At 42.2% G+C, this 61,657-nt stretch overlaps 2 protein-coding genes and 2 pseudogenes across 2 annotated transcripts; 1 reads left to right on the forward strand and 3 right to left on the reverse strand.

Annotated features, from left to right (window-relative positions):
• Positions 1–15,485: 15,485 nt before the first annotated feature.
• On the forward strand, positions 15,486–28,918 carry LOC112673402 (putative zinc finger protein 840). Its single transcript, XM_025469046.1, has 5 exons — positions 15,486–15,665; positions 15,968–16,060; positions 17,900–18,026; positions 18,467–18,562; positions 26,876–28,918. The coding sequence occupies exons 2-5, from the start codon at positions 16,028–16,030 to the stop codon at positions 28,120–28,122; spliced, it is 1,503 nt and encodes a 500-aa protein (XP_025324831.1). The 5' UTR covers positions 15,486–15,665; positions 15,968–16,027; the 3' UTR covers positions 28,123–28,918.
• Positions 28,919–31,900: 2,982 nt separating this feature from the next.
• LOC112673403 (60S ribosomal protein L4-like) lies at positions 31,901–33,319 on the reverse strand (annotated as a pseudogene).
• A 15,936-nt stretch (positions 33,320–49,255) lies between these two features.
• On the reverse strand, positions 49,256–50,986 carry LOC112674066 (ADP-ribosylation factor 1-like; annotated as a pseudogene).
• A 1,207-nt stretch (positions 50,987–52,193) lies between these two features.
• Positions 52,194–59,336, reverse strand: LOC112674067 (thyrotropin-releasing hormone receptor-like). Its single transcript, XM_025470300.3, has 2 exons — positions 57,822–59,336; positions 52,194–54,628 (listed from the first exon to the last, which is right to left on the reverse strand). Exons 1-2 carry the CDS (start codon positions 58,605–58,607, stop codon positions 54,314–54,316), a joined length of 1,101 nt encoding a protein of 366 aa, XP_025326085.3. The 5' UTR covers positions 58,608–59,336; the 3' UTR covers positions 52,194–54,313.
• Between the last annotated feature and the right edge of the window lie 2,321 nt (positions 59,337–61,657).

The raw sequence follows: 61,657 nt of genomic DNA on the forward strand, positions 1-61,657 counted from the left end.
CAGCCAGTTTCTACCGTTAGTTACAACTTATATAGTAAGTATAGTACAGTGTAAAAACTAGGAAACCAACATTGGTAGAATGTGTGTAAATCATTCTGTGTCATAGGTGTGGATTAGTATAACCACTATGGCATTCAGTACACAGAACTATTTCATCATTGAAAAAAATCTCATCTACTCCTTTGTAGGCACACCCAGCCCATTTCCACTCCATCCCTAACCTTGGACAACCACTAATCTGATCTCCATGTCTATAATTTTTATTTAAAAAAATCATGAATTCAATTTCCTTATTAATTTTAGGGAGATTATTTTCATATTGAGTTATTATGGTTTATGCTTTTTTTTGGGGGGGTTTATGCTTTTTGAGGAATTGGTACCTTAAAGTTGCCAAAGCATGTGTAGAGTTGTTCATGGTATACCCTTTTTTTTTCTTTTTTCTTTTTTCTTTTTTTTTTTTGACATTGGAGGATCTGCAGCAATGGCTGCTATTTCATTCCTGGTATTGTTAATTTGTGTCTTCTCTTTCTTTTTAGTCAACCTTGCTATCCAAGTTTATGCTTACATTCAACCTCCCATTTTTTATGTTCCAGATGACCAAGACTAATTTTTCTAGGACTATGTGACCATATGGGCAGTTGGAGGTCATAAAGTCTTTGTTATTTCACAAGTCAATATAATTTGGAGTTGTGTTCATTGACTTATCTCCGGAGTAAAGGGAATATATAGATGCTATATAAGAAGATGATGTTGGAAAACTATAAACATCTGATGACGTTGGGCAAGAATATCTTTCCTATTTGTTGATAAGCTGCCTACTTTGAAATTTTTCTTCCTGTTGTACAAGTATATACAGAACTCTCAAAATGCTTACCTAAATTTCAGCTCCCTATCCCTAAAGAATCTGTGGGAGCTTTCTGAAGGAAGAGATGGGCACATTCATGCTACAGACGCCCAAACTTCATGTATCCCAGCCTCAAATCTTCATGCCTTTCTCAAAGATAACAGTGCAAACACAATCCTGGATCCCAAAATGGGCTGGAGAACTATTTTTAAAAGGTGATTTGTGGGCAGAACTGTGAAAGAACACTGCTCTGAGGCTTCCTCTTTCTGCGCTTAGTGTCAATACATAACTTATCCTCCATCCTAGGTGGAGTGTAAAAGTGCAAGTGAATGTTACAAATGATGCTGCAGTAACTAAAGGGAACCAGGTCCCAGAGTCACTGTGCTAATAGTCAAATGTTGGGTCTTAATTCTCTGATACTCAAAGCATTGACAAGGGCATTTTATTTTCCTCTATGCAGGGCTCTTTAAAGCAAAAGTGAGGCCTTCTTTGAAGCAAGACAGTGATCCCCAGATTGCTGATGAGAGAGGGGACAAGCACTCCATGCTCAGGTAATTGACACAGTGAGCACAGAAAGCCATCACAACGCACACCCCACTGGTCAGAGTAACCTGGGTCCCTGATGTGATGAGACATGAGCTCTCTGCATGGGCTTTGTTTAGTACGGGGGAGAACAGCATACGCAAATGGATATTTTTACCCATCATTATTCTGCTAGATTCCCTCTTGCTACATCCCTCTTCTTAAAGAGGTAGACACTCTTGTCTGTCTATAGGCACATCTTTTAAAACACTTTTGAAGGGCACCCGGGGGGCTCAGTTGGTTAGGCATCTGCCTTTGGCTTAGGTTATGATCCTGGAGTCCTGGGATTGAGCCCCTGCTTAGTGGGGAGCCTCCTTCTCCCTCTCCCTCTGCCTGCAGCTCCCCCTCCCCCCTTGTGCTTGCTCTCTCTGTCAAATAAATAAATAAAATCTTTCAAAACCAAACCAAACCAAAACAAAACACCTTGACGTAGGTCAGGACCCCTGCGAAATAGAATCTGATATCTGAAATTTACATGCAGCAAGTTTTGACATTGCTTTGGGAACGACACCCGTGCTGGGTGAGGGGAAACTGGATTGGGCCAAGGGAGAGACTGAACTACAATGATGTTGCAACCAAGGGTTCATCCAGTCCTCCAGGGAGTTTTGGAATTGACATGGTCCTGCAAGGTTGTTCTGAATTGAGGGAAAGGAGTAGAAACTTTGCATCCCTGGATTTATGTGGGTGCTGGCTGCATCCAGGAGGCGTGTAACCTTGGGCAAGGTCGTGGTCTTCAGGCAAGAGCAATGTTCAAAGAGTGACTCTCTGTGAGCCATAAGCAGCTAATACTTAATATAGTTGCAGGGGTAAGTGTCTTAGTCCTAAAGAGGGATCTGGATGATGGTCCACAGTAGCCATTATAGCCTTCCTTCAAAGCTTAGCTTTTCCTTTCAGATTCACATATGGATTTTTAAAAAAAGATTTTATTTATTTACTCATGAGAGACAGAGAGAGGCAGAGACACAGGCAGAGGGAGAAGCAGGTTCCATGCAGGGAGCCCAACGTGGGACTTGATCCCGGGTCTCCAGGATCACACCCTGGGCTGAAGGCAGCGCTAAACCGCTGAGCCACCCGGTCTGCCCTGGTTTCTTTTTTTAAAAGCTGATTATTGTTGTTTTTAAGTTGTCTTTGTTGGGAAGCCTGGGTCGCTCAGCAGCTGAGAGCCTGCCTTTGGCTCAGGGAGTGATCCCAGGATTTGGGATGAGTCCCACATCGGGCTCCATGCACGAAGCCTCTCTCTCTCTCTCTCTCTTTCTCTCTCTCTCTCTTTCTCTGTCTCTCATGAATAAATAAATAGAATCTTTTTTTTTAAAGCACAATTACAGAGATTTTAACAAATGATTATGGAAGAGTCTTTTTAAAAATGTTTGTGGTAAAGCAACAAGAAAACTGGGAAATAAAGCAAACTGCAAATAATCAAGAAGTTTATGTCTGACTGGGCAGGGACGCTGTGATCTTAAATATCAATGTTGAAATCATGAAGATTTCAAATCACATAGAACATAAGTTCAATACAGAGTCCAGATGTAGTAAGATATAATATTCTTAAATTTTATAATAAAATATTGAAGGAAGTCACTGTTCATTAGCTGATACCTAAAAATTAAGGGGAGAATGTGGCAGGAGAATATTATTTCTGATTTGGGTCATAATGAAGTTCAAAGAATAGGGAATAGATCAAATGTAGATAGGCTGTAAGCAGTTTGTAATGTGTACTGGAAGCCCAGAAGTAAGTTTAAAATCTATATTTCTGGGAATCATTCATAGGAATCACTAATAACATCCAGGTATTTAGTTTCCTGAGTTAAAAACTACTCCACCAAAAAAAACAAAAAACAAAAAACAAAAAAACAAAAAACAAAAACAAAAAAAAAACCAAAACCAAAAAAACAAACAAACAAAAAAAAACTACTCTACAAAAGTGACCTTAATAAGCTTCAATTTACAATAGTCAAAGCATAAACCCGATTTCAAGATAGCATAACCTGAGTTGTGATCACTCATAAATATAAGAAAATACTATTTCCTGGAATTACATTTTAGAAAACATAAGGAATGACCCCAATCTCACCACTCTGTGAGAACTGAATTACCCTTTAGTTCTTACCTTAAAATTACCAACTGTTTTTTTTTTTTTAATTTTTTTATTTATTTATGATAGTTACAGAGAGAGAGAGAGAGGCAGAGACACAGGCAGAGGGAGAAGCAGGCTCCATGCACCGGGAGCCCGATGTGGGATTCGATCCCGGGTCTCCAGGATCGCGCCCTGGGCCAAAGGCAGGCGCCAAACCGCTGTGCCACCCAGGGATCCCTTAAAATTACCAACTGAACACTTACTAAGACCTAACCATTATCAGAGCATACCCATGTTAATTTATTATAGACACACACCAATGCCCCTGATTCATTTAGCTGGTTTCCAGTACTTCGGCATTTAAGTTACCTTATAGGTAACACGTAGAATGGCAGAATGAGAAGCTTAGCAAATCCTCTCCCCCAAAGCACTGTTAAACAGAACAAAATTATAAAGCAACCATTTCTCTGGTAGTAGACCAAGTGCACACAACAAATTGAGAAATATTCTCCAAGGAAACTACTGAACTATGGGTATGAACAGTGAGATTCTTGGCATTTTATCCCAGCTGTCAGGCCAGTAGTCTCACGGCAAGCTAGGAAACTAGACACGTTGCTGCTAGAGAGGATTCACTTAATTTGGAAACCTAGAAGCTAAGAAAAATCCCATGTGTTTAGGTACTTTTGGAAACTGTACGGATCTCGGTGCAAATGAGTGAGGAAGATCAATGGTCTGCTTAGCCTGAGGCTGTGCTCCTTCTTGGGGCCAGTAACAAAATGGCAGCCTAGCCAAGCCTTTAATCAGGAATCTAAGAAATGAGATAGATATAGTTAGCCTTGGTAAGTTCCCTATGTTCCTGGTGGGAATTCTGAGCAATGGTATACACATGCTTAGGAGAGAAGAGAGGGGACTTTTACTATCTACCCTTTCCAGGATCAATGGGAGGTCTTGCTCGGGTATAGAGGAAACAAGAACATACCAGGGAAAATCTGGAGGCAACTTGTAAACAGACTGAACTTTTAATTCAATACCCATCCTTCACACAGGTTCATTGGCAGGGAGTAGAAGGCTTACTGGATGGAGATTTTTTTTTTTAAGATTTTATTTATTCATGAGAAACACAGAGAAGCAGAGACATAGGCAGAGGGAGAAGCAGGCTCCCTATAGGGAGCCTGATGTAAAACTTGATCCCAGGACCCCAGGATCACAACCTGAAGGGAAGGCAGATGCTCAGTCACTGAGCCACCCAGGTGCACCTGGCTGGAGATGTTTAAGCACAATCTCTGACCAATCATTGGCTAACTAACTACCAACGTATGCTGAAACAGGAATGAAACCAGACTTATGAACGAAATCAAGAATAATTGTTTAAAATGATGAGTAGGGGCACCTGGGTGCCTCAGTCAACCGTCTAACTCTTGATTTCAGCTCAGGTCATGATCTCAGGTTTGGGAGATCAAGCCCCCTGTCAGGCTCTGCACCCAGTGGGGAGTCTACTTGAGACACCCTCTCCCTTGCTCACACACTCTCTCTCAAAATAGATAAATAAATCTATAAATCTATAAATAAATAAACAAATAAATAAAATGATGTGTAGAGACAACAGTGGTTGTACACCAAAGAATTAGTTCAGACAAATCACCAAACAAAACCTGAAGCAACAATGCCCTCGTGTGGTAGAAACCAGAATTCCAAAGTTACTGCAATATTATCCTGTTTTTAAGGAAAAAAAAAAAAAAGGCAAGCCATGTAAAGAAACCTGAAATTGTGGCCCATACTGAGAAAAAACAGCCAACAGAAATTTAGAAATTTTGCAGGGAGCCCAGGTGCTGGACTTACAAAGACTTCAAAAACAGTTATTGTAGGTATGTGTTCAAAGAACTAAAGGAAACCATGGCAGGTCAGACGATTCAAGTAAAGAATATCACTAAAGGGATAGAATTTATAAAAACTGGAAATTCTGGATTTTAGAAGTATCATAACTGAACCGGATATTTCACCAGCAGGGCTCAACAGCAGATCTGGGCTGGCAGAAGAGAATCGGGCAGAAAGCAAAGGTGATGATGTATCAATGGAAATTACCCAATCTGAAGAAGAGAAAGAACAAGAATGAATACAAAGAAATAGAGCATCAAAGACTCGTGGAATGCCATCAAGCATACCAATATATGCCTAGTAGGAGTCTTAGAAGCAGAGGAGAGAGAGAAAAAGGATTTGAATACTGGCCAGAAAGATCACACATTTGGTGAAAAACAGCAATCTACATATCCTAGAAGGTCCACAAACTCCACCTAGGGAAAGTAGAACATTCTACAACTATATCCATCAGGATCAAACCGTTGAAAGCCAAAGACAGACAGAAAATCTTGAAATCAGCAAGAGAAAAATGACCCATCTGTACAAGAGAACAACAGTATAAAATGCAGCTGACTTTTCAAAAACAGTGGAGGGCAGAGGCAGTGGGATGATACCTTCAAAGTGCTGAAAGAAAGAGATCAAACCTGTCCACCAGCAAATTGAACACCAATAAAAAATAAATTTATTATAAAAAAAAAAAAACCTGTCCACCAAGGGCAGCCCTGGTGGCTCAGCAGTTTAGCACCTGCCTTCAGCCTGGGGTATGATCCTGGAGACCCTGGATCGAGTCCCACATCGGGCTCCCTGCATGGAGCCTGCTTCTCCCTCTGCCTGTGTCTCTGCCTCTCTGTGTGTGTGTGCCTCTCATGAATAAAACAAAACAAAACAAAACAAACACCTGTCCACCAAGACTCTTATTATTTCTGGAAAGTATTCAGATATGCTAGATTTTTTTTCCTTCCCTATATGTAATTTTTTTTCTCTTATTCTGAGGCTTCTAGTTAGTAAATAATAATATTTCTTTATTTTACATTTACCTTAATTTTAAAATTAATTTAAATCTGATCTGGATTTTTCTAAATGCTTCACAGACTTCCCATTTTACTATTTTGTCTTTGTCTGTATTATTCTATTTTATACCATCTACTGTACTCATTCCCAGGAGTTCTTCTTTATTTTTTAAATTACTTCCTGATCCCGCTTCACATTAGCAATACGTTATCCATCATTTTGAGACCAGAATAACATTACCCACAGTTTGGATGCAGGCAAGTAACAGGACGCTAGGCTAATTACACTTCTTGTTGGTGGAGAAAAGTATCATATTTACTGCCTCATATTTTTGTAATTTATTTTATTTTGTGAAGCAAAAACCAAATGTTTTTTAGCTATTGAATAAATCCACATAAAAAGATACAACTTTATATCTGATTGGCAAAAATATAAAATATTGGTAGAACCTGAGGTTGTAGAAATCATGATAGCAATGATCAATATATGTAGTGAGTTTAGAGTGCAAACAGATTAGAACTTGAGTTTTGTGTTTTATTATGCAACAGGTATATAATTGAGCTTCCTCTTTGAAAAATTCTAATTCTGGAAGTTTTAATACAGTATACTGATGATTAATTCCACAATGACCTAATACAAGTTAGTGAATCACTTTTATATTAACAAATGAACAATGTGAATTCCATGTAGTAAATAAATGGGTAATTCTAGTATGGCACTCTAATTGTTAGTGTTGAAATAACATTAAAATCAATGTACTATAATTATATTTAATCACATATTAACTTATAAAATCTGTGGCTAAATGAAAAACGAGAATAAAATCCTAATTAACACTTTATTAGGTGTACAATTTTTTTTGTGTATAGGGGCACCTGGATGGCTCAATTGGTTAGGCATCTGTCTCTCGATTTTGGCTCAGGTCATGATCTCATGGTCCTGGGATGGAGCCCTGCATCAGGCTCTGCACTCGGTGGGGAGCCTGGTTGGGGATCTTCTTTCTTCTCCCTCTGCCCCTCCTGCCTCCCCTGTTTTTTTTCTCCCTCAAATTTTTCTCTCTCTCAAATAATAAATAAGGTTTTTGAGTGTAAAACTTTTAATTGCTAATTCTTAAAGAAAAAACTTTCAGTTTAAAGAATAATGCCTGTGCCTTTTTATTGTTTAAGAAATACTAGTGCTGCGTTTAAATGAGACCGTCAGGGTGCTGGGGTGGCTTAGTTGGTTAAATGTCTGCCTTTGGCTCAGTTCATGATCCCAGGGTCTTGGGAATGGAGACTGCATTGGGCTCCCTACTTAGCAGGGAGTCTGCTTCTCCCTTTCCCTCTGCCCCTCCCCTGCTCCCTGTTTGTGCTCTCTCTGTGTAAAAAACAAAACAAACAAACAAAAAAACTAAAAAAAAATAAATGAGACCTTCAAAATGCATAGATGCACCATTCACTCCTCATCCCCACACACTGCTACTTCCCAACTTGCAATCACCATTTCTTTGTATCCTACACACATAAACACACACACACACACACACACACACACACACACTTCATTGTGATTTATATTGTGATGTGAGAGTCTCATCTTATTTTCTTCTCTTATTGTCTCCCCATCAGCCTGCCAACCAACTCTGGATTTTTCTCCTAAATGTAATGAATCCATGGGTGCCCTCAGACAGAGCTCACACTTGACAGCACAGCAGACTTTCCACTGGAATGCAGAGCTGTGAGTGTGAAGACTGTGGAACAACATTCAGTCATAACTCACCTTTACATGACATAAGAAAATTCATATGGTACAGAAACCACACAAACAGGATGCACATGAAGGCCTTGTAGGTATTGTTCATTGTTTTTTAAAAAAGACTTTTATTTATTTATTCATGAGAGACACAGAGAGAGAGAGAGAGAGAGAGAGAGAGAGAGAGAGGCAGAGACACAGGCAGAGGGAGAAGCAGGCTCCATGCAGGGACCCCGATGTAAGACTAGATCCCGGGACTCCAGCATCATGCCCTGGGCCAAAGGCAGGTGCTAAACCTCTGAGCCACCCAGGGATCCCCTGTTCATCATTTTCTACTCACCAAAACATCCATGCGTTCAAGCAACTCTTTGAAGGTCATGATTGTGGAAATACTTTTTACCAGAGCTTCAAAATTTATATGACAACAGAAAAAGCATACAAGACCAAAACTACACAAATGTGATGCATGTAACAGGGCCTTTACATTTTACTCCCTCCTTATTGAACATGGGAGAGTTCACATGGGAAAAAAACCCTTTCTACCTGATAAACGTGGAAGGGCCTTTAGCCAACAGGCAACCTTGAAATGACATAAAAGAATTCATACCCCAGGGCAACACTTTGAATGCAATAAATATATAGATACCTTGGACAAAGTTTCAAAGCTTATTGAACACTGGGTAAGTTCTACTGAACCAACACTATATAAATGTGATAAATGTGAAAAATGCTTTAAGTTTGACTCACCATCTAATAGACATCAGAGAAATCATACTGGAGAGAAACCCTTTAAGTGTAATCTGTGTAGAAAGATCTTTAGTCAAGAAGAGGTCCTCAAATGACATTAAAAAATTCACGCTGGAGAGAAACTTTTTCATTGTCAAGTGTGTGGACATGATTTTGTGGACTAACTATGATCTTACCTAGCATGAAAGAACTCATCCTGGAGAAAAGCCATATGGATGTAGCCAGTGTGACAAGACCTTCAGAACTGCATCTAATCTCAGTGGTCATAAGAGAACTCATTTAGATGGGAAACCCTTTGTATTCAATGTAAAAAAAAGCTTTTAAAAGAAGGTCATACCTTGTTCAACATCAGAAAGCTCATAGGAAATAGAATTTCTAAAATCGTGATAATATTGCAAAGGTCTCTAGGTGCCATATCTTTACTAAACACCAGAGAATTCATCCAGAGAAACTATCTATAGCTAAATAGTTTCCCATACTGAATACTCAACTCTTGTTCATCAGAGTTCATACTGTATGAAAAATCCTAGAGTATAAAACTCATGGAGGAAATTTAAGAACATACTCAGCATGGAATGTACTCATCACGGGAACATATGATTACAGATGTATTTTACATCTTCCTTTGACCATGGTTCTTTGAAATATCCACCATAAAAATGAGAAGATCCAGCCTAGGATTTGAAATGAGCCAAGGTATTGCCTTTATCATATTCTCTATATTGAGAGTAGGAAGCAAAGAATAATGTAATCAGAAAAATACTTTATTGAGGGTGTTCATTGAAGATAATAAATTAGACCATGAATGTTTTTTAGGAATAGAGGCAATATGGTAGATGATAAAAAGATTCTGTCTGAAAAACTGTACACCCAATCCAAATAGACATAAATGATATGAACTTAGTTTCTGGGATTAAAACTATTGAAGAAAATTCCTAGGGGTGCCTGGGTGGCTCAACGGGTTAAGTATCCAACTCTTGGTTTTGGTTCAGGTCATGGTCTTGGGGTCATGAGATTGAGCCCCATGTTGGGCTCTGTGCTCAGAAGGCAGTTTGCTTGAAATTCTCTCTCTTCCTCTCCCTTGGCCTCTTCTCCTGCTCACACTCTCTCCCTCTCTCTCTTAAATAAATAAATCTTTAAAATGAAAAAAGAAAATTCCTATCTGCAGAGACAGAAAAAAAAAGCTTTAATTGATTTTTCTCCTTAATTTTGAAACCAGAACTTAAAGAGTGATTGCTGATGGTTGATGGATGATGATTGACTTATTGCAACAGAGGGCTATTGGCTTCCATTAAAAAAATGGAGAACCTACTTAAGGTAGTGTTTTGCTTGAAGGTAACTACATTTCTTAATGACTTAATAAACATTAAATCTTTCCAGTTTCTGCTACCTAGTGGATTTCTGACCTACAAAGTCAGGACCTATCATACATTGCTGGGTGAATTCCTTCAACCATTAGTGACAGAGTTGCCCTGCTAAGCCTAAAGCAGAGGCTCTAGTTTAACAAGTCTCATGGGCCTGATCCCAATGCACAGATAATTTTGTGAATAAGACACTCAATTTCTCTTTCTTGTCCGCTACTCTTCTCTCTCTGATATTACTAAGGCTTCTCCAAAGAAAAGTTAGTTTGGGTATTCTCAGATGAGCCCATGAGCATGCACAGTTCACTAATATCCTAAGGAATACATGTGTATTTCTCCAATTAAAGTGGATACAAACATTAAATTCTCATACCTAGACAGGACCCATTCTGCTTTGATTGGATTCAAGTAGAGGAGCTAAAAATACAACCGTACTTGACCAAAGAGTGAACCGAAATATATTTGAGAAATAACTGAGAAAATGGAAATGGGATTATAAATACAGTCATGACAATAGAGACATCACTGGCCTGAGGTAGCTCATATATTCCTTAGTTAATGAGACAAAGGAAAGGCTTTAGATGACCACACATCAAACCCCTTTTCCCATCTTTTGTCCTTAAAATCCAGAGCTAAAGCAAACTGAATGGTCTATATGTAACATTAGCCCAAATAACTCATACCAGTCCATCACTCCAGTACTTAAATCCAAATGATAGGAAAGAAAAAGAAACTTAACAGAAGACTAAAGGAACTTGTTCTAAAAAGCTGGCCTTCCAAACATACCATCACTGGACGGACTCATTAGAGTAATAGGCCCCTCATTTTTAAAATGCCCAAACTAATCTTCTTCTGTCCCTACATGTTGCCACACTTGCTAAGGGCTTTAACTAACTGGAAGCCAGTTTCAGCCTCTGAATTAACTGTTTGAACTTAATTGCTTAAGAAGACCAAAAAAAAAAAAAAAAAAAAAAAAGCATCCATTATGAAATTCCAGTCAAAGATATCTTGATGGAGGAACTCCAGATGAAGTCATTTTAGGTTATATTTTTCCAATTTTTGATAGATCCATTTATAAATAACTTACTATTTAATAGTAAATTTTAAAAATAAATATTTATTTTTATAACTATTTATAAATAACTTACATCTAATAGCACAGTGTTTTCAATATAATCAAAATCATAGTTATGAGTGATTTTTATTTATTTATTTATTTTTTATTTTTATATCTATCTTGGAACACCTGAACATTAGTATAATACACATTTCCAGTTTTAATTTTTCTGTAAATTCTTTATATCAAACACTCATGGTCTAATAAAAAATCCTTTATATTAGACATTGAGGAGCTATTAGTTATTGTCTAGTAAAATTGCTCTAATTTGGGGGAGTGCCTGGGTGGCTCAGGTCATGATCTCAGCATTCTGGGATGCACCAGATTCTGACTCTGGGCTCAGTGGGGACTCTGCTTCTCCCTTTCCCTCTGCCCCTCCCCCCACTCGTGCTCTGTCTCTCTCTAATAAATAAATAAATAAATAAATAAACAAATAAATAAATAAAATCTTCAAAAAAATTGCTGTAGTGGGAAGAGCTCACCTGAGCTTTAGGAAGAATGGATTCAGATTCTAGTTCTGTTACAAAGAACTGGGAACCTACACCATGTCACCTACCTATATATTAAAAAAAAAAAAAGGGGGGAACATCAGGTAATGTTGCTCTTCCTTCCAAGCAACAGGACCAAGACCATAGTCTGAGATTTGGAAGAGCTATAGAGAAGTATCCTTCCACATTTCTGGGTAGAATTCTGAAAATCAACTTCAATTTTTCAATGCTTCCAACTCCAGCATCTTCCAACTCCAGCATTTCCTCTTTATCCCTCTCCTTCCTCACTTCCCATATTTTAAACATGCATTTAAAAATTGAGAGCCTGGGGCACCCGGGTGGCTCAGTGGTTTAGCACCGCCTTCAGCCCAGGGTATGATCCTGGAGACCCGGGATCGAATCCCATGTCAGACTCCCTGCATGGAGCCTGCTTCTCCCTCTGCCTGTGTCTCTGAGCCTCTCTCTCTCTCTCTCTCTCTCTTTCTCTCTATGTGTCACTCATGAATAAATAAATAAAATCTTTAAAAAAATTGAGAGCCTATTTCTATCAGGTATATGTTCCTAGCTGCTAAGGATATATCCATTAGTGGACAAGACAGAAAAATTCTACTCCCTCATGAAGTATACATTCTAGTGAGGAAGACAAACCAATCACAAATCTTCTGGGTAGCCAGACAGTTGGGAAATGTGGTTGAATATTTAGCTTGTGACTATGTCATATAATCAGTTAATGCCTATGTTTGACAGGGTAGAGGGAAGTCACTCAATGTGAGCCTAACAGGACCATGTGCTACCCCTTTATGCCAGAGTGGGGAGAAACAGGATGGATTAATTTCCAAAACTGAATTGAACAATATGGTTATGTGGAATTGGCTGTACATTTTCCGGATCCAAGATTCTGATTACTTCTTCTGAGGGATGATGTTCAAGGTTTCGGTTATCTTGTGAAAGTCAGCAATAAAAATTACCTGAAGTATGTATCCCATATACAAGTAGAGGGACTACTGAAAATGCCAGGTCAATGGCCCACGTTCAGTGCAGTTTTGTGAAGTACATGGAACCACAGATTGCTAATGAGGAATAATAGTTTAAATATGTTACATAAGCCACTACGTGTATCATGTATTGTAACATTGGAGAATTTTATCAATGTTAACATCCTGGTTTTGATACTATACTATCATTTTGCAAGAAGCTGACATTGGGAGAACTGGGTACATGGCATCTTTTCCTTTCTTTCTTTTCTTTCTTTCTTTCTTTCTTTCTTTCTTCTTTCTTTCTTTTTTTTGCATAGTTTTTTTTTAAAGATTTTATTTATTTATTCATGAGAGACACACACACACAGAGGCAGAGACACAGGCAGAGGGAGAAGCAGGCTCCATGCAGGGAGCCTAATGCGGAACTCGATCCCATGACCCTGGGATCATGCCCTGAGCCAAAGGCAGACGCTTAACTGCTGAGCCACCCGGGCATCCTGGCATCTCTGTTTCTTACAATGGCATGTGAATCTACAATGATCTTAATAAAAATGTCAATTATTTAAAAAACAAAAAGTCAGATCCAAAAGAAAGTATTTTTCTTTCTTTTTTTTTTTTAAAGATTTTATTTATTTACTCATGAGATATAGAGAGAGAGACACACACACACACAGGCAGAGGGAGAGAAGCAGGGAACCTGGTGCAGGACTTGATCCCAGGACCTCGGGATTACAACCTGAGCCAAAGGCAGACACTCAACCAGTGAGCCACCCAGGTGCCCTGAAAGTCTTTTTTCTCTGCAGATTCAGGTTATACCTGCAGAATCACACATGTTTCCACCATGCTTATGATAAAGAAAAAAATGTGAAAGAGACCAATGCCTTCATTTTAAGGAAAACAGAGGTACACCAAAGCTAAGTACCTACCAAAGCCCCTAAAATTTGTTAATATTAACAGCTAATCACAATTTCTGCCTTTCTGTATTTATAACGGAGCATTCTGTGGCAACTGTCAAGCCCTCCAGCCCTGGGTTCAGACAACTTTGGGATATATCCCATCAGGACCACAACTGTCTGGCCATTGATCTTAGAAAAATAATGTTTAAATTTTATAATAATTAAAATGAGAACAATTGTATTAACACTAAAGAGATTTCAAGATACTGAAATAAAATCATTCATGCCAGTACAGCAGGTCGGTGGTGGGAGACTCTTAAAAGAAAGAATGCCTCTTCACTGGCAGGTAAAGTGCCAGACTCCAGAGCTGAAGGCTTCATGTAGCAAGACATAAAAGGTACAGTCCCTGCTCTAGGAACAAAGCCTAGAAAGAGAGAATAATATAAAAAAAAATAAACTCAGAAGCATGGAGTGTGAAAAATGATATGGGTTTGGGGATTGGTGGTTGATGAGCCTGCCAAGTAAGATGGGGCCAGATGCAGATCCTATCCTCAGGATTATGCCCTGGAGGGTCGTGCCAGAATGCCTAGTCTTTTAGCATCAGGCAGCTGGGAGGCTGATGCCCAGTGGGGCCCCTCACCACTAGGAGGCCTGGGGCAAATTGCCTCTTTCTCAGAATCCTCCCTTTCTTCATCTCCAAAATAACAGAATAATGTCCGCAGAGGATGACTGTGTCAGTAAATGAGATCATGAGCTTAGAAGTGCTTAGCACCTGCCAGGTTCACAGGATCCCCCAGCAGCCTGCTAAAACAGCCATCATGTGTGTGAAAAATGTCAGCGCCTTTACTTTCTGAATAATGCAACTAGCTCGGCCACAAATGATGGTAAACACCCATATTCATACCTCTCTAATTTCACATCTTCATGTTTAAAACAGGGTCTTCTGAAACCATCAGTCGATTGAGAAATTAAGTTCTCTGATTTCACATATGCTCTTTCCCCTGTTCCTCTGTTTTGCCTCGAGGCAAATGTTCCCCTGTATGAAGGCTAAATGAGAAGCAAAGGAGCAGGGGAGTAGGACTGGTGTCTGGTGCCATCCGCTGGGCCCAGCTGATTGGTGCCTGGGGCATCTCTCCCTGCCTGGGCATCTGTCCTGCTGCAGCATGTGGTCACCCTGGGCTTTGGGCGAGAGCAAGTATCTGCACCTGGCGTGCTCTTTCCTGGCCTCTGGTCCAGACATGCGCACTCTGTGCCTAACTCATCCCAACCCCAGCCCTCTTGCCTCTGGCCCCTGCATCAGTTTTCATTGCTGTTGTAACTAAGTTACACAAACACAGAGCATGATTTAACACAACATAAATCGATTACCTTGCGGTTCTGAAGGATAGAAGTCCGAGATGGGTCTTACAGGGCTAAAATCAAGGTACTGGGAAGACTGTGTTCCTTCTGGAGGCTCTAGGGATGACCTGTTTCCTTACTCTTCCTTAGCTCTTGACCCCTCTTCATCACCTGATGCCCCTGCCTCCTTCTCACAAGGGCCCTTTTGATTATATCAGGTCCACCTGGACATTCTAGGCTATTTTTATACCATTACCCCACTGAAGGCACCTAACTGCTTCTCCTCCTCCCTGCAGCTGCTTCATGTGGGTGAGTGGCATCAGGTGAGATCTCAACTCAAAGATTCAAGTGGGAAGTGCATCACAAGCCCTTCTGTGGTGTCTGTCGTATGACATCATGATTGGGGTACACAGGAGGCATGAATAAAGAGCACTTGGGAGTTTTCAGCCTAAATCTTGACAGACACTCCTGCATTCCCTACTCCTTGTTCCAGCTATTCTTAGGACCAAAATTGCTGAGAGCTCTGCCAGCAGTTACTGGCCTTGATTGGGAAACGAGAAGATTCTGGGCACAATGATCTGGGCTCTATGTAAGTAGGCTCAGATGCTTGCTGCCCATCCTGGGGCTAACCTCTCTGGGAAGGTGAGTTCATGCTCTATTCCACTGGGATGCAGAGGGAGTTTTGTTCAGGGTAGATCTGGGAAGCAGAGCCACACACTTTGGAACATGGGGAGAGGCCACATACACACCAAATCCCAGCTGCTGCAGCATCCATCACGTGTGGGCTCCCTGTAGGGCCCAGGAGAAGAGAGGAACCTGAAGGTCAAGGTTGGGAGGCTGGTGTGTATTCCTGGTTTCCTCTGCGTAGTCGAGGTGGTAGTGATTTGGGGTGAGGATGGAGGTTGGGGTGCCTGGTTTCACATACTTCTGCTCTTACTTTGAAGGTGTGACTTCTCAGGAGTCTGCTTTCTTCTGAGAAGAGGAGGAGGAGGAGACGGAGAAAAATGGCCCTTTCGTTTCTAAAGGTGATATCACAGGTGAATTGTTTACTTCTGATTTCCTTCCTAAAATATGAATTTACAGGGCCTAAAAACATTTTGCTGCCTGGGGCTATAAGGGAGAATCTGTTCCAAGCTTCAATCCTAGCTTCTGGTGGTATTCTGGAAATCTTGGGCATTCTTCAGCTTGTAGACACATCCCTGCAGCCTCTGTCTTTATCTTTACATTGAGATCTCCCTTTGTCTCCTCCCATATCTGTCTCTTGGCCCAAAGTTCCCTCTGTGCATGCATGTCTGCTTCTGAGTCCAAATTTCCTCTCTCGTATTGGATTAAGGCCCACCCTAGTCTCATTTTTAACTTGATTATGTCTGTAAAAACCCTATTTTCAAGTAAGGTCACATTCGGAGGTATTGGGGATTGGGACTTCAATGTAACTTTTTGGGGGTGAACTGTTAGGAAGCTGTAACAGATATAAAAAATTATCATACTGATTTCTTCTGGAAGAGAAGTTTCTATTTGTCTTGTGGCTACTGGCCATTCAACTTTTCAAATCCAATTGATAAATTTGTACCTGCCTTTATTTTTGAGGGATATCTTTGCTGGGTATGGAACTTTAGGTGTGTGACCTCAACTAAATGCTCAGTCTCCCTGTTCTCTCTGGGCACTGGAATAGTCTGGAATCCTACATTTTTACCAAAGAAAGTAGGATTTCTTAGAGACCTCTGAAGCTTCTGTCTCACTCAGTATCCTAAGAGCTATTCTTCTAAATCTGGCCCTGTACAGGCACACTTCCAATGTAAGCCAAGGATCCAAGGGAAATTCCCATACAGGTACTTAGGGCTCCTTCTCTAGCACCCTGCCCTCCCAACCCTAGCTGTGTTGGAAGGAAGCTCCAAACTCTGATATCCTCTCCCTCCACCCAGCAAAACCATTGCTTTGTGTTCTATGTCTCTGCACTGTGGCTCTAGAAATGCCATCAAGGAGAATGCCAGGATAACATGCTTTTCTTCTGTCAAGGGTCACAGCCTTGGATAGGTTGCTTTTCAGTGTGTAAAAACAGTGGCTTGTATATTTATCTAGCCCTTTAGTTCTCTGATGGTGAGAGGACAACTCACAGCAACTACTCTATCATGGCTAGAGCCAAAAGTGTCCTCTCCTTTAAAGTATAACTTAACTTTACCTCATTTTTGCAGGTATTCCTTGATGCCTCAGTTCATATAATCACAATTTTTCTCAACTCACCCTGCATGCATTGAAGAACTGATTGTATTAATTGGGGTCCTCCAAGAGGAGATCTATAGGACTTATTATAAAGACTCCTGTGATTATGAAGGCTGAGAAGTCCCCAGATCTGTGGTTAGCAATCTGGAGACACAGGACCACCAATGGTGTAGTTCTAGCCCAAGTAAGAAAGCTCAAAAACCAAGAAAGACAATGGTGTAAGTTCCAGTCTGAAATCTGGCAGGCTTGAGACTCAAGACTCAGTTTAAGTCTGAAGGCAGGCAAAGACCAATGTTCTAGCCCAACAGCCAGGAGGAGGAGTATCCCCACTGTTCATCTGGGCGGGATTCTGACTTGGAGGTTTCAGTCATATTCCCATGGGTGGAAGCCTCACCATGCTGACTTCTATGCCAAGCATACACACACAAAATGTATTTCTTGAAGTGTTCTTTTTCATGAGGATAAGTAATTTTGCCTCCCCAAACTCTACAAGGATAAAGCAGACTTCTTCCAGTTTCCACTTTCCATTATAGCTTTTGGACACATTCTTACATATCCTCATATACTGTCTGTCTCCCTCAATGCCCAACTTGAAAGATACCTACCAGAGCCACATGGAAGCATGCATACAAATAAAGTATAAATTGTTATTTCAGGAGTCAGTGAAATTAAGAGATGTGGCTGTGATCTTTTCTCCGGACCAGTGGGCTTGTCTGAACCCTGAAGAAAGACAATTGTATAAGGATGTGATGCTGGATAACTGTGATTATCTCGTGTCTTTGGGTAAGGAGATCTTTCTTTGGTAGTTTAAAACTGCCTGTGGTAGAAGTTTTCCTTCTGTATAAATATCTGCAAAACCTCTGAGAATGCTTGATCCCTGAGAATGCTTGACTGAATTTCAACTTGACATTCCTCAGCAAAGGACTGGAGCCATGTGATGCTAGGAAAGGACACTTTCATCGTGTGACAACTCAAGCTTCATATTCTCCATTTTCCAAACCATCACACTTTCTTTAAAAGCCATTCTTCTTAGACTATTGTGTGCCTAAGAGACAGCCGGGGGAATTGCTAAAAATGTAGATGGTCCTTTTAAAAAAAAGAATAAAAATAGTACTTTGGAGGTTGCTAAGAGATTTTTAATGTGGTAATAAGATTATCACCAAAAGTGTGGGTCTAAAATCTGTAATAGACACAGCATAATCAAGGTCATTTATTAATCTTAGGACACTGGACTTATAAGGCAGAAGTGATATCCACTTTGAAGAAAGGGAAGGACATCTGGATGATGGAGAAAGAGGTGATGAGTGCTCCATGCCCAGGTAACTAATCATCACCAAGCAGGTGGAAGCCAGCACAGCTAAAACCCTAATTTGTCAGAGTAATCTGGACCCCTGAGGTGGTGACAGGAGAGGAGTTCTCCCACGGGCTCCCATCTTCCACGTTCATCATTCTCCCTGTGCTCCTTTTGTTATGCCTCCAGTCTTAGGACCCTAAATGGTGTGTTTAAGTTACCACATGAAGAGACAGAAGTATGAATAGCTGAACTGGTCAAGTAACTCATCAGTGATTGGAATGAATGAATGGCTTAGCTCAAGAAAGTGTCATGAAAAGCCTTTTCTTTTTTCCCCAAGAAAGAGTTCAGGAGAAGGATTTTTTTCTCTCTCTCTAGATTAAGATAATAAGTAATCAGATGTATCATAACCAGAAAAACAATCAAATTCACCATCTGATGGAGAGTGAGGACACCCCTTTCAGTACAGAAAGTAGAAACTGCCAGAATGCAAGGTCATTTAGGGATTTCAGAGAAGCATGCTTAGGATTTATTTATTTGTTTATTTATTTATTTATTTATTTATTTATTTATTTATTTATTTATTTAAAGACTTTATTTAAAGATTTTTTATTTATTTAAAGATTTTATTTATTTAAAGATTTTATTTATTTAAAGATTTTATTTATTCATGGCAGAGAGAGAGAGAGAGAGAGAGAGAGAAAGAGAAAGAGAAGTAGGCTCCATGCAGGGAACCCACTGTGGGACTCGATCCGGGGTCTCCAGGATCACACCCCAAGCTGAAGGTGGCGCTAAACCGCTGAGCCACAGGGGGCTGCCCCATGCTTAGGCTTTAAAGCATGAAACATGTTTGGGTTTCAAGGTATGATACAGAAGCTCACTAACAGACTTCTGAAAGACAGATGATGAGGATTTGGCTTGGGACATTATTAGATCTAAAGAGTAGACTAAAATCCCAAAATGTATATAAACTGTTGTTGGCATTTTGGGAAGAGAGCATAGAACCCAGGAACAAATTCAAAGCTTTTATAAGCTTGTTTTCCCAAGAATTCCAAATAACAGTGGGCCTTCTTATTTAAAAAAACGTGATGACCTAGCCCAAACTCCTCTCCCACCCCCAAACTAGTTCATCTATCCAGAGCGGTCCTCTCTGAACCCTCTCCTTGATCACTGATGTATTTGTCTTTCTTCTTTATCTTTTCATTCTTTGTGCACTTCTGCAGATTTTTCTTTTTTAAGATTTTATTTATTCATTCTTTAGACACACACACACACACACACACAGGCAGAGACACAGGCAGAGGGAGAAGTAGGCTCCATGCGGGAGCCCGATGGTAGCACTCGATCCTGGAGCTCCAGGATCACACCCTGGGCCGAAGGCGGCGCTAAACCACTGAGCCACCCGGGCTGCCCAAATTCTGCATATTTTTCTATCAAGTTGTAGTCCCATTTAGACTTACTACAGTATTATTTCCTACTGTCTCCACTGTGTTGTTTTAGAAAACAAATGTTTGCTTTCTTGGTTTGTTTTTATCACTTCTACACACCACACACACACCCCTATTGAGTAAAATGATTTAGACCATTTATGGCTGGCAATGTGGTGGTGGGAGGGCAGTCAGGTGGAGAACTCAGTCAATTACATTGTTCAGTTTATTTTTATTTTTATTTATTTTTTCATTGTTCAGTTTATAGCCAAAGATCACTGTTGCTATATTCGAGATCTCCCATTATTTTGTATTTCCTTCCTCTGTAGCCCATGATCTCGTTCTTCTCCTTACCCACAGCCAGTCTGCTATATTTCCCAGGCTAAGTATGCACCTATCAGTTATAAGATACACAGTTTCGTGTACAAGTGCATTTCAATTTAAATGGCATGCTGTGAAAAAAATCTCATCTTTCCATTTATCTTTGAGGTCTTTATAAGTTATATATATGTGTATATATATACACGCATGTCTGTTTTCTGTAGTGCAATATAGTGTTTTATAGTATGCATTCATCATATTTAACTCGGGAATCTTTTTCCCTAACAATGGCTAAGTCTCTACAACTCTTTCTGACCATATTTTACCAGATTTATCCCTGAGTATTTAACCTTTCTGATGCTATTGTAAATGGCTTTTTTTTTTTACCCTTTTAAGCATGGATTTTATTTAAATTATATGATCAAAGAAACTTTCATGCATAACTCAAAGAATCAATAGTCTTAGGCTGATTCTTCTTCCTTATTATTTTTTTTTAAAAGATTTTATTCATTTGGGAGAGGGAGAGGAAACAGCTGAGAGGGGCACCTGGCTGGCTCAGTTGGTGAAGCAGGAGACTCTTGATCTTGGGGTAATGAGTTTGAGCTCCATGTTGGGTATAGAGATTACTTTTTAAAAATATTTTAAAAAGCTAAGAGTGATCTCCTTTTTAAAAAATAATCTACTGGGGCACCCGGGTGGCTCAGTGGTTGAGCATCTGCCTTTGGCTCAGGTCATGATCCCAGGTCCCTGGGATTGAGTTCCCTGCAGGAAGCCTGCTTCTCCCTCTGCCTATGTCTCTGCCCCTCTCTATCATGAACTTAAAGAAAAAAACAGTAAAAATAGATTTTTATCTAGTTTAGATCTTGATTGACTCCACCCATTATACATATGCCTCTCTCCTATCCCCACAACATGCTATGTAATTGTTTCTTGTGATGTTGGTATTCAGTATTTATAAAACTGTGACTGGCTTATAGGACTAGTATCTTTCACAGTTGAGGCAAGTTGTCTTGAACGACTTATAATGTTTCCTGGGGTTCATAACTCCTCCAGCTTTTTTTCAGTTCTTATGTACAGGTCCTCAATCCACCTCCCAAATCTCTGGAAAAGCTTAAAAAAATCCTCTGTTACATTAAATAAATCAGGTGCTCTAACAATTCTTTGTGAGCCTTCTCTCCTGGACTCTCTACTTTGAGATACTTTCTGTTGAATTTCTGCAATTCTTTCAACTCCTCTCCCTCTTCAACATCATTTTATTTTATTTTTTTTAGCAGCTTTATGTCCACCCCTCAAATAACAAAACAACTTTTCCCTCAAAAGATAGCATTTCTTCTCTTGCCACTTTATAAATAAGGACATCACTTCCTTTCCTTTCTATTTATCTCTCCCCGCCCCGAACATTGCCATTCATCAAGCTTATTTTTTACACTATCATCCCTGATAACATTTGCATTCTATATTAATAACCATATTCTTGAAAGATGAAAGCCATAAACAGCATTTACATCATTATGGTTATATAAAAGTTTTCATTGAATACCCAGGTCTTGTGCTATAATTGGATTTCCTTGTCTTTGGCTCCAAAATTTTTATGCATATACTCAGGGAAACACTGAAATGAAGTCTACTTTCTTACAGTATATTTAAGTAGGGTTCACTTTCTTCTACTTTTACCATCTTTTTAAAAAAGATTTTATTTATCTATTCATGAGAGACGTGCAGAGAGAGGCAGAGACATAGGCAGAGGGAGAAGCAGGCTCCCTTCAGGGATCCTGATGCAGAACTCAATCTCAGGACCTTGGGATCACAACCTGAGCCAAAAGCAGACGCTCAACCACTGAGCCACCAGGTGCCCCTACTACTTTTACCATCTATTCAAAATCCTGCAGCATTTTCATTTCTGTTTGGAGGATGCCTTTCTTGTTGTTTTAGTGATTCATTTTTGCCTAGGGTGAGAAACCTGCATTGCCTTTGCTCTTTTGTCAAAAAATCAGTTGTCTATATATTCCTTTATTCCCTATACTCCCTTACTACCCTTCTAATGGCTGTAGAATCTGCAGTTTAGGTCACTTCTTTCATTCTTTTCCTCATTGGTAATGTGGTTTTTTTCTTTTTTTCTTGATCAGTCTAGTTAGGTTTTTCAATTTTCTTTTAAAAAATATCTAAGTAATCTCTACACTCAATGTGGAGCTCGAACTCATGACCCCAAGATCAAGAGTGGCACACTCCTCTGACTGAGGCAGCCAGGTGTACCTTCTTTTTGTCTTACTGGTTTTTTTGTTTTTGTTTGTTTGTTTGTTTTTGTCTGTATTGGATTCTGATTTTTCTATTTCGTTGATTTCTTTATTTTTTTTTAAAGATTTTATTTATTCATGAGAGATGCAGAGAGGCAGAGACCTAGGCACAGGAAGCCCGATGCGGGACTCAATGCTGGACTCGATGCTGGGATTCTGGGATCACACCCTGAGCCGAAGGCAGATGGTCAACCACTGAGCCACCCAGGCGTCCCTCTTCTTTGATTCTTATTATTTCATTTCTTCTGCTTTGGTTTAATTTGTTCTTTTTAAAATTTTCTTAAGGTAGAAGCTGAAGTCTTGATTTGAGACTTTCTTCTGATACAGGCACTTATTGCTATGAATTTTGCCCAAATACTGTGTTAGTGGCATCTCACAATTTCTTATATATTGTCTTCATTTTCCTTCAGTTCAAATACATGTTCATTTCTCTTTTCATTTGTTTGAATAGTTTGAAATATATTATTTAGTTTGAAAGTACTGGCGGATTTTGCTAAGTTCTAATTTAATCCTATTGTAGAGAAAGAACATACTTTGCATAACTTGAATCCTTTTAAGTTTGTTGAAACTTGTTTTTAATGGCTAGAATGTGGTCCAATTTGGGAAATGTTTCCTTATGTACTTGAGATGAGAATATGTTTTCTGTTGCTGAGTGGAAAGTTCCATAAACAGCAATTAGGTATAGTTGGTTGATAGTGTTGTTCAATCCTTGATTTGCTGGAATTTTGCCTACTTCTTTAATCCGTTATTGAGAGAAGGGTGTGAAATCTCCAACAATAATTGTGAGTTTGTCTACTTCTTGATATTCCTTTTGCATCATGTATTTTGAATCTCTGTAGGTACATACATAAATATTTAAGGTTACTTTACTCTTCACTGACTACTTTATCATGAAATATTTTTATTTCTGGAAATTTTTATTGCTCTGCAATCTGTTTTACTTTTTATTTTTTTAAAACATTTTATTTATTTACTCATAGAGACACACAGAGAGAGGCAGAGACACAAGCAGAGGGAGAAGCAGGCTCCATGCAGGGAGCCTGATGTGGGACTCAATCCCAGGTCTCCAGGATCACGTCCTAGGCTGGAGGCAGCGCTAAACCCACTGAGCCACAAGGGCTGCCCTGCAATCTGTTTTATCTTCTATTAGTATAGCCAGCCACTCAAGCTTTCTTTTGACTAGTAGCATGGTGCACATATTTTCCATTCTTTTCCTTTTAACTTATTTGCATCTTTAAATATTTAAAATGAGTTTCTTTAGAGAATATATAATTTGGTTTTGCTTATCTAATCTTGATAATCTCTACCATTTTAATTAGGATGTTTATACCATAGTTCTCAATGAGGGGGAGGGGAGGATTTTTGTCCCTTCAGGATTTTTGGCAATGTCTGGTACATTTTTGGTGGTCACAACTAGGATGGGTGTATGCTTCTGGCATTTAGGGCATAGAGGCCAGAAATGCTATTAAATATCCTATATGCTCAAGGAAGCCTTACAACAAGAATTATCTGGTATAAATTGTCAGTAATGCCCAGATTGAGAAACCTGGCTTATTGCCATTTACATGTTGTTGTTGTTTTAAAGATTTATTTATTTATTTTAGGGAGAGAGATAGGGAGCATGTGGGGGGAGAAGGAGAAGGAGAAAGAATATCTCAAGGAGACTCCCTGCTGAGCCCAGAGCCCAACACAGGTGCTCCATCTCTTGACCCTGAGATCATGACCTGAGCTGAAATCGAGTCGGGTGCTTAACCCACTGAGCCACCCATGCACCCCGACTGCCATTTACATTTAATGTGATTGATATGGTTACATCTGAACATATCTTATTTGTCACATCTGTTCTTTATTTCTCTTTGTCCTCTTTCTTAAATTGAGAAATTTTTGAGAAAAACCTCCTTGCTTGGCTTAGTATCTATGATTTCAAGTTAGTAGTTGCATTAAGGTTTGAGTTTATAGTATCCATCTTTAATATACGATTCTATGTCCATTTATCTCCACCTAGCCTTTATGCTGTTGTGACACATTTTACTTTTATGTCTGTTATAGCCCCGCAGTACACTGTTGTTTCTGTTTAATCAGCCAATACTCTTTTAGAGAGACTTGAGTAATAATTTTAAAAACCTTACATATTTACCATGTAGTTACAATTTCTGATGTTCTTCATTCCCTTTGTGTAGATCTAAATTTCTACCTGGTAGCCTTTTCCTTTAAAATTTTAAAAATTTAAATCTTTTAAATTAACTTGTAGTTCTGCTGGAAATGAATTTTTGGCTTTTGTATTTCTGAAGTTTTTTTCTTGGTCCTCATTTTTTTGAATGGGCATAAGAATTCTGGTTGATAGGGTTTGTTTTTGGCTTTTGGTTGTTTCCTTTTAGGATATTAAAATTTTTGTTCTATATATGGTATATATATTATTTATTTGCTTGAAGTGTTCTTAGTGGAAAATGTGATGTCATTCTTTGTTCAATGTGCAGAATGCCCTATTTATCCTTTCTCAAAAAATAGTTTTGTCTTTTGCTGATTTTGAGCAGTCTGATTATCATGTACCTTGGTGCAATTCTCTCCATGTTTCTTGTGTTTGGATATGTGGGGCTTCTTGGATCTGTGGGTTTATAGTTTTCATTGTGTTTGGAAAGTTTTTGGTCATTATTCCTTTATAATATTTTTCCACCTGGTATTTCCTTCTCCTTTCTCCCAGAGATTCTAGCCGTCTGTGTACTAAGCCATCTGAAGTTTGGTAAATCCTCTTAAACTTTTTTTTTTCTTTTTTCCTCCTCTTGAGGACTTTTATTAATGGGTAGTGCTACTTCTCTTTTAAACCTCCTGTTTCAATTTTTGAGATCTACATTTCATTTCTTCACCCCTTTTTCCTCTGAGTTCTCCAATCAGGATCCCATGTTACTGCTTTGTCTTTGGTTGTGTAACTTTAGTTTTGACTGTATAATTTTGCTATAAATGTGAACTACTGTTTATTTAAACATATCTTCAAGCCAATTATTTCTACTTTGCTCTTTTTAATTACCATTTGATTCGGTCTTTTAATGACATTTATCTTGGAAAATATTATTCATCTATTTTAAACTATTCCTCTGTTTCCATACATTTTCAATCACTTCAAAAGCATTTCAAGATCTAGAATGAGGAAGATAAAAAAAAAAAAACCATTCTAGTTCTTCATCTTATCAATGGTAAAACATTTTGAATTTATTAACCAATATAATACTTCTTATGTTCTATAGAAATGCTCAAAATTAATTTTTTCCTAGCAGTTAACCAATTTTCATTTAGATTTCTTTATTTAAAAAAAGTTAGAACTTAAAACCTCACAGTTTGACAAAAAAGTTAAGTTTGACAGAGTGGCAGTTATCCAAATACCAGAAAATAATGATGTGCTCTTGCAGTATAAAACTTGAATGTGGTATGTGTATATATAAAAAATTGGGACTCCCTCTCATTTTGAAGAATCTATGCCTAGAATATATTTCAAAAAATTAACAAGATGTGTATATATATATACACATATCAATATATATCCCATATCAATTTTACTGATATTTTGTTATATATTATGTGACATGTCATATTGTCATATGACATTATCAATTAGTGCCATTAATATCATATGTATATAATATGATATATAGATCAGTAAAATTGATATACCAGATTAATGTTTACTCATAGAAAGACCTCCAATTTTGTTGTTTAAAGGAAAATATGTAAAGTATAATCACTTTTACAAATTGCTATATCTATACAGAGCTATTTTAAGGGATCTTAATGAAAATAAACCTTTGATCCCTGTGTAGAATTTCATGTGATTCTTTTTAGATTTTTTTAAAGATTTTATTTATGAGAGAGAGAGAATGGCAGAGACACAGGTGGAGGGAGAAGCAGGCTCCATGCAAGGAGCCCGATGCGGAACTTGATCCTGGGACCCCAGGATCATGCCCTGAGCCCAAGGCAGATGCCCAACCACTGAACCACCCAGGCATCCCTCTTTTTAGATTCTTTAAGCTTTTCTGTTTGGGTAATTAAATTTTAACTAATTGTTTTTACAGTCACATATAAGTATTTCAAGTTTACAGAAATTTTTCATATGCCACCTGTGATCACTTAAGTTCTTATACTTAGAGAACAAGTGTCTTTTATTCCTCCACCCTCACTTCTGGTCCTACCTCTCTGAAGTCCCCGATCACTGAGATGTTCTCTTACCCTGTAACCCCCTTACTAATGATCTTGATGTTTATTGTAATGTCTGGATTTAATTTAATTTTCCTCCTATTTTCCTAACAGCATGTCAGCCAGCATTGGTGAATTATCATGCCCTTAATGAATCTGAGACTATCATCAGACAAAGCTCTCACCGTGCTAGGTATCAAAGATTGTGTAGTTTTGTACAGCATTATGAATGTGAGGACTGCAGCATGGCTTTCAACCATATCACCCATCTTACCAGACATCAGGGAATTCACAAGATAGAGAAAGCCCCCATACAGGGTCAAAACACAAAGGCCTTCAGGCATTGCTCATCATTTACAGTCTTCCAAAGAATTTATATTCTAGATAAACATTTGGAGTGTAACCAGTGTGGTAAAACCTTTAACAGCACTTCAAAGTTTATTCAACACCAGACTGTGCACAGCGGACTGAAGCCATACAAATGTGGTGTGTGTCAGAAGACCTTCAGGTTTCTCTCTTCCTTTAACACACATCAGAGGTTTCATGTTGGCAAGAGACCAAACCTGATTCTCCATCAAAAATCTCACACTCGAAAGAAACTCTTTGCCTGTAAGTCTTGTGGAAGGGCCTTTGACAGTTTCTCAGAAAAAGTGCAACACCAAAAGATTCATGTTAGAAAGAAATATTACACATGTAATTATTGTAAAAAGGACTTCAGACCATACTCAAAATTTATCTTACATCAAAGAGTTCACACTGGAGAGAGACCCTACAAATGTAATGATTGTGATAAATCCTACAAAAGCAGTTCAAATCTTAAAAAACATCAGAAAATTCATACTGGAGAGAAGCCCTTTTCATGTGATGAATGTAAAAAGACCTTTACCCAGCTCATAGATCTTCAACGTCATCAACACATCCATACTGGAGAGAAACATTACATATGCAGCAATTGTAAAAAGACCTTTGTTCGTTTCTCAGATCTAACTCAACATCGAAGAACTCATACTGGAGAGAGGCCATACCAGTGTAATGTTTGTGAAAAAACCTTTAAATATTACTCAAATGTTACTAAACATCAGAAAATTCATTCTGAAGAGAGGCCCTTTACATGTAATGAATGCCAAAAGACCTTTCGCTATTGCTCAGACCTTAATCGACATAAAAACATTCATACAAAAGAGAAACTTTATAAATGTGATGAATGTCAGAAGGTATTTAACAATAACTCCAATCTTAATAAACACAAGAAAATCCATACTGGAGAGAAACCTTTTGTATGTAATCAGTGTAGAAAAGCTTTTAGCTTAAACTCAAAACTTATTCGACATCAGAAAACTCATGATAAAAATAAACCCTAAAAATGCAGAAAGGCATTTAAAAAGCACTTACCTTTGGGTTCAATTCCTAATTCTAGCAAAAGGGATCAAAGATTTTTAGTCAACGCCCAATTGTGTGTGAAACATTTGAGAACTAGAAATATGTATGTAGTGAAGAAACCGGGAGATGTGATTAGAAATGTATTTTATATATTGTATTGACTTGATTCTTTGAGCAAAAAATGACTAAACGTATTCAACCGAAACTTGAAATTGGATAAGGCTGTTCCTAGCATGAGAAGTAGGCTAAGAGGTGGAGGGAAAAGAACACTCATTTTGTCTGTTCATCTGTTTTCACTGGATGAATAAAAAGCATATTTTCAATGGAGGCAGCTCTCTAAAGATGTAAACTTTTGTAGGGAGATGATGCAACCCTAATCCAAGCATAAATAAGGAAAGCAAAAGCCTTCTCTTTGGAATTGAACTATCAGAAAAGAAGAAATTTTGCCATGGACAGTGGAAAAACAAAATGCTGATCACGATCAGAGAAGCTAAAAGATAGGGTTAAGAGGGTAGACACGAGAGGTCTAAAGGTTACTGGTTGTGGGGGGTGATGGCTTTTGCCATTAGTCTGAATGGACAGAACTCTAGAACACCCAGCTTCCCTGAATAGTTAGCACCATCCTTAGATGTATCTAGAGAACCACAAGGAGATGGACAAATTGCACCAATTATAGTTAGATTCAGGACACAGAGAATCTATTGTAGGATTATTTGAAATATGTGGATTTCCTGTATGCTTTAATGAATAAATGCTAAGTCTCCTACTATATGCTAACACTGGTGTGTAATGTTGAATCCATTCAGGCCTTGGGTCTGAAATCTCTACTTCTTTGAATCTTCCCACCACCATTGGTGGCAACTTCGCCCTGTTCAGCCAAGTAGGATAGGCGGGGTCTAACAAGTTTGTTTAAAGTCTGGCCCCTATCCACAGAAAGTGATGGGAAAACAACATTCAATTTCTTCTGTGGGGGTCATTCTTATCTCTCTCTGCTTTACCAGATATTACAGTAGCTGCCACAGAGCTAAATTGTTGTGATCCCCAGATGTGGCCCCTCCATGTCTTATTCCTTATGTATTAATCTCTAAGAAAATGACATATATATATATATGGCTTACCAAAAGGACCATTGCAAATAAGACCCCTTATAGTTTTATAGGTTAAGTTATATATAAGCTGAAAATATGTTATATATATGTTACATATATATTATATGCACCTGAATTAAGTTTTAAAATGAAAACAGTAGAAACATTATAAATACAACTACAGAAATAGAAATGGTTATTTGGGATAAAGAGAAAAAAGTTGTGTACCAGACTCCTTACTCTTGATTTTGGTTCTTAAAATTCTAGGTTAGAGTTACTTTTTTTTTTTTTTTCAAATCCCAACTTCTGGTAAGTTTTTATTTTTTTATTTTTTTAAATAAATTTATTTTTTATTGGTGTTCAATTTACCAACATACAGAATAACACCCAGTGCTCTGCTCGTCCCGTCAAGTGCCCCCCTCAGTGCCCGTCACCCATTCACCCCCACCCCCTGCCCTCCTTCCCTTCCACCACCCCTATTTCGTTTCCCAGAGTTAGGAGTCTTTATGTTCTGTCTCCCTTTCTGATATTTCCCACACATTTCTTCTCTCTTCCCTTCTATTCCCTTTCACTATTATTTATATTCCCCAAATGAATGAGAACATACACTGTTTGTCCTTCTCCGATTGACTTACTTCACTCAGCATAATACCCTCCGGTTCCATCCACGTTGAAGCAAATGGTGGGTATTTGTCGTTTCTAATGGCTGAGTAATATCCCATTGTATACATAGACCACATCTTCTTTATCCATTCATCTTTCGATGGACACCGAGGCTCCTTCCACAGTTTGGCTATTGTGGACATTGCTGCTAGAAACATCGGGGTGCAGGTGTCCCGGCATTTCATTGCATCTGTATCTTTGGGGTAAATCCCCAACAGTGCAATTGCTGGGTCGTAGGGCAGGTCTATTTTTAACTCTTTGAGGAACCTCCACTCAGTTTTCCAGAGTGGCTGCACCAGTTCACATTCCCACCAACAGTGTAAGAGGGTTCCCCTTTCTCCGCATCCTCTCCAACATTTGTTGTTTCCTGCCTTGTTAATTTTCCCCATTCTCACTGGTGTGAGGTGGTATCTCATTGTGGTTTTGATTTGTATTTTCCTGACGGCAAGTGATGCAGAGCATTTTCTCATATGCATGTTGGCCATGTCTATGTCTTCCTCTGTGAGATTTCTGTTCATGTCTTTTGCCCATTTTATGATTGGATTGTTTGTTTCTTTGGTGTTGAGTTTAATAAGTTCTTTATAGATCTTGGAAACTAGCCCTTTATCTGATATGTCATTTGCAAATATCTTCTTCCATTCTGTAGGTTGTCTTTTAGTTTTGTTGACTGTATCCTTTGCTGTGCAAAAGCTTCTTATCCTGGTGAAGTCCCAATAGTTCATTTTTGCTTTTGTTTCTTTTGCCTTCATGGATGTATCTTGCAAGAAGTTACTGTGGCCGAGTTCAAAAAGGGTGTTGCCTGTGTTCTCCTCTAGGATTTTGATGGAATCTTGTCTCACATTTAGATCTTTCATCCACTTTGAATTTATCTTTGTGTATGGTGAAAGAGAGTGGTCTAGTTTCATTCTTCGGCATGTGGATGTCCAATTTTCCCAGCACCATTTATTGAAGAGACTGTCTTTCTTCCAATGGATAGTCTTTCCTCCTTTATCGAATATTAGTTGACCATAAAGTTCAGGGTCCACTTCTGGGTTCTCTATTCTGTTCCATTGATCTAGGTTAGAGTTAAAATTAAACAGGAATTATTTCATGTGTTTCAAATCTATTAAGATTTCCAACATGGTTCCTATCAGGGTCAAATTACTAATTCTAAAGTCTGTATTGCAAGAAAAAAGAAAGAAGCTTAAAAGATCAGACTAGCACAGCTGGTTCTGAAAAGTCTAGTACTCCAAATTTGTCATTACTAGACTCAATAGAAACCTAGATCTCAATAAAAAATTAACATATACTCTTTAGATTTTTTTTTAACTTTTTAAAAAATTTTGAGAGACAGTGAGAGAAAGCAGGGGGGGAGAGAGAGGCAGACTCCCACTGAGAAGGGAGCCCAATGTGGGGTTCAATCCCAGGGCCCCAGGATCATGACCTGAGCTGAAGGCAGATGCCCAATCGATTGAGCCACCCATGTGCTCCTATACTCTTTAGATCTGTTGCCATGTTTCCTGGGGGCCACCACTAATTATAAGCCATAATTCTCATATTTTTTATGAAAAAATAAAAGGTTAGCCATTATGCAAAAGTTAGCCCATTCTAGACATAAAGTTTCAGCACGAATTTGCTTTCTGTTTATTTCCAACTGGATTTTAATATCAAAACCACATAAGACATTTACATCGTTTAAGCAAGTAACTGGAGTTGATAGGATAAGGGAGAGATGTTATAAATGCTTATATTTAAACTTAAAATGTCGTCTGAACACTAGTGTATACAACTAATTTTTTTTTTGCTTTTAATCATTAAATTTATATTGAGGTTTCACTGTCACACATTTGAGGATATAATCTATGTTTGTGGGTTGACTTGGGTTTAAGTTTTAACCCTCGTGAGCAGGAGACACCCCATTCTGTGTTTCTAAAAAATATTTTCTATGATCTCACACCCTGCTACCTGCAAACATGACTTTATTTATTTATTTATTTATTTATTTATTTATTTATTTATTTATTATTTTCTCACTGTCTTTGATCAGGTCTTTATTTAAAATTAGCTGTCCAAAAAAAAAAAAAAAAAAAAAAAAAAAAAAAATAAAATTAGCTGTCCAAAATAATTTGACTTTTATGGAATAAACAAATATAAGTTTTTAGGCAGCAGGCTTCTTCTCTTCCGTGGTGGGTTTCTTTTCTGCAGGTTTCTTGTCAGCTGCTGGTTTCTTGGTAGCTGCAGCCTTTTTTCCTACCAAAGTTTTCTTCGGCTTTTTCACACCAACAGCCTTCTTTCTTTTCTTCCCTACCATGGGCTTCTTGCCTGGAACCCCCCTCTCATCTGATTTGGCTTCTAAGGCCGCTGCTGCCTTATCCATCTGGAGTTTGTGATTCTTGGTGTTCTGGTGCATGGTCTTTGCATATGGGTTTAGCTTCAACATGATTCTTAGGTTCTTCAGTGGATTCTTCTTCAGGACTCTATGATGAATCTTCTTGTGTGATGCTCGGAGGGCTCTTTGGATGTTTGGGCTTTTCAAGATTCTCCTAAGGTCTGTATTAAGCATCTTATGCATGGGAAGGTTGTAGTTACTCTTGAGGGAGGCAGCCTTATGCCAAGTGCCATACAGATCATCTAACTTGCAGAAAGCACTTTCAGTCTAAATGCAGAAACGTCCCAAATGCCCACAAGGAGCAAGTTTCAGAATGTTCAGTTTGCTTACATTAAGTAAAGTAATTCCAGGGATGTTTCTGAAGGCCTTGATGATACCATTGTCTTCATTTTAGATGATGCAGGGTCCCCTATGCTGGATACGATGACGGTTTCTCATTTTGCCCTTGCCAGCTTTCATTCACTGAGAGGCATAGACCTTTTTGATATCATTCCAGGCTTTAAGTTTCTTAAGAAGCAAAACAGCCTCCTTGGTCTTTTTGTAGCCTTCAACTTTATCTTCAACCACCAAAGGAAGTTCAGGAACTTCCTCAATACGATGACCTTTAGACATGACCAGTGCTGGTAAGCCTGAGGCAGCCAGGGCAGAGCAGACGGCATATCGCTTTTGTGTTGTGTTCACTCTGCGGTGCCAATGGTGCCAGGTTTTGGCTGGTGCAAACATGCAGCCTCCATGACACATATTTCCAAAAGCACCCTGGCCGGAACAGTGAGTCCCACCGCCGCGAACTCTGGGAATTCGAGCCAGGGCTCTGACATTACCCCAAGACTCAGCACTGGTTTGATGACCTGCTAATTCACTGACAGCATATGGCTGTCTGTTGTTTTTGCTCAAGTTGGTGTGAACAAAGTTCATGATATTGGGTCAAATGGGAGCTTTAAACACAGTAGGCAAAGTAACATTTTTGCCAGATGATTCCCCCTTTCTGGAGTACACAGATATCAACGGACACGCACATGCCATCGCGGGGAGAGGAGAGGGCCATGCTCCTCTCACCCCGGCGGCTCCTATAGGAAAAGCTGACCTTATTTAGAAATAGAACCTTTGCAGGTATAACCAAGATGAGGTCAAAACCCAATCAATGATGTCCTCATGAGAGTAAACACAAAATAATTGCTATTGGATGAATGTTCAACTCTATTAAAGATTAAATTATCTCTTTGAAGACAATTCAACTTCCATAGAATGCAAAATTGGAGAGGTGCACAGCATACCGTAATCTGTGCACACCATACAAACAATGTTGGATATTTGCATGAAATCAGTGGCTCCTTGTTAGATGATTTGGGGAGGTTCTAAAACAATATAAGAGTTACTAAAGTAGATTACAGTATCATGAGCTACAAAAACATCAACATAATTCCCTCAAAGACAGGAAATCTGCCACCTACTAAGCCTGTCTCTACTATATATACATTCTGAGGAAATGACTGCAGGATGGGCCTGTGGCTTAACCGGTAGAACTAAATCCTCCATGAGGTAGACTCAGGCCCAAACTCCAACTATCTCCTGACCATTATGTAAGTCCATGCTCTGACATGGTGGTATTTGGGAACTCAAAAAATTAGCATTATACTGGAGCCAATATCTAATTACCCTTGGAGGTCTGAGTATTACCCCTTCTTCAGGGCACAGTCATGGTGGTAAATGACCACAGCTCCCTCTGGGAAGGCCCGGAGGAGGAAGACTCACTCTGTGCTCCTATGGGTTTGTTGCACGGCCATTATGTGAAGGTTCTTCTTGAAGCTACTTTGGGCCTAGGACTTGACTTAGGTCTGGGAACTGAGGACGGTGCCATGAATTTCTACTACACTCATTAGGTTTCTGTCCGAGAGACCCAGACATTTTTCATTTACAGATCAAGCTATACCTTAGAAAGCTGCCCTTTCTAGGGTCTCCATGATCAATTAGCCATCACCAGCAGGCCAAAATCCTCTGATTACCCACTCTACCCTAAGGCATGAGGCATGTTATGATCACTGTCCACTGTGTCTCCAAGGGTTAGGGTGCTGACCCTGGCCTCTATCACTCGAGGATCCTATTATTTCTGTTCTGAGAATCTGTTTCCTGGGGCCACTTCTGGCACCAAATATGGAATCAGTCCTGTTGGGAAGCAGTGCACTCAAAAGGAATGAAAACGGGATGGAGAGATTCCTTACAAGTCTGCCACCTACTAAGGTGCCTACTAAGGTGGCACACACAAGTGTGGGCAGGGCTGGGGGAAACTGACAAGGATAGTGGAGTACTTAGGGCTATAATAATTGGAGGAAGCCTCCACTGTCCCTACATCGAAGAGGACAGGGGAGTATGATGACTTTGTAGTGTGTCAAGATGGCTTGGCTGAGCTATATTCCCAGAATTCCTTTCCTTGTACATTTCCAGTGAGGCCTTGTGTGGAATTTGGAGGGTGGAGGTAAAGTAGTTATCACAGTCCATTCGGGCTGCTGTGACAAAATGTCACAGACTTGGTAGTTTACAAGCCACAGAAATTTATGTCCAAGTTCTGGAGGCCAAGAAGTCCAAGATGAAGGCTTTTCTGGTAAGGGCTCTCTTCCTGAATCATAGCTGGGGCCTTCCCACTGTGTCCTTATGTGTCCCACTGTGTCCCACATCACTTCCCAAAGGCCATATCTCTTAATCACCTGTGGATGTGAAGATTCAGCATATACATTGGGGGGGGGGGCAATGTATTCATATCATAGCAGCTGTCATTTTGTTTTTATGCTCAGAAAGGCTTCTGTAGCTCATGTATGTTGTTTCTTATCTTCTCTCCTTGCTGGTATGGGTCAGTAGTCTGGCCTGCAGCTGCTCTATCTTCTCCTGTACACTCCTTCCTCAGGCTACCAGGTCATTTCTCTCACCTTTAGTGCAACTTTTTTTTTTTAATTTCTTTTTATTGGAGTTCAATTTGCCAACATAGAGCATAACACCCAGTTAGTGCAACTTCTTGAAAGAGTTGTTTGTATTGCTCCCAGTGTGTCTCCTCCCATTGTTCTTGAAACCGCTTGATTTGTACTGTGGTTATCATGGAAGCCAGCCTCTAAGGTCGTCCCAGCAATCTCTACCTCCTGGTATCCTGCCCTTGTGTGGTCCTCTCCCACATGATATCAAGGTGGGTCTGTGTGATCAATACAATATGGGGATTGTGATAGCACTTCCACAGCCAGGCTAAAGGGGAATTGTGGCTTCCATCTTGCTCTCTCTGGGGTTACTCACTCTGGGGACTGCCAGTTGTCATCTGGTGAGGCTACTAAAGAAGCTCTGCGAAGAGGTCAAGTGACAAAGAACGGAGGCCTCCTGCTAACAGCCATGCGAGGGAGCCATGGTGGAAGTGGACCCTTCAGCCCCAGTCAAGACTGGAAATGACTGCAGCCTTGATCAACATCTTGATGGCTAACTCATGAAAGACCCTGAGCCAGAACCACCTCCGTTGCTTCCAGATTTCTAAACTATAGAAACTCTGTGAGATAGTAAATGTTGATTGCTGTCTTTAGGTTGCTAAGTTTCAGGGTAATTTGTTACATAGCAATAGATAACTAATACATTACCGTACGTTGTGGGTAGAAGCACTAACCCCCAGCACCTCAGGATATGAATTTATTTGAAAGAAAGGGTTTTTGCAGCTTAGTTAAGATAAATTCATACTGGAGTAGAGTATCCCCATCCAATTCGACTAGTATCTTTACAAAAGGGAAATTCGGACACAGTCAAATAGGGAGAATGCCATATGAAGACCTGGTTATGCTTTCACGAGCCATAGAACTACCCAAAGGCAAGAGAGAGGCCTGGGACACATTCTTCCCGAGACCCTTCAGAAGGGAGAACCGACTGCCAATCCCTTGTCTCCAGACTTCTAGCCTTCAGGATTTTCTGTTGTTCTAAAGCACCTAGTTATGGCAGCCTAGAAAACAAATATATCCTCTTTGTAGTATCTCCACCCCCTTTTTTCCCCTTTGGCTTTGATTTTCTCTTTATTGAATTTGGCTTTGATTTTTATGTGTCTTGAAATTTGATTTTGATGTGCCTTGTGGTTTTGTTTCTGTACTGCTTGGGGTTCACTGAATTTCTTGGGTTTCTGGATTTACTGGTTCTATCAGATTTTAAAAACATTCTTCCCAACACATAGCTTTTATATCTGTATAATATTAAATATAAACAATAAAGAAAAACAATACAATAATGGACAGAATCCTGCATTGCCATGGAACCCAAAGTAAGTGGACAAGCTGAAGGTATAACTGGACAATTAATATGCAGACCATTGGAAATTTAGAAAATTTCTGAAACACAGAAAGCAAAACAGTACTAAAACTGAGGAAAAAAATATAGACAACTTAAGTGCAATTAAAAAAAATTCCACCAATAAAGAATACAGTTTTTGTTTTGTTTTGTTAAGTAGGCTCCATGCCCAGCATAGAGCCCAAACTCATGACCCTGAGATTAAGACCCATGCTGAGATCAAGAGTCAGACGCTTAACCAACTGAGCCACCCAAGCACTCCAAGAATATAGTTTTAAAGCGAAAGATAATAAAGTCCATTCTCAGTAGCAACCGAGGCTTTGAAGTAACTATGAGTAAGTTTCACAGGAAAAGTTTCAAGAAAAAAGAGCAACACACACACACATACACACATGTACATGTACACATATATAAATATTCATATGTGTAATACATGTATATACATATGTAGGTGTATACACATGCCAATATGACACTTGGATAAACTGGCTTCATCTTCCCTGGGGCAGAATGCACAATGTAGCAGAGAGGCATAGGGGAAAAAATCCCACTCATGGAAACGAGGATTTGAAAGAAGAACATCTCCTACTAAACAGCAAACCTCCCTCACTGCATATACACATTTAATATAATTCTAATTGGCATTACAGAGGTCTTTTTTTCTCAGAATTTGGAAAGCAAATTCTAAAGAACACTTCTATGAACATGTTTACTAGTAAAAGGAAAGAAAGAAAAACCCTGTCTGTTGACATAATTAAACCACTGATAGAATAGGGGTGAGTGGGTACTAGAGAACATCAACACCAGGGAGACCAACTCTTTCTGGACTCAAACACCATCAACATTCTCTTTACTACTCAAATCTGCTTATCCCTGCTTTTTTTTTTTTTTTTTTCCTACTGCAATTGCTCTTTTCTTGACGTGGCTGCAGGAAGCTTCAGGATCACCTATTAGCTGTCCTATGTCTTTCTCTCATCACAAAGATCCCAAGAAGGGCTTTCATGAGCTTGGCTTTATCAAATAAATGCTTACCTGTGGCATTCCCACTATGGGGCCTGGAGCATGGAGTACAACAGTTAGTCCTCTTAGTTGGCATCTCTGCAGATGGAGGAATCAGAGTCTGTTACTAAAAGGCTATGGAGTCTGGGAAGACAAAACCAACCTGTCTAATCTGAGCATTGAAAACACTGTAAGTTGAGAGATTGTAAATTAAGTATTGTAGGAACAATTGTACTGATTTGGAACGAAATAAGATTAGATCTTCACACCTCATCACATGTACTGTCAAGGAACAATGTGGAGAAGACTTGACTAATTTCACTTAAATCATGTTTCATTATTTTATTTTTATTTTTAAAGATTTTATTTATTTATTCACAAGAGACACAAAGAGAGAGGCAGAGACATGGGCAGAGGGAGAAACGGGCTCCCCACAGGGACTCAGGCTCCCCATATGGGACTCGATTCCAGGACTCTGGGATCATCTGAACCGAAGGCAGGTGTTCAACTACTGAGCCACCCAGGTGCCCCTGTTCCATTATTTTGAAAGGGAGACATACTTGGCATAAAGTCTGAATTGTTGAACATTTTTACAGCTCATACTGAATGTTTCACCACACTGATTAAACACACTCTATTTCTCTCCTGTATGAGTTCTCTGATGTAATAAGGACTGATACAGGGCAGAAAAATGTCTCATATTAACTGCATTTATAAGATTTTGCTCCTCTGTGCATTTTTATAGGGTTTTAGCATTCTGTAAATTACATGATTTGTTGTTCTGTTGGTCATTGCTTCTTTGAAATTCATCCCTTAGGAGTTTTCTGATGTAAAAGAAAGTCTGACTTGTGGCAAAATGTTCTCTTGCATGTATTACATTTGTAGAGTTTCTCCCTTGCATGTATTTTCTGATGTTGAGTGAGAGTCCACAGCTGACAGTAGGGTTTTCCATGTTCCCTCCATTTACAGGGCTTCTTTCCAGTGTGAATACTCTGTTGTACTCTGTAGGATGACTTGTGGCAGGAGGATTGCCCACATTTGTTATGTCCATATAGTTTCTCCCCAGTATGAGTTCACTGGTATTCAGTGAAGGAGAACTTTTGGCAGGTTTTCCCATATTCATTACATTCCTCTGGTCTCTCTCCTTTTATGTTGTCTAATGGTGAGTGAGGACAGGTTCTCCCACATTCGATTTATCCGTACGGTCTCTTCCACATAGTATTCTGATGTTCCACAAGGTGTAGCTTTTGCTGATGTCACACTCCTGTTCATTACAATCAAAGATATTCTCCTTTGTGTGTATTCTCTTATGTTCATTGTGGTCTGACTTCACAATGAATGTTCCACCACATTTATTTAACACACCATGTTTTTCTCCTATGTGAGTTCTGATGTATAGTAAGGGTGGACTTGTGGGAGAGAAATGTCCCACATTCATTACTTATGTAAGATTTCTCTCCCTGTGAGTTATCTGATATGCAAAGAGGGCCAGTTCAGTACATAGAAATTTTCCACATTGACCGAATTCATAGGGTTTCTCCTCTGTATGAGTTCTCTGATGCACAACTAGGGTGGGCTTCTTAGAAGAGGTTTTCCTATTTTCATTTGGTTTCCTTTCTGCACACACTCTCTTCTGTGTAATGAAGACTGCCCTTCTGAAGAAAGTTTTTCCACATTTAGGACAGCCGAGAGGTTATTTCAAAGTTTGAATATTCTGGTGCAGAGTAAGTTCTTCATTTTGACTTCTGGCTTTCCTAACTGGACTATATTTGTGGTTTTTTAATTATAGAATGACTTTTCTCATGCTTAGAATAGAGTAGTGGCTTCCCATACCCACTGTATTCATCAGGAACCTCTCTAAAATAGCTTTTCTTTACAACAATTACTTCTAGTTTTCAAATTGGCTTCACGGGGATCATATTCGTAGGGTATATTTCTTGAGGTAACAGTATTCATGCCCAGATTAAATGTCTTTCCAAGTACACTATTTCTTTCTGTAATTAGTGTTTTATTGTTGAGGCATAAAATTTGCCTCAAATGTAGCCTTGGATTTCCTTGTCTTTCTCTAAGACATTACCAACTTCTAGGAAGGAGCACAGTTAACAGTAATTTGTGAGCCTTTACATATTTGCTATGAAATGAATGTTACAACTGCCTTGCTGTGGGTATTCAACTTTAGGCCCAGCCTCCCAGAATTAAGGACATTTCAAGTGCAAATATCTCCTACATGGTTGATATAGGGGAAAACCAAAATCCAAAACCAAAACCAAAACCCCACTCACACCACCCTATTTAAGAGGGTGAAGAGAGGAGGAAGCCCGCATGGAATAAAAGTTCCTTTGACACAGAACTAGTAAGACAATCATAGAGACCACCGGCACAAAGTGTACTGTGAGTGTGGCTGACAGTCTCAAGTAAGACAGGAGTCAAGGAAGCACAGAGAGAAGACAGTGAGACCTCAAGATGCAGACCTCAGAGAGACAGACAGTAGGATAAAGAATAAAAATGCAGGGGTGAATCTGAAATTTTGGCAGTGATGTGGGAACTCTGAAAGTGGGCTGAGTGGGACGAGGTCTAGGGTGAGGCAAGATGACCTCTGAGGCACCTGCATGACTCTGAGTGTGAGTGTCTTCTTAAATTTGTGCCTGAGGCACTTTCTTTGTCTCACCCTAGTCCTCACCCTTGTGGGGCTGAGAATGGAAAGTGAAATGGCGATTTCTCAGTTAAAGGAAGGAGAGAAAAATGGAAATAACTAGATAGATCATGTAAATCAAGCAAGGTTTCTTTTCCTGTCTTTTTTTTTTTAAAGATTTTATTTATTTATTTATTTATTTATTTATTTATTTATTTATTTATTTATGAGATAAACAGAGAGAGAGAGAGGCAGAGACACAGGCAGAAGGAGAAGCAGGCTTCATGCAGGGAGCCTGACGTGGGACTCGATCCCAGGTCTCCAGGATCGCGCCCTGGGCTGAAGGTGGCGCTAAACCGCTGAGCCACCTGGGCTGCCCATGCTCCAACTCTTGTACAAGTGTCTACTTTCCTAACCATCATATAGATGGAAAATCTGTTTATAATGATCTGAGCATAGGGGTGCCTGGGTGGCTCAGTCAGCTAATCATCTGTCTCCTGATTTTGGCTCAGGTCACAATCTCAGGGTTGTGGGATGGAGCCTTGTGTTGGGCTCTGAACTCAGCAGGGAATCCGCTTGAGATGCTCTCCCCCTCTGCTCTTTTCCTGACTTGTGCTCTCTCTCTATACCAATAAATAAAATCTTAGGGGTGCTTGGGTGGCTCAGCTGGTTAAACAGCTGCCTTTGGCTCAGGTTATGATCCCAAAGTCCTGTGATCAAGCCCCGCATCAGTCTCCCTGCTTGGCAAGGAGCCTGCTTTTCCTTCTCTACTGCTTATGCACTCTCTCTCTCTCTCTCTCATGTAAATAAATAAAATCTTTAAGAAAAGAAATAAAATCTTAAAAAATGATCTGAACATATTACCTTACTCCATTTTACATTTGAACACACAGTATTTTTATACATTTTTTTATGTACTCAAATTTTTCCTGGAATGCAATACTGCGTACCTGGAAGGAACACTGTATTTAGTTCAGATTGGAACTTCAGGGATTTCCACTTCTTTTGAAAACTATGACTAATGGCAATCCTGCTCATGGGACTTGAATCACAAAACATTGCACCCACATTTGTGTGAATTCTTAACTGTCACATTCACGAGATTTTACCTACAGGTATAAACATCAGACTACTTTTCTGACTGAGTAGAGTTGTACCTGAATGTTCCATGTTAAAATATATACTAACTCATTTTCAATTACTTTGCCTTTATTCCTTTATATCAGAGAATTTTATTGATTTAAAAAATATGCAAGTAGTTTCTAGTACCTATGATTTCTCAAATAAGATGAAGGGAAGATGGGCTTTAGCTAGGGTCTCTAGGAAACAGAGATGTCTAAGGCACTTTTATTTGGGGGACTACAGTCAGAGCAGTGAGGGGAGGGGAGGATGTAAGTAATGAGGGGATGACAAGTGGTATCACACTGACCCCTCCCTTCAGTATAAGCCCCAGACAGGCAGCAGGTCTCTGAGCAGGAGCATTCAGCCAACACATGGGACCTCCCCACAAGGACCATATGGATCGTATGTGGAGAAGTAAAAGGAGAGAGAAGGTATCTATCCACTTTCTTCTCATTTCCCACCTCCCTTCAGTCAAGGTTCATCCCCAGGGTGAGTTAACTTGCCCACGCTTCCGGGTTACATTGTCTGGTTCCATTATGTTGTCCCCCAGGAAGCCAGATACCACACTTCATATGTAGTTTTATCCAGGTCTAATAGGAGGGGTAGCCCAGCAAGGGGGGACTATATTGATGGAGAGACAAAGGAGATGGTTGAACATGAGGTCTGTGTTCTAATACAGTGTGTACAAAATACATGTATGTTGGGTTCTGATGGAGGTGAGAACCATCTCACCATGGTTTGGTTGTCTGTGTAATGTCTACCTCCTTCCTTAGCTTCTGAGTCCCCTGAGGACAGGGACAGGATCTCTTCTATTCAAGAGATGTATCAAGAGCATCTAGCATAGCATTTGGCATATAGGTCAACATATAGCTATTGGATGAAAGGTTCATAGCAGTAGGAATTAAAAAGAAGAAAAAACTGGTCTGTCATGAATAGCCTTATAAAGATGTTCAGCAAGTCTCAGCTGAGGTTCTTGGAAGTGGACAAAGGCTTCAGAGCATAAAGAGATGCATGTCAAAACCACAAAAGGGATGAAAAAAACAGGAAGAATAATGGGGCTAATGATATAGGGAAGAAAATTCTACAAAAGGTATAAAGAGAGCCAGGAAGAGAACCATGTGGGTGACATCAGAAATTATCAGAGGTGTATTTAAAGGAGGGGAGAGTCATACTGTCAAACACAACATGGAGTTTAATAAAGCATGGACTGAAAATACTCATTGGATTTGAAAATATCTAGGCTACTGCTAACTTTTACAGGAACAGATCCATGGGAGTGGTGGGCCAGATATAAGACTGCATGAAATGTGTTGAAATAAGACCAGTAAGTGAGGAGGTTTTATCCACAGAATAGAACACTCAATTGTTCACTCTACAACCTGTTTTGAAAGTACAGTTGAAAGAAACAGTTACAGGACACTATTTGAGGAAATTGTGATCCATTTACTCTAGTTGTTATCCCATTTACTCTAATTTTATCTACTCAGAGGACAATAAATTGGTCCCCTGAACTTTGCCTGGGTATTAAAGTCACAGGAAACCCACTGCATTTCTTTCACAGATGTTCTTGGTAAGACTGGCCCCTGGTGTCACTTATTCAAAGATCATCTAAGAAAATGTTTAGATATAAATGACAGGAAAACCATTCAAGTAGCCAATGTAAGACCTATCTCATACTGTTTGGGTCTTTCTGGATAAGCCTGTAGGAACATATGATTTCTGTATATTTATGCCAACTTTTCCAGCAGTGTTCTGATACTCTTTTCTCTGATGCTTTTTTTTTTAAAAAAAGATTTTATTTATTTATTCATGAGAGACACAGAGAGAGAGACAGAGAGAGAGGCAGAGACACAGGCAGAGAGAGAAGCAGGCTCCATGCAGAGAACCCAATGTGGGACTTGATCCTGGGACTCCAGGATCATGCTCTGGGCCAAAGGCAGGTGCTAAACCACTGAGCCACTGAGGGATCCCTCTCTGATGCTTTATTTTATGTTTCTACTATTTAATTTGAATGTACAAATTACTATAAACCTTTTTGAAATCCACTGTAAAATGTGGAAAGTAAATCCCTAAACAGCTTACCTGGGATTTGTTCATTTTCGGATGCTCTTGAGAAAGGACCAGGAATCGTGATACCAGAGCTGAGTAAGAAGAGGAATAAATCATGAGAAGTCTGGCTAACTTAGCGGGTATTAGGATAACCTATCAATAAAATGATCCTTGCTCAATCTGGTAAGGTAATATTCACTTGTCCATTTATAATTCTGAAATGATCACAGAGAGCTTTTCTTACTGAGTGAATATAAACAGTTGTTTTCTTATGGAATTACTGTCAACTTGGGCCTTGGAAAAAAATTAAAGATGACCTGATTGCAATAATAGATTTTTTTTAAAATTTTTTATTTATTTATGATAGTCACAGAGAGAGAGCGGGGGGGGGGCAGAGACATAGGCAGAGGGGAGAAGCAGGCTCCATGCACCGAGAGCCTGATGTGGGACTCGATCCCGGGTCTCCAGGATCGCACCCTGGGCCAAAGGCAGGCGCTAAACGCTGCGCCACCCAGGGATCCCGCAATAATAGATTGGATCAATAAAATTCAGTATATACAAAGTTTGGAACACCATTCCAGTATTAAAAATAATACTAGGATTACAATACTTATTGGCATGGGAAATGTTGAAAATTATGTCCTTTACCTATATTCCTACTAATATTTTTTAGCCACTTGAGAGCAGAGAATCCAGGAGAAGCTCAGAAAGGAGTGCAAGTGCTTTAAAATGTTTGCCTTTTTGTCTGGCTTCCCTCAGATGCAGTTTCCCAAGAGGATCTTTTGCTAAGAAACCTGTTTTAACTTGTGGTAGAGGACAAAGCCCTGACCTGGAAACCGAAATGTGAATTCAGTTCTTGGTTATCGCTAGCAAACTGTGTAACTGGATAAGATAGTTACCTAATTTTAAAATAAGGAAAGTTACATGGTTTTAAAAACTTTCTCTTTACCTCCACTATGTGATTCTATGAAGGGGACATTCAATGAATCCCAGGTGTGCTGGCGGACATGGTTTGAGCAGCTCAGAAGAAACAGAAAGAGCGGAGACCACAGGGAATGACACATATGTGCTTGGAAAGTGATGAGATATTATTTCCTTTGCTACCGCTGGCCCTCCTTCCCTCCAACCCACACCCCCACAAATCCTTCAGGGAAGCGTCTTTTCCTGTCACATTTGCACCTTGCCCATTCCCTTCAGTTGCACCTCACATGGTTCTTCTGAAAGTTGACCTACAGTTTTCCTGAGCTACAATAATCAACGGTCTCTGACCATGGTGTTATCACTCAGACATTGCTCACAGTGGAGAGGAAAACTTTGACCAATAACTTGAATATGTTCCTTTCAAGGATTCTTCTGCTTCCCCAATCAAATTCTAGGAAGAAGTTTCGATTCGGGAGTATCTTCTTCCAGGTGTGAGGACTGCTGCTTTTTTACTTCAGTGGAATGGTTTCGTTTCAACCTGGGCCTTGGAGCCACATTTCCATTAGCTGGAACCTGCACTTGGGAGTCCCCAGGGTCAAGTGCCTGGTGAGCCGGACCTTTTCTAAAATCTAACGAGGGCTGCTGAAAAGTGAGACAATACTGCAGCAGCAGGAAGAGCCTAGAAGCCTCAATCATGCCTTGTGACATAAGGAAAATGAGTCTATCAAAATATATAGCATAATTGCTTCCAGAGGCACACACGGGACAAGTCATCGTGCCAGAGAAAGCCCTATGGGTGTAGGTAGAGGGAACCACATTGCAAAGGTCATGAGACGAGGAGTAAAATAGACCTAGTTTTAAAACTCAATTCAAAAAAAATAAAAATAAATAAAAATTCATTCGCCTTAGCATTCTGCAAACGAGGTCTTTAAATGTGCTCCAACAGGGGGAGCAATGCAGACCCCACAGCCTGGTTAGAAGGATTGAGCTGAAACGTCTAAAAATCTTTGTAACAATGATAGCAGGGGATACTTATCCAGGACATACTATATTTTCTGCTTGATCTTTGGATCATTTTACTTCGGAATAACCTTTGTGAGGCAAATATGGTCTTTATGCTTATTTTACAGGTGAGGAAACAGGATCAGTCTAAGTAACATGCCCAGGGATGCAGTGCTGTTTTGGTGACAGGACCTGATCGGAACCCAAACGTCACGCTCTTAAAACCTAACGCAACGCTGCCACCACCTCCGCTCTGACCCTCCAGTCCCTCACTGAAGTGTCTTGTCCGGGCAGTTCTGCACCCTGGCCATTCCCTTCAACTGCAGCTCGCATCTTTCTCCTACCAAATACTTAGTGTAAAACAGCTAACATAACATAGTGGTATGGATTCCTCATAAAGAGTATTTGTTCCCTTCCCTGCTGCCCTCTAGCACTTCTCAACCTGGCCCGGTAGGCTGCGGATCCAAGTGCATCAGCGAAACTTCCGGAACGATACCTGGCCATGTGGATGCGCAAATCTCTCACCCTCACAAAGCACCTTTTTCAGGCACACGGGGCTGCAGAGAGTGCCCGCCCTGAGGCCTGCGGCTCAGGGGCCGGCCGGGCTCTCGCTACCCTTCCCCTGGACCAGCGGAAACGCGCTTGGGGCCTCCCTCCCGAGGGATGCGGGGAGCGCGCGTGTCCATCCTCCGCGGACCCCGGCCAGGTCCGCCCCGCCCTTCCCTCCGACGCCCCGAGGGCCCGGAGCCCCCCCCACCTCCCCCGGCCAGTCGTTCTCTAACTCGCCAGTCCTTCCTCTAACACTGGCTTCGCTTCCACTTTGCACCAAGTACAGGTGAGCACGGAGCAACTCGAGCGCAACGACAGAGCACCGGGAAGAGCGCATGCGCAGAAGCTGCCTTCCCTGGGCTCCCCAAGGGGCGGTCGGCGCCTTTCCGAACTACATTCCCCATAAGGCCCCGCGGCCCCCACCTCCTGCTGAGGAATTCTTCGAGGAATGTCTGCATGGATTGCACGGTTTGATGGATTGCTATGAATCATTAATACAAGAAGAGGAGTTGCCTGCTAACTTCATCGAAGACTAGAGCTGAGAAGCGAAGATGACAGATTATGAGATTTTTAATGATTCCAAACTCTTTATCTTGCTCCTAAACTTCTCTTATGAACACCATAAGAATAAGTTTATCAAGAAGAAGAAGAAGAAGAAGAAGAAGAAGAAGAAGAAGAAGAAGAAAAGAAGAAGTTTATCTTGTTCTTTCTACTGTTTTTCCCAAGAAGAAGAAGAAAAGAAGAAGAGGAAGAAGAAGAAAAGAAGAAGTTTATCATGTTCTTTCTACTGTTTTTCCGAAGAAGAAGAAGAAAAGAAGAAGAAGAAGAAGAAGAAGAAGAAGAAGAAGAAGAAAAGAAGAGAAGAAGAAAAGAAGAAGAAAAGAAGTTTATCTTGTTCTTTCTACTGTTTTTCAGAAGAAGAAGAAGAAGAAGAAGAAGTTTATTTTGCTCTTTCTACTGTTTTTCCCCATTGAGCTTCAGAAAACACACTGGGGAATAACCCTGCGAACGTTCTAAATGTGAGAAAGCCTTCTTTATATCTAAGATCTCATAGGGGGGAGCATTCAGAAGATTGTAACCAATACAGTAAAGCCTCCACCTGTTTTGGTGGGTCCATCTAAACATGTTGAATGTGTGAAAGCATTGTGAGGCATTCAAACTTTAACTATTCAAGAATTCACGCCGAAAGAAAATCTATCAGTGGGAAGAGTAGTAATTTTAAAAAAGCATGGTGTACTCTTTTAAATAAAACAATACACAAACAAATATATAAAGCATAATTTTATCTTTTACATACACATGCTTGGATCAAGTTATGCACATTTAAGTAGATATTTTTTCATTTAAGTAGATATTAATTTAAATATTTATTTATTCATGAGAAACACATAGAGGCAGAGACATAAGCAGAAGGAGAAATAGGCTCCCTGTGGAGCCTGATGTGGGGCTTGATGTGGGGCTCGATCCCAGGACCCCAGGATCATGCCCTGAGCCAAAGGCAGACACTCAACCACTGAGCCACCCGGATATCTCTAAATAGATATTAATTTAGATAAGATTTAGGAACGTGTGCTCCAAAATTAAGAATGTTAATCCATGGGATATGGGATTATTTAGGAGGAAGAGGGACTTTCCCTTGTGCGTGTATATAATTTTTCTATGAATACGTAAAATGGATGATTTTTCCATTTTGTGTATGAAAGATATACAAAATGAAAGGGAAATATGAAGGCATTCTTGGCCTATTAATTTGTCTGTCAAATGTGTGTGTGAGGGTAAAGAGAGGCAATAGAATACACATAGGCATACAAATAGATCCTCACTGAGATAAGCGCTGAACTTGAAAATATTAAATGCTCATCACATAAAGGGAATTTTTATTTTATTTTGATTTTTGATGTTTTGATTTTGATTTATTTTTGATGTTTTATTTTTGATGTTTTTATTTTTGATATTTGAAAATATTAAATGTTCATCACATGTAGGGAATTTTTTTTAACATATAGGGAATTTTTATTTTTGATGTTCTCTTTTTAAAAACTTCCTTAAGGGACGCCTGGGTGGATCAGTGGTTAACTGTCTGCCTTTGGCTCAGGTTGTGATCCCGGGGTCCTGGGATCGAGCCCCACATCGGACTCCCCGTGGGGAGCCTGCTTCTCCCTCTGCCTATGTCTCTGCCTCTCTCTCTGTGTTTCTCATGAATAAATAAAGAAAATCTTTTTTAAAAGAGGGGGGATTGTAAATATTGCAAGAAGGAGGAGGAAAACAGGGAAAGTGATGAGAGGGGAATACGGTCTGAGTTCTACAGCTTCTCAGGTCCCCAACTCTGAAGCTCAGTCTGGCCAGCACAGAGCTCAGGGACTGGTCTCCAGAGATGATGAATTAGTCAAGATAGTTGAGGGGGAGGAGGAGTGGAGAAGGAAAAGGGAGCCAAGGGGTGGGGGGGGAAAGCTGAGAGATTGGGAGGGTAGTGAAGGGGGGAGGAAAAAAGTGTGAAGGAGGGAGGGAGGCTAGGGAAGAAAGAGGAAGAAAGGAAGTCAAAAAGGAGGCCAGCAAGGCAGATATTGGATAATGCAGTTTCCTCTATGGCCACCAGGTGACAGTATTAGCACGGATCAGCTGTCCTTGACCACCAGGATGAACTTTTGTCCGGACACAGGCTCCTTGCTGTTGTTACCCTGGTCATCTCATCCATGGTAGACATCTGTTGGTTTTCTCGGTCCTCCTCACATCCATACTACCTTTTTCTGATAACATCACTTCAATTTTCCTCGGGGAACTACCACACTTCTATTAAGGCCTGCCACATACACATACATAGGCACACTGCACAACTCCAGAGGATTCATCCGTTTAGATGGCTGAGAAGTACCTGCAGTGCCCAACCTATGCAACTGTCAATGGCAGCCATTGAATGATGGTCCAGTAAGTTGCCTGTCCCACACCTGGCCTAGGTGGAGCTGAGTCATTTTGATATAGATGCCTTGAAGCAACTGAGTTGATTCCTATCATGTAGATCTCTGGAGTTATCCTGGTCTGGTTCTCTAACTTAATTTAATTTAATTATTTTATTTATTTTAAAGATTTTATTTATTTGAGAGCGAGAGTGTGAGTGTGAAAGAGAAGGAGCAGGGAGAGGGAGAGAGGGAGAAGTAGACTCCCCACTGAGCAGGGAGCCAGGCATGGGGCTCAATCCTGGGATTCTGGGATCATGACCTGGGCTGAAGGTGGATGTTCAGCCAACTGAGCCACCCAGGTACCCCTGGTTCTGGTTCTTACCAACTCCAACAAATTCCATTTATTTATTTATTTATTTATTTATTTATTTATTTATTATTAATAGTTAAGAGATTTTATTCTAGTAGCTATAATTACAGTGCTCGTTTGTCGAAATGAAAACTGAAAACAAGTATACAAAACAGTTGATTACTAATCGTGTATTGAAAGCAGTAAGAGGGTCCACGACACCAAATGAACCAGTTCTGAGGACTTCCCCAAGATAAAGTTGAACAGCTCCAGCTTCGTCAGTGTTTATCAAAATACAAAAGAAAACAGTAGAGGTCATCGTTTCGGTGGCAAATCTGACCCTTGCAGGCTGAGGGAGTGAAAGCATATGTAGACAGGGGCTCCCAGGGCTCCGGGGGCTGAGGCGCTGGGATGACTGGCCTGCCTGCCTGCACTCCTGCTGGTGAGACCCCAGGCGGCCCAGAGCAAGCCAGAGTGCCCCCCACCACCCCCAGGGAGGCCGGAGTCCCTCCAAGGGGCCCACGAGCCGAGATGCAGCCCCCAGCCCATCTCCTGGGCAGCCGTGTAAGCACAAGCACAAACGCTAGGGGATGCAGGATGACCCGAGACAGAGCGATCACAGGGACCCTATCGTGACCATGCAGAATGGACTGTGGCTGGTTCTGGCCCGTCTCACGTTCCCGACGAGAAATGACCCACTGGTGGACTGGACTCTGGCCACCACTGCAGAACCTACACTAGGCATGTTTCTCCCTTCTGTGTGTTCAAGTGTTCTCCTTTTCTTGTATTGGTAATGATTTTAAAAATGCACTGAGTTTGGGTTAAAAACCAACCACCAAAATGGATCTCAACATAGATTTAATGCCCAGAGGAGGCATGCCAGGCTGGTCTGACACAGCAACTCCTGGAGGCCCCATGTGCCTAAATCCCTTCTCAGTATTGAACAGTGGGTTAATTCTCTTTGTACAATAAAAAAAAAAAAAAAGCTGAATAATATTGCATAGGAGTACCAGAAACTGCCTCGTTGGGAACACAAACTATTTACATTAAATAAAAACCCGGCTGCAGGCTGTGCCTGCACATTTACAGCGTGGTGAAGCACACTGTGACCGACCATGGAGACAGCTTCTGGCACTCACACCACATGAGAGCAAAGTAGGGTGGAAGGAGGGAATGAGGGGAGGGGGGCGCGGCTCACTTCTGGTTCCAGAGCTGATTAGACAGCCAGTCCAGTCCCTCACAGAGCCCAACCCCGCTGGTGGCACAGGTGGCCTGAATGTACCAGTTCCTGTGGCGCAGGGAGTGCAGCCCCAGCTTGTCTGTGATCTGAGCAGCATTTGTGGCGTTCGGGAGGTCCTGCTTGTTGGCAAACACCAGCAGGACGGCATCCCTGAGCTCATTCTCCGCCAGCATCCTCATGAGCTCCTCACAGGCCTCGTTCACAGGCTCTCGGTCATTGCTTCAACCACAGATGAGACCTTGTGTATTCTGGAAGTAGTGGCGCCACAGAGGCTGGATCTTGCCCTGGCTGCCCACGTCCCACCCGGTGAGGCTGATGTTCTTGTACTCCACGGTCTCCACGTTGAAGCCACGGTCTCCACGTTGAATGGTGGTCATGATCTCACCCAGCTTTAGTTTGTACAGGATGGTGGTCTTCCCCACAGCATCCAAGCCCACCATGAGAATGTGCATTTCTTTTTTGCCAAAAAGGCCCTTGAAGAGGTTTGCAAAGGTATTTCCCATGCTGTAGGCTGGTGGAAGCAACACTGGCCAGAGAAACTCTTGGCAGCCGTGGCGAGGCTACTCAAATTCCTTTTTAATGTAGCTATTGAGAGACACTTTGTGTTGCCAACATAGAACCCCAATAAGTCACAATCCCCACCTCAAGCCTTTCTCAAACTGGAAGCCAAATCGCAGCAAATGGTCTTGAGTACTTAAATTAAAGTTAGTCTTTATTCATTATCCATCCTTTATTCTACCCAACAATTATTTCTGGATACCTGCTATGTGCCAGGCACTGTTCTAGGCTCTGGGAAACAAGAGTGAAAAAGCCAGACACGGTCCCTGCCTTCATGGGATCTGCCTTTCAGAATCTGGTGAGGAAGACCACAGTATTTATTAGCTACAACTAGCTATAGCATTTCAAATAGCATAGAATTCCAAATTGTAAAGAGCTCTGTGAGGGCAAAGAATGGAATGCTATGTGGAAGATATTTTTAAGTAGATAGTATTTTTTCTAGGCTTACTAAGTGCAAACACTTTTTATGGCTCCTAACGATGAGCAGAACAATGCTGCAGCCTAAATCCGACTGTACATCCCATTTTACAGATTCGAAAAACAAAACTTACATTACAAAGAAAGGTAGTATTATTAATAATTTATAAATATAAATAGGGTTTTTGCCAGGACCCGGGACTTGAAATACTAAAACTGGGGCAGTCCTGGGCAAACACAGACAAATTGTCATTCTAATAAATAACTAGGCTTAGGTCACACTTAGGGGAGTGGTGGGGTGAATATTGACTCCAGATCTAGTTTGATCCCAAAGCTCACGTACACAGTGACCACTCCATGGGCGTCCTCGAATGTGAACAGTCTGTGGAGAAATGGAGGCAAGCAGGAGATGCTGAAGGCAGGTCAGCAAGAGGTGGAGGCAATGGTCCAGCAAGAGATGGGAGTGGAGATGAAAGGAGGCTTTCACTCATCAGTAACTATTTAGATATGAAGGAAGAAGGGGGCAAAAGTGGGATGACTCAAGAGTTTTGGCTGAGGAATGGAGTGGAAGTTATCTGGGGTGGGGAGGGAGGATGATGATTCAGATTGGCCACAGTGGGTTTATCATCCAGGTAGAAATGCTAGTACACAACTGGAGGGGAATCGCAGCATTAGGGAATCTTTGTGGCTTAGCTTGTTAGAGACCAGAGATGAGCTTGAGATTAAAGCCTCAGATCAGCCAGGCTTTCTGGTTGCAATCAACAGACATTGACCCAGACTAGCATAAGCGAAAATGGGGTTTTTTAATGAGGTTGGGAGACTCCTGCAACCAAGGTAGAATATAGGTGGGAATTGGAGCAGACTGGGTAGCAGGAATCAAATACATCCTGTGGGGATGCCACTGCCACCACTGCCCCCAGACAGCGGAGGTCATGCTGCTGTGGTTGCTCCCACTGCCAGTGAAAAATGGATACCACCGTTGCTATCACTAGCGTGAATAAAATACTCCCCTCTCCCCTCTCCCCGCCTCATACATTTGTATCAGTTGCTGAAGATTCAAATCCTGGGCATCTGATTAGCTGAACCCAAGTCACATGGCCTACGCCCCAGGTGCCAGGGGAAAGGAAAGCAAGTGTCTGGCTTTTCAGGTGTCCTTGGTGGGAGAAGGTAACCTGCCTTCTAGAAGATTTACACATGGGTGATGTCCCATGTGTAGAAAGGATGTTCAGAAGTCAAGGAACCAAAATGAATGAATGATAATAAAATGTCTAATACAACTTCTGCAGCTGTCATATGCACCTAGGCCATTGTATATATGATGCTCAAAGAAAAGTCCTGCAATGTACAGAGTTGTCCAAAAGTGGCCCTCCCAAAGTTCTCAAGGGTTGCCTGGGCATTAAGCCAGCTGGGTTATGAAGGGGAAGTGTCTCCTTCTTAGTTTCCATGAGATCAGGGGCCCTTTCCTCAGCACAAGAGACTGTACCTTTCCATGGTTCCCAGTGTCCCTAAAGGTAGGTTCAGTCCCCAGACGACTCCTGAGAACCATGGTCACCCCCAATCCCTTCTGCTTGGTATCCAGGCAGTTTGTTGCTTCCCTTCATTGATGAGGCTGCTTTCACATGATCCCCATAAGAAGGGAGAGTAGTAGGTGTGGGAACCCTCCCCTGGAACACAGCCTACACTATGAGTCCAGTAAATCACCTGTGCCCTCATTCCTTTCCGTGGGAAAATGGTGGGATGGGGAACCTGCACATTTTCTTTTCTCTCCGACCCTCAAAGAACTTTACTACCTACACAATAAATCTTACCTTAACCTGTTCCATGAGAATGTCTCTGAATTTCTACTGAGCCCAACAAGTGGAGACCCCACAGGGGTCTCCCTAACAGTGGTCTCTTGCCCTAACAATGCTTTGCCAAGATCCTAGGGTGGGTGGGGCTACCCAGAAAACCCCCTGTCTGTCCCACCTCATTTCTCTCTCTGCCCTGTCTCCCTACCTGTCAATGCTACCTTGTTCTAGATCCTTTGGTACCTTAAATCTTTTTTAGAGGGAAAGCTTTTAAGAACTTGCCATCCACATTGAAGTTTCAGGGACTCAGTTAACTCCTTCTCCCAAGGAAATGTGCATATCCAGGAAAGACAATGCTTAACAAACTTCAAATAAACACCAACAGAGGGTGGGTGGGGGGATTTTTTTTAGGAGGGGGATGTTTCAGATTCCCTTCAATGAAAACATGGAGACCCTGCCTCTAGGTAAGGCTGGTTCCAGCAGTCATTTTATATTCCTCCTTCCCTGCACTATGAGGTTTGGTGGTCCTAGAAACCTGGATTCAGGCGACAGGTCCAGAGGGCTCAGGCCCTGTTTAGACAAGGCAGGTGTCTCCAGCACCCACCTGGCTGCCTCCCCAGGCACATCAGCCAGGATTCCAGTGCCATGCTGGACGTGTTCTCACTTCCCTCCCCTATTAGACTGGGAGCTCCTAAGAACAGGAGCCCAGTTGGCATCATCTCTGTAGTATCTGTACTGCCCAGCAGGCTTGCCCTGTATGTAGCAGCGTCTCAATAAAGTCATATGTCACTATGCAGAGGGAGGCAGCATTTGATGTTTATTCTGCAGGATTTAAAATAAAAGGTTCCCTGAATTTTCATGAAGAGTGTGCACAGATTCCCAAGAGACCCTGATGCTAGCTCCTACCCTACTCAATCTGCAAATGTTCATCCACCAGGCTGCCATTAGGCCATAGAGTGCTTTTGTGTAAATTATAAAGAGGTGCCTCCCTCTCAGATTGTATACTTATTAAATCTGGAAATTGTTTTACTAAATATACAAATCTCGACTGTGATGTGAATGGTGACCCCCCTAGGGCTGTGTGCAGTGCACAACCTGTGCACCTGTACCAAACAGTCCTGGGCACTACTCCCTCCTCCACCACTCCCCCCTCAGTAGAGATGAAGTAGTGAGTCTTGCCCTCAGGTGCCAGGATCTCCTTCCTGTCTGGACATCATGCTCCCTGGTTGCTTCTAGGAGCTCAATCTGATCTGGGAGGAGTCTTTGATGACACTGTAGTACACAGAGGCGGCCTCCTGAGGCGGGAGCTGGGGTGGGGCCCGCCGACACTGAAATAGTCCGTGGAAGGCCTCCCGGAAGCGCTGGGACATCAGGGCGTAGATGACCGGGTTGACCGCGCTGTTCAGGTAGACGCAAAGGCGGCAGAAGAGAAGGAAGCCAAGGTTGAGGTAAGGCGGGCTCAGAAAGGAATTCACCACCACTAGGGTGCGGTAGGGCAGCCAGAGCAGAGCAAAAACCAGCACCACCACAGCCAGCATCTTGGTGACCTGCCAGGTAAGACAGGAAAAAGGGGACGCGTGGGTGCCGAATGCAGAGGGAGAATCCGAGGTCCGGGCCTCTCTGTGGGCTTGCAAGAGGAGGAAGCCAACAGAGCACAGGCCTTCGCCAAAGGTGCCCTCAAGCATGTCCCCGCTCCCCTTCAACCCCATTCCCAGCTAGAAAGCTGCTGTGCATCCTCCCAGGCCTTGCTCAACTCATTTTCCCGGGGTACAGAGGGAGGGACACCCCCATCCCACCTCCTACCCCCACCCACCCCCCAGCCACCTCCAAAGCCCTTGGACAGGCCATCATTCTTGCTGGCAGCAAATTCACGAATCCACTGCCTCATCACAGGAAGACTTGAGGATTGAAGCAGTGAATGATGGTGAGGAACGCAGAACAGTGCCAAGCCGGCCCTAAATGCCCCACATGGGCTGCCGCTAACAGGACCTCTGCGACTACTACTGCAAGTGCTCGGAGCTCAGAGCCAGGCACAACGGGGTTAGGATCCTGGTTGCACCACTAACCAGCTGTTTAGCTTGGATGCACCTCTCAACTTCTCCCCCAACATCCCTGGCCACCCACTTGCTCACCTGTGCTGCTGTCATTGCACCCCACCCCCAATTCGATCTCCAGACTCTTCCTCCCGTCTTCTCTGGACAGCCAGTCTTGCCCCAGCCCCCTTCCCTCCCATCCCTCCCCTCCTCCCACTTCATCCTAGGCCAGCACTTCCCTAACGGCTAAGACTAAAGCCTCCTAGAGGTGGTACACACTGGAAGGTGTTTCAAAAGATGCTTCGTTTTTAAGTTCCAGAATGAAAAGCCCACAAGGGGCATCGGTCAATGGGAGACAGAGACATCACTAATACGGAGGACAGCAGCACACTCAGGCTGCTGGAGTCCTGGGTGACTCCTTCGGAGACCAGATCTAGGGTGGCAAAAGTGCACTTGCTAGAGCTTGCATTGAGACAACTTGCCCATCAAGGAGGAAGCTAGCCTGGAATGTTCCTGTGTAAGATTGCTTCCCAGAGTCCAGGACTTTAGTGCTAGAAGTGATCTCTCCAAAGAGGCCTGACCCTGACTACATCAATAAACTTCAGTGCTGTAATATTCTCCAGGCACCAGAAATCTCAGGAATTCCCTAGTCAGTCTTGACTCCTGATTTTATCAAATTCAGATTTAATTCTACTCCATTTTAAGTAACTTTGGGTGATAAATACTGGATACCAGTGTGTGGGCTGTGGAGCCAGTTTGCCTGGGTTCAAATCTTGGCTCTGCTCTTACCAGTCCTGTAACCTGGGGTAGCCCCTCTGTGACTCAGTTTCCTCATCTGTCAAACAGAGATGGTAGCAGTACATAGATCACGGAGTTATTAGAAAAACTCAATATGCTAACTTTTGTAAAAGACTTGGGCCAGTGCCTGGCACATAGAAAATCCCCAATAATTGTTAACTATTATTAGTAGCAGTAATATTCTCTACCTTGCTCTCCTAGACATGCGGCTTTCATTCAATGCCTCTTCCCTGTTGCTGTTGTACACGGCATTCTGCAAGGGCTCTCTTGGACATCAAAGAATGCTTAGTCCTTAGACTGCCCACTGTCAAAAAGACACTGATGCTCCAACAAAACAGTAATAATAGGTACCCTATACTGAACACTTACTATGTGCCAGATTCATAATATTCACTATCATCCACTGAGGTAGAGGGCACTATAGTTATAATGACTTTACTGAGTTGAAAATCAAGGTTCAGAGAGGTGAGGTGACCTACCCAAGGCCACACAGCAAGACATTAACAAAGCTGGAGGCTGGATAGATCCAGGTCTGGAATACAATTTTCACCAGCAGAAGTTGCACCCAAAACATAGGCCAGGTGGGAGCTTGAACCCAGCCCTTTTAGACTGAGCAGGAAAGTGGTAAACAGAGAAGTAAATAAGTAGTGGTTGGGAAGGAGGGACATTTGTCTGGAGCCTAAGGTGGTGTGGGGCCTACAGCCAGAGTTAATGCTCCGCACCTGCTCAGCCTACGTCCTGCCCCCTTTCCTCTAAGAACCATTCTTGAGCTAACATGCCTGCAAGCAGGGGCTGTTTGAGGCGGCTGGAAGGGCCCCCCAACAGTGCACCCACCCCGGGAGGCAGGGAGATGGCACAGATGGTCCTCACACCCAGGGCTCAGGAGTGACTCAGCAGGGGCTAGGTGTCCTCCCCCCTCCCCCGCCAGCTGAGGGTGTGGGTGGAAGGCTGAAGATAAAGACCAGTTGGGTTTGGGGAGCTCTCCTCCCACCTGTATTCCTTGAATACCCTTGGGAAGCCACACTGCCTGCTGGAGTGTGGGTGGAGGATATAAGGAGTCTGGACACTTGGGTTCTCGTCCCACTTCCCTCCATGTGTCACCTTCTCACTCCCTTTGTCCACTCTGAGCCTATTTCTTTATCCATGAAAATAGGTGTTCAACCTCCCAAAAGAGTAATGTCAGGAATGTCAGGCACACAGTAAGTGCTCTGTAAGTGCTGGGTCTCTCCTGACCTCACCACAACCCATCCCCCCCTAGGCTGACTGGCTCTGGAGTCCATGCTGGCAGCTTTAGTGTCAGATGTGGTAAGGACTTGAGAAAGTCACTTCTCCTCTCTGGGTCTTAGTCTCCCCATCATTAGGAGAATACCACCATGGGTGTAGCACTGGTTGGGAAAGTTTAATAATAACCAATCTTAGGGGACCTGGATGGCTCAGTGGTTGAGCACCTCCCTTCTACAGGTGGTGATCCTGGGATCCTGGGATGGAGTTCTGCATCAGGCTCCCTACAGGGAACCTGCTTCTCCCTCTGCCTATGTTTTTGCCTCTCTCTCTCTCTCTCTCTCTCTCCCTCTCTCTCTGTGTCTCTCATTAATAGATAAATAATCTTTAAAAAATAACCAATCTTAATTGAATATTTAGTTTGTGACATGCTTCACATGGGCTAAAGGCTTCCCATGGGTAATCCCATTTCTCAGGACACTCCAATGTGGTAGGCGCTGTCATTATCCCATATGACAGAAGAGGAAACTGAGGCTCAGAAAGACAGAAGTGATAGCTCCAAAATCAAGCCTACTAAATGGCACGACAGGGCTTGACACTGAGGAGTTTGACTCCAAAAGGGCCCAAGCTTCCATCCATCCATCTGCTGGCTCTGCACAGGGATCCCAAGGAAGACCGAGGTCCCCACCTGCTTCCGGGAGCTGAGGGCACCTCTCTTGCCTCTGGAGGAGAAGCGCTGGTGGCCAGCAAGGTGGCCCTGGGGCGCAGAGCCGGAGTGCCCTGGGTCCTCAGGAGACAGCGGCCCCACAAAGAGGACGCGCGCTATGAGCACGTAGAACACGGTGGCCAGGCCCAGGGGCAGCGCATAGAAGAGCGCGAAGTCCAGGAAATAGATGGGCAGGTAGAGGGAGCGCGACACGCGGTAGCCGCACTGCACCTGCACGCCGTCGGCGTACGCGGTCTCGCGTGTGTCCACCAGGAAGAGCCAGAGCACGCAGTAGGCGCCGGTGCCCAGCCACACGGATGCCGCGATGCGCTTGGCCCGCGCCACGGTGCACAGAGTTTGGGCGCGCAGCGGGTGGCAGATGGCGAGGTAGCGCTCCACCGTGAACGCGGTGATGGAGCCCGTGGACGCGTTGATGCCCACGTACTGCAGGTAGGTGATGCCCAGGCAGCCCGCGTGGCCGAAGACCCAAACCCGGGCGGACGCCGCCTCGGCCACGGTGGGGACTCCGGCCGCCAGGAGCACCAGCAGGTCCGCGGCGGCCAGGCTCACCAGGTAACAGTTGGTGGGTGTGACCATGTGGCGGCTCCGGAGCACCACCAGCACCACCATGGCGTTGCCCGCCACGCCCATGGCGCAGACGAAGGGCACGAGGGTCAAGGTCACCGCTTGTACAGCCAGCGGGGACCGCGGCATGGTGCCCAGGCCCGACGCGTTGGCGCGCTGGGGGTGCTCGGTGTGGTTCTCCATGCGCTCGGGGCCGCACTGCACGGCGAAGGCGAGCTGGGGCGAGCTGGGGCGATTACCCGGCCGGGCGGCCGCACCAGTGCCCTCGGGGGTCTGGAGACGCTCGCTCTCGCTCTCGGGGCGGGAGGTGGGGTGCCGGCCGCTGCCTCCTGCGGAACAGGTTTCTCCAGCTCCGGGCAGGGTCCCACTGTCCCCCGCAGAGTGCTGGGGACTCCCAGGAATCGGGACCAGGAGCCGGTTTCCAAGACGCCTCTGAAGCGCGCAATCTTCCCGGGGCCGCGGTTCCCCGCAGGGGCGCGTTGCGGGCTGCTGGCGGGGCGCTCCCGGAGCGCACTGGGCACCCAGAGGCCGCCCCCGACAGACCTGCTGCTGGAGCCGGCGTCAGGTCTTACCTCCGCTCCGTAGGCTCGGGGCGCTCGGGACTCCGATCTGGGGTGTCCGCTGCAGGAGGCACGGGGCGTGGGGCCGGGTCTCCGCCTCGCTAGTCTCCTTGCTCCGCTTTCCGCGACCAGAGTTCGTTTCCTCGGCCGGAGTTCGCGTGGTCTCTCCTCTGATACCGCTTGGCTGATTCTGGTTGACCCGGTGCAGCGCGCGTTCTTTGCCACGGGCTCCTGGCACCGCACCCCGGGCCCTTGGGGTCGAGTGGGGGATGCAGGGTGCGGGGTGGGGGGAACGCATGCCAAGGGCGGCCGTGGTATGGGGCGCCCTGCTCGCAGGCCTCTTTCCCCAGTCTATGGGGGCGGCTCCGCGGGGCCGTGGGGGAGGAGTCGGCCCCTCGCAGGCTCCTGGACTCAATCCAGAAATCCTATCTTGTTTTACTGGCAGAAACCTCAGCCCTGCTGTTGGCGAGGCCCAGAGCTGCGGAGAAAGGGAGGGTATTTGCCCATCTAGACTTGGGTCGGTCCTGTCTCCTAAACTCGCACCTCCTTGTTACTTTTTCCCTTTCTCCTGCTAACCTTTCCCAGTTTTCCTTTCTTCCTCCTGCAGAAGATCTGGAAATTCTTGGCAGGTGTGCCCCGCCTCCAGAAGGATCTCTCCCATCTCAAAGACCCTGCCGTTCACAGGGCACAAGCCAGTTAGGCATCTTTAGCTTTGTGTTTGCCTCGGAGAAGGAGAAGACGCATCATGGTAGTTGAAGAAAGGAAAAAACTTTTTTCTCCACTTAGAGAAAGCTTCCTGAAGGTGGGACCCACTGAGCTTCATAAAAAGCATAAAGGCTGCTTTCCAGAGACTCCAACTCTGTACCTGCATAGAGTAGAAGCTGTACAATCGTTTGCTGCTTGCGGTCAGTTATGCTCTCTAAAAATTATTTCTTCATCTGTGAGATGGGATAATAATGATGGAACTCATCTCGGAGTGTCCTTGGAAGGCTTACACGAGGGACATAGGAAAAATCCATGCAAAGTGCTTAGCTATGCTCGGCCTTGGCAAGGGGTTAATGTTTATCCCTCCCTCCCCTCATGTATGACCCCAAACTCTGATAAATGGATAAGAAATGCATGATGAGGAACTTGGTAGGGTAGTATCTTGGGGGCACAGCCAGGGTTCAGGACATCCCCCGTTGTCAGCCTTTGTAATGAATGATGACAGCGTATATGAAGCACCTGCTATTGCCTGGTGATATTCTGAGTGCTTTACATGTATTTATTCATTCTGTGCTCACAACATCCAAAGGGGAAGTTATTTCCAGATCCCCCACTTTACAGACAAAGAAACTGAGGTCTAGAGCAGTTAAATTTCTCGCTCAAAGATACATGGGTTAGTAAGGTGGGGAGGGGGACTACTAGCATTTTAGCTCAGTATTGTGTCCATGGAGTCCTCATTCGTATACCCCACACACACATACTATGCTACTTCTCTGCCCTATACTCTTCTCTGGGATCTTCAGCAATAACAATAGCAAAGCATCCTACTCAGAGCCAAACACCATGCTGTGTTCATTATCTTTATTTCCCCCAGCCCTGGCGAGGCAGGTACTGTCAGTCCCATTTTATAGGTGAGGAAACAGAGGTCCAGAGAGGAATGATTTCCAATGTCATGAGTCAGGGGCCAGGCAGGAAGCAGAACCCCAACACTCTCTGTGTCCCCACCCCAACCCCAGCCATCCCTTACTCAGCTCTTTCCAAGGTATCAAATGCCAGTTAAGCCCAGGGTTCCTCCTCCCCAGTCCAGAGGGTGGCAGTCCTCCCTGAGTGTGGTCCAGAGCAATCCTTTTAGCCATATTAAATGCAAGTGGCTCCTTGGGCTTCTTTCCCTCTAAGCTTGCCGGCTCAGCTCTCTCTCCTGCCTAATTGAGCTGTTCAGTTGCCAGCAGCAAAGGGCAGTACTTGGCAATGAGCTAAGTACATCTCAAGTGGCATTCTCTATTTTCCCAGGCCCTCACTCATCTCGTCTTCCTCATTTAGCAAAGACATCTTAGTAATGGCACTGGTTGCTAAAACCTCCACCCTGTTGTTAAAACCAAACATTTGGGAATTATTTATCTCTCCCTCACTGCTGACATCCAATACTTAAGGAAGTCCCTCAATTCTACCTCCAAAATATACATCAAATTAATGCACCTTTCACCACCATGTCCTGAACTAGCACTTTCCTCCATCCAGATCCTCTTGATAGGACAACTGTGATTGTTTCCCAGTGGGTCTTTAGCTATGTTCTTGCTCCTAACTCAACAGCTCATTCTTCATGCAGTACCAAGTAATCTCTTTTAAAAAAGTAAGCCACTCAATGGCATCCTTTTGCACTTAAAAGGAATCCAAACCCTTTCCACAAGGGCATTCCCTAGAATGCCCTGCATGATGTGGCCCCTCCCCACCTCTCCCTCTTACTCATGATGCCTCAGCCAGAGCCTCCATCTATCTGGCTTACACGGTGCGATGGTTGGATAGTGTCCCCCCAGAGTTCACATCTACCCCAAACCCCAGAAAGTGACCTTATTTGGAAATAGGGTCTTCGCATGTATAATTAATTAAGATGAGGTCATCCTGGATTAGAGTGGCCGAAAATTCAATGTCTGGTGTCTTCATAAGAGAAAGGAGAGGGAGATTCAGACA

The sequence above is a fragment of the Canis lupus genome, chromosome 24 (assembly GCF_003254725.2).
Source record: "Canis lupus dingo isolate Sandy chromosome 24, ASM325472v2, whole genome shotgun sequence".
Taxonomy (NCBI): Eukaryota; Metazoa; Chordata; class Mammalia; order Carnivora; family Canidae; genus Canis; species Canis lupus.

What these genes read in the sequence shown, in the direction of transcription:
- LOC112673402 (XM_025469046.1), top strand. Translation starts at nt 16,028, where the DNA reads ATGGCCCTTTCGTTTCTAAAGGTGATATCACAG. An exon ending in TGATTATCTCGTGTCTTTGG is followed by an intron (nt 18,027 to 18,466) that starts GTAAGGAGATCT and finishes TATTAATCTTAG; the next exon opens with GACACTGGACTTATAAGGCA. An exon ending in GATGAGTGCTCCATGCCCAG is followed by an intron (nt 18,563 to 26,875) that starts GTAACTAATCAT and finishes TTTTCCTAACAG; the next exon opens with CATGTCAGCCAGCATTGGTG.
- LOC112674067 (XM_025470300.3), bottom strand. Translation starts at nt 58,607, where the DNA reads ATGGAGAACCACACCGAGCACCCCCAGCGCGCCAACGCGTCGGGCCTG. An exon ending in CCCTCAGCTCCCGGAAGCAG is followed by an intron (nt 54,629 to 57,821) that starts GTGGGGACCTCG and finishes CTTACCTGGCAG; the next exon opens with GTCACCAAGATGCTGGCTGT.